The sequence below is a fragment of the Lactuca sativa genome, chromosome 3 (genome assembly GCF_002870075.4).
Source record: "Lactuca sativa cultivar Salinas chromosome 3, Lsat_Salinas_v11, whole genome shotgun sequence".
NCBI classification, from domain to species: domain Eukaryota; kingdom Viridiplantae; phylum Streptophyta; class Magnoliopsida; order Asterales; family Asteraceae; genus Lactuca; species Lactuca sativa.
The window spans coordinates 86,287,491-86,359,579 of NC_056625.2; the positions used below are offsets into that span (position 1 = coordinate 86,287,491).

General features: G+C 36.0%; 2 protein-coding genes across 2 annotated transcripts; one reads left to right on the forward strand and one right to left on the reverse strand.

Moving 5' to 3' along the window:
• Window positions 1–2,283: 2,283 nt before the first annotated feature.
• LOC111919011 (O-fucosyltransferase 39) lies at window positions 2,284–6,600 on the reverse strand. The gene is made up of 10 exons (XM_023914620.3): window positions 6,290–6,600; window positions 5,250–5,312; window positions 5,064–5,145; window positions 4,899–4,969; window positions 4,729–4,817; window positions 4,423–4,626; window positions 4,050–4,326; window positions 3,136–3,363; window positions 2,858–3,055; window positions 2,284–2,780 (listed from the first exon to the last, which is right to left on the reverse strand). Exons 1-10 carry the CDS (start codon window positions 6,398–6,400, stop codon window positions 2,562–2,564), a joined length of 1,542 nt encoding a protein of 513 aa, XP_023770388.1. The 5' UTR covers window positions 6,401–6,600; the 3' UTR covers window positions 2,284–2,561.
• A 21,923-nt stretch (window positions 6,601–28,523) lies between these two features.
• LOC128132790 (uncharacterized) lies at window positions 28,524–29,068 on the forward strand. The gene is made up of 2 exons (XM_052769751.1): window positions 28,524–28,735; window positions 28,801–29,068. The coding sequence occupies exons 1-2, from the start codon at window positions 28,524–28,526 to the stop codon at window positions 29,066–29,068; spliced, it is 480 nt and encodes a 159-aa protein (XP_052625711.1).
• The last annotated feature ends 43,021 nt before the right edge of the window (window positions 29,069–72,089 follow it).

A 72,089-nucleotide genomic window follows, 5' to 3' on the forward strand; every position in this document is an offset into this window, starting at 1 on the left:
TATGTGACTTGACCATTTGGATCATTCTCTTGGAGCAACGTGGAGCATTTATAGAAACTTGAAGCAACATGTTGCGCCATTCAAGTTGAAGTTGCGCCATTATTAAGGATGTTGCGCCAAGTGGATGGAAGTTGCGCCATCCCTGAGGGTGTTGCACCAAATGGAAGGAAGTTACGCCATTCATGAGGGTTTTGCACCAAACTAGTTGATTTTGCGCCAAAGTGGAGATCATGTACCAACCTAGGAGAAATTACGCCACATTGAAGCCTGTTGCACCACATATGAGGGAGTTGTGCCATCCTTGCATGAGATGGTCCATCTTCATGCAAGATACGCCATCTTGGTGCAAGATGCACTTTGATGAGCCACGTATGCTATGAAATCCTCCATGATGCTCAAAAGTTGGTAATGCTCAAGGAATACACCATGTTTTGTCATCATGATGGATTTTAGGCCAATAGTGTTCATGATGTGCCACATGTGCATCATGATGCTTTACTGTGGATCATAGTGCTCCATCATGTGTGTTGTTGATACTTATGTGTTGTATATCATGGATGAATGTTTCTAAATCTACTACATGGTGGATTGTGATTGGTTGACACCATTCATGGTCCTATGGGCCAATGGGTTTGGCCTATTAGGGTTTTAGGTCTGATCCCTCCGATATAAGTTAGGATGCTTGCTTAGTCATTTGATGTATCTTATATTCTAAAGTGATAGGTGAATCTTTGTGAAATTTTACTTGTCACCTCTGTTTGAGAACTCTGAAATAAAGGATACTCTCATCCTGCCCGTAGATGTAGGTCACCTTAACCGAACCACGTAAATACTAGGTCTTGTGTGCTTTTGGTTTTGTTAGTTATCAACTTTACTTCCTAACACATCTCTTTTCCACTCGTGTCAATCTCCTCATTACCGGAAACCATCTCTTCTTTGTCACCTTAATTATCTACTCTACCACCTAATCTCATCCACCCACCTCTTCAAATGAACAAGGATATTACCTTAAAACTTCACTACTTCGAATTGATGCTCGAACTAATATAAAATTCCCTCAAACTTTCATTCTTTTTGCAAATATATTAGTTGAGAATATCTTAACAAATCAACATGTTTTCAACCGGTTAAGCTATTTAAATTATTATATATTTAATTTTATATTTATTTAGTACTTTAATTATAATTTTATATTATTCTTTATTTAGTATTTCTCCTTAATTATGCGTCATATAGCCTAACCATGAACTCTCTCTCTCTCTCTCTCTCTCTCTCTCTCTCTCACACACACACACACACACACACACACACACACAACTTGCCTTCTAACTCTCTCCTACTCTACAATAGTAAGTACAATATTATATATTAGAGTGTTCATGCTTTTTTATTTAAGTTGTTTAAGTTGGTTAAATTTTTTTTCAATCTATTTACATTTTTTAGTTTTAAATTGGTTAACCTGAGTTCAACCAATATATTTGATAGATTAGGTTGTTAAATAAATAAACGGATCAACCCGATGACAACTCATTTATTTAACACGTTAAATTGGGTTGAAATCTTAACCCATTTAAATAAACAGATTGGAGATCTTTAACGCATTTAATAAATTGGTTGAATTAAAATTAAACCCAAATTGACGCATTGTCGTTTCTATGTGACCCAATCTAAATTATTTATTCAATTAAGACAATACAATAGTCAAAGAAGATTATGTCAAAGCCACATACCTTATCTTGAAATGTCAACAATCCAAACTTCAGTTTTTAAGACTTCACTCCCATCTTTTCAAATAATTTAAACTCTATTATAATTATTTAATCCGAATTAAGGATAAATTTACCACCAGAAGCCAGGTGGTACACTACGATATTGCAATTTTGTATGACATGCTTTAATCTCATATGATTCTTTCTTTCTTTCAAGAAGAAAAACTAATTTTGTTTAGCCGAATTTTATCTTTTATATTTTTTATAACACATATTGTTCTCAAGAACCAACTTGCCTCGTATTATTAACATGAAATATGATATTCAATTTACCGTAGTAAAGGAAGGTGGAAGGATTGTTACAAAGCTAATCAAGATCACAAAAATATGTAAACCACACATCAAATCAATGGGTGTTTGGGATTTAACTTATTTGAAGCTTTCCCAAGAAAAGTACATCAATAAAGTTCTAGAGAAACTCATTATTGAAGATGCAAATGCAAGAAACACACCTTTAAGAAGTCACTTGAGACTCTCAAAGAAGAAATTTTTAAAGACAGAAGAAGACAATACATAAAAATAACATGAGCAAAAATTTTCATTGTAGTATACAACTAAATATTATACATACATAACATGAGCATAAGAACTCAATCGTTTAAATTACAGTATATAACCTTACGTATCAGATCCCCAGTAACACATACAACACTAAACCCTATCAACATACAACACTCACGTGGGAAGAATACAGTATAACACCAATGACCAAACCTCTCAAGTAACAATTAACACGCCTTATTTCAAGTAATCACAATAACCCATAAACAATTAATATGTGCGACAACAAAACTACACACCCAATTGTTGACACACACAATCAGGAACAGGGTACGTGTATATTGATTGTTTTGGTTTTCTTTCCTTTATCTCCCCTGACCTATTTCTTTGCCCTTCCACCACCGCTTCTTGAAAATCCACCCAACTCATGCTCTTGTTCATGAAAATCTGACCCAATAACACCATGTTTGGCCTTATCGTCTTCAAATTTAGGTATGTTCTATGTCCCACCTATCATATTAAGTCATCTCCTCATTAAGTCAAAAAGAAACGACTTAATTATTAGTTATTAGTTATTAGTTGTTTACCATTGCATTGTGCATGTTTCCAGGGGAAGCAGAGATGAAGATATCACTACGCATGCTAACATAGTAATCAACAGCGGCCGATAAAGAAGCTTTCCCTTTTATTTGGGCCCGCTCTGCTGACGAGGCGAGGCTCTTTTTGTCTTCCATGTATGGGAAGAGTTGGCGTAAGGCTGAGATCCTAGCTTCTCCACCGTACACCTGTATATACACAAGTCAAATGTCGAAAATACCCTTTAATAATATAATATACTATCAAAATGAAGTGTGTATATCCGGACCTTATGTGAAGCGAGATATAAACGGGTGTTATTGTCAAAACCCAAAGCTGCAAGTAATAATCCGATTTCTTCGGGTGTCAATGGGCACCTTCCTTGGTTTCTTAACTCTTCGTCTGTGAAACGGGAGTTCATGACTCTTCCTTGCCAAATGGTTTGGCGATATTTAGCCAAAGCCAACTTTTCGGCTTTTCCTCCACCAAAATCACATGCCGAATGAGCAGCCATATCCTAAGAATACATAATTATGTTAGCATTATGAGAATTGTGACATAACCTAATCTGGTAAGCTATATATGTGTGTGTATGTGTGTTTTTTACTGAAAGAACGACTTAAAAAAGAAAATCATATCCTGCCTACCCTCATTTTACTTTTACCTTTCATTTCCCAAGATGGTGTCATCATTTTCTTTTTACTTAATGAAAAAAGAAAAAAATGCAAGGTCTTTCATGAAAAAAAATAAAGATGAGGTTTAATCCGGAAAAAAAAAACACAAAATATAAGGTCTTTTTTTAGATTAACCCCATCTTTTAAACATAATTTATCTAGAGGGAGATGTTTCTTTTTACTTAATGGGCTTAGTAGGTTAACCATTTAATCTAGACAATTATACATGGTTGTTTTGTTGACTTAATCTAGACAGAATGACTTAATGGGTTAATCCAAAAAACCTGGCTTAATGTATTAACACACTAATCCTTTACCTATTTTCCCTTATTTTTTCCCCTCCAAACCCCTTTCATGTTAAAATTCACGAATATTGTTTAAACCTAATGATTATTGTGACAAACTTTTGTTGGAAACTTGGAATGTAAGTGTAAAATAGTCATTTAATCTCATTCAGACTTCAGACGGTCTGGAAAAGAAACAGACTTTATGCATACAACACTTTATCCAGACAGACAGACGACAGTACCTTGTCAAAGCGAAGGTGTAGGGAGACAAACTTGCCGGCTCCATGGCCACTTTTGGTATCAACAACTTGTCGAATGTATTTGGTCCCGGAGACCGCATCGATACTTTCAACAATCGGGTACCGCAAACGACTCACAAGTGCCTCACCAAGACTTCTAACATGAGGAACAAAAACCAATGCTTCAAAGTTCACTTTGCAACGTAACCTTTGGATTTCAATTGGCATGTTGTCAAAAGCTAATCGATGTGAAAATGGTGAAATTGCCGCTATCCCATAACTAAAAAAAACGCCATTAGAGTATAATCATGTGATTAGTAAATCTTTTATTCTAAGGTATGTAATTAGGAAAAAAAAAGTAAAAAAAAATACCAACCTTTCTAAAACGGGATAGACGTTTTCGAGATACCAATTTAGTGAAGCATGAAGAGGTGCGTTTTTAACTCGGGTAGATCGAATGGCGGAAGCGTAATACTCTCTTGTGCTCCATGCATATTCATCGGGCAATTCTCTAATTATCGATATATCGTCTTTTAATATATTCACAAAATGATCGACATCGAAAATATCCTCGAAAGTGCTGCGAATTTAAACACATGTGTAAGAAGATATTAGATTAAATAATTTAAATGTTGAAATTGAAATGTTTTGTGGATAGAATCTTATGGTGTAAAAAAAAGACCTTGTGTCTTGCCAAACGGGATTCACTTCAAGATATGGTATCACGAGTGTTGCATTGAGGATTTTTGCAATGGCAACCGCATCACATATCTAATAAAAATATGTTCATATGAATAAATGAAAATATCATACGTTTATGAACCTTTTAGTTTGAAAATGTACAAAACATACCCCCATTCTTTGTTGGTTCAATCCTCCATCAAGGAACACTTGGATGAATCCGGAAGACTCAGGCATCGATGCTTTAGTTCATAAATCAACCCATTAGAAATTTTAAACATATGAACACAAATATTAAGTTTATTTAAATTGTGTCCAAATTTAAAAATTGCTTACAAGAAGTGACTGTTGATTCAACAAACGGTTTCCATCCTTGGTTGGACAATGGTTCCCAAAGATCAGATAAATGCTCATCCGACTAAACAAGAAAGCAAAGAAATTGAATAATTAAATTAAATAATAAATAAATAAATAAAATATTACAAGACAAGATGAAAATTATCAGTCGAATCAAAAACTCACAACTTGGTGTTGTAACGCACTCTTAAATAAACGTGAATGCCGAAGCTTTGGGCCATTTAATTCCTGCAAAAAAACACATTCAGACTATGAGACGCTTAATAATACTTTCAAGTTTAAACCCCTTAAAACATGAAGAAATTACCATATTATGCCATGAAATACCCTTGCTAATTTACAAAGAGACAAACACAGATTCAAAAAGGGTAGGGCTAAATGTAAGAAGTAAGAACTAGCTACGTACTTCAATTCATTTGTATATTATAACAAAAAATATTGACGATTGCAAAGTTTTGTATTGATATGATCGAATTGGGGAAGTGATTTTCGTAGTCGACAATGAAGATTGATCATATCTTCTTGGATTTGGCAACATGACTTAAATAGGCGAAAAAATCCAAACACGTACTTTCCATTTCCTCTTCTACAGATCTTAAAACATGAAACATGATGCGAAAAACACCATCAATGACTATAAAATCGGTTAACGATGACAGGAGCAAATTTCGTCTTGAAAACTATTAAAAATTGAGACTTTTTGCAACACGGTTGTGCCCTAACTGTATCCGAGCTGGAAATCGGCTTCCAGGTATTCAATTTTTGTAGTTAATTGGAGTGTTCAACAATTTTCGCGGGTTTCCAGAAAAAATGGAACTTTTAAGGTCCCATGTGAATATGTGATTTAGGATACATACATTATTCCTTCGATTATGGATCAAGTGAATTTAGATGATGAAATTATGCTATTTATGGAAATTGAATAACACCCAGAAATCATGAAAGATGCATCAACATTTAATCTATGCAATTTATAAACCTAAACAAGTTAAACGTTGTAAATGGCAAATACGCAAGCAAATTGGATGATTAAAAAAATGCCCAGAAAGAATGAAAGCCTGTAAGGGGATTAAAGAATTCAAGTTTCATAAAATTATCAAAAAAAAAATCCCAGCTTCCTACAAACACATAGGCACATTAACATCTTAAATCTAAAATGGGTTTTGATTAAATTGCGAGAGAAAAAAGAAAATAAAGAAACTCACCGACAGAATTGGGGAAGAGGAGCCATGCCCCAATGGAGCAAAAACGGACAAAATGATGAACAATAGAGCGGAAAATGACACACCGCCGTGATGGTGGCGGTGGAGGTTCATATTTGTCGGCGGTGGCGGTGGCAGTGGCGGTGGCGTTGGCGTTGGCTTTGGCGAAGTGGTGGTGTGAATGAAAATGGGAAAGAGAAGAGCAAAACCCTTTAGTTTAGGGTGAAGAGAGTGGCAGAGAGGTCAATGAGCAAGAGTAAAAGCATCTAATCTCACATGGGGTCTTCTTTCGTTATCGTACATTCGGAAACAATATTATATTCGGTGATAATAAGTGCTATCGTATATAATAAGGTTCAATACAACAGCTGCAAACATTCAATTAATTAGCATGGAGATGAGGTGTGACTGTGTGTCGCTTTATCGGAAGATGTCGATGCATTGAAGGCGGAGAAAGTCACCGTTTAGTAAAACTTACGTGTCATGAAAAACAATAGAAAAATACCGTGTTTTTATTATAGGAGCTTTCCTTTTTTTTTTTGTCTTTAATAAAAGTAATGAATTTTCAATTATTTAGTATCTATAAACAATATACTATTTCCGTCCCAAATTGATAGTCCACTTTTGAATTTTAAAGTCTTTTTTATTCAACTTTGACCTTAAATATTTTTATTTTTGATATATAATACTTGATGCAAAATATATGAATGGATTGTATTTTAAATGTTTTTTCATTTTTATAAGTTTTATCAAGTAATATATAACACAAATAAAAATATTTAAGGTCAAAGTTAAAGAAAAAAGACTTAAAAAGTCAAAAATAGACTATTAATTTGGGACGGAGGGAATATATAATTTATTTAGATGTTTATTTCAAGCAAAATTATAATGATTATCCATGTGATTTATAAAAGTACATAATTTTTGTCTGTAACCTTTTTTCTTTGCAAGTGAGCGCTTAAAAGATGAGATTTGTTTATGATTTTGATTTTCATCCGACTTTCTTAGATTATGCATTATGGCTTTTACAGTTAAACCATGATGCCCGATATGAACCACATACCGTGCACACCGTCCTAAGAACATGATGCCTACATATATGGAGTGGTGGTTGATAACAACCATGTCGTTTTTATCTTTTTTTTTTAATTGAGCACTTAAAAGATGAGATTTGTTATGATTTGTGTTTTTGGTTCAGTTTTCTTAGGTCATGCAGTACAGTCTTCACGATTAAATCGTGATGTCAACCTGGACCAACTACCAAGAAGTGCACACCACCCTATAGATCATGATCCCTATATGAAGCAGTAATCGGTGACAACCATTTTTTTCTCTATTTTATCTTTACAAATGTCTTCTTCCTTCTTTCTTCATTTTCTCTTTTCTCTTTCTTTCTTTTTTATCTCTTCCTGTAATGACCACACCATCAAGGTTGTGGTGCAAAATGGTAAGAACTAAGATGATGTTGAGGTGGTGGAGGGTTGGTGTGATGACCATACCCACCGACCTTATCAGATACCTATTTTTTTATTAATATTTGTTATTAAACTTAATTATAGAAAAATAAAATAAACATAAGGCTCACACCCCAACCCCACCATTCCCTTCCCTTGTTTTCCTTTCTTGGTCCTCACACCTTAACGTTCACCATTATCATTGTGATGAAGTTGGAGTTGCATCAGGAACAACAATATATGTTGGTTTCATTTATCTTAATCATGACTTTAGGGAGTTACACTAATAACTTCTTCAACTTTCCTCGTATTATGAAAACAAATTGATCCGTTGTTTCTCTAACATACACATTCCTATCTTCACATTTTTTATTTCGTGTTGGAATTCTCATTGCCTCTTAGAATTTAAGCTTCCAACCCCATTCTTCAAATCCATAACTTTCTTAACTTTAAAACGCGGTTCTAATTATATACTGGTTCCTTCGTTTTAAGATTAAATATTTGAGGCTGCATATTTTGTGGATTTATTTACTATTTTTCTTCTACTATAATGGATGAGAAGTACAAACATTAGATAAAATAAAAAGGAGAATTAGAGACATGTAGTAAGTACAATTGATCCTTGGAAATGCTCGGACTTCTTGTATATGAACTATTTTCTAAATAGACTTTTTGATTCACTTTATAATATGTATTATTGTAACATCCCAAAATTACAAAAGATTTTCGATTCATAAAATAGATTAACCAATTAAAACCCTTGTTTCAAAAACCATTCAATGACATTTATTTGATTAAAACAATACATTATCATAGTCAAATTAAAAACCGCATAAACGAATAACTTCGATGCGAGTGTATAGTCCCGCCGAGCTCTTCACACAAACAACCTGCAAAACATTTAATCCACAACTGTAAGCATAAAGCTTAATGAGTTCCCTAATATACCACATATTCCATCATATATACAATGCATCCACACAAAGTGTTTGGCTCTAGCACCGACCTGACAAATCTCCTATCAACATATACATACGTAGCATACAGTCAACCGGCAAGACCCTTGTCTAACATACGATGAAACTAAGTGCCCTACATTACACATATAAAACAAGGAATTATCCTAGTCAACTAGCATACATGTACTCTAACAATAACAATATCGTACCATGCAAATTATATATAATGGGATACATGGTATAGTGAGAAACTGACCTAAACTGAAGAACCGGAGAAGCACAACAACACTCTTACCCTTTGTATTGGTCAATCCCGCAAACCGAAGAACACCAAAAGAGATAAATCATCAATCAACATATCAAATCCTCCAGGTTTGACCCCAAAGTTAAACTGGTCAAAAGTCAATGGTCAATGATCAATAAAAGTCAACAGCCACCACAACGTGTAGACCTCTTAGCCACATCGTGAGCATGTCGAGACAAAATAGATGGCATGCAAGACTTTTCCACGTCGTGGACCCTCATTGGCCGAATCGTGGGAACGCCAAGATAACTCAAATGTGAATAAGCATTTCACCATGTCGTGGGCCCTCCTTGGTCACGTCGTGGTTGTTGTCAAAACTTTAAGAGATTAATTCTTATAGATCTAAGCCCAAAACTCTGGATCTAGTCCTTCTCAAAGACTTAATGGATAAAGTTTCCAACTTTATCCATTAGGAACTTACAACAAGACAAAATCTTAATATCTAAGTCCATAAAGTCCTTAATATGACCTCAACTTGTGCATGGAGCAAAGGGAACCAAGGCTTAACATTTTTTCCGTCGCCTAGGGACAAAAAATGGTCACCAAACAAGCCTAAGGTTATAGAGTTATCCAAAACTCCAAGATCACTTCTACAAGGGACTTCATGGCATGAAAGAAAGAAGAGGATGATAAAGCTTTAAGCTTTATACCTTCCTAAGCTCCACAAGATGCAGGAGATGCAAGATCTGAAGTAGATACACTCTTATAACTAGCAAGCATGCCTTCTTTTCTTCCCAAAGTGTAAACAAAGTCTTCAAACCTCAAGAACACCAAGAATACAACAAGAATCATTAGGGGGGCTAGGGTTTCATTTAGGAAGGTTGGAGGCTGAGAGGATGCCCTAATCTTGAAGTTAGAGGCTTTAAATACAAAAGAAACCCTGAAAATTCATGGGCTTGGGCTACCACAACCACCACGTCGTGGCACACTACTTGCCACGCTGTGGTGCTCACCAAAAAAAGTGCGATCATAAAATCTATGTCACGTTGTGGGCATCCATGTACCACATCGTTGCAAATTTTTATCTTCAAAAACCTTACGTTTAACTCCTTCAGGTTACCAACTGATCCATTTTATAAAACGGGTGTTACAATTATATAACCCTTTAACTAAAATACTTATGAATTGTGTGACTTACTAGAGAAAAATAAATATAAAATTGAAGATGTTAGAGAAAAGAAATTTATAGTCGCCTCATTTTAGACTATAAAATGAATTATAGTAAAACAAATTATTATTGTCGGACTTTAAATTGAGGATGTAGTAATGTAGCTCAAAAGAGTAGATATGCCCTTACTTATGAAAAAGACGGATGCAACACTCATATTTTGGGAAAAAATGTCATTTTATAAAATTATTTGTCACGTAAATTTATTTAAAAATAAATAAATATATAAAATAAAAACAAATAAATATATAAAATAATTAATTTAAACGTTTCAATGTTAACTAATAATAATAATCATAATAGGGAAATTAATAAATTAAAGGGTAAATTACACGGATGGTCCCTGTGGTTTGGGGTAACCTGCGCGCCTAGTCCCTGAGTAAGATTTTTAACTCGGATGATCCTTAATGGTAAAATCCGTAACCCACCTAGTCCCTCACTTAACATTTCGTCTAGTTGCTCCGTTAAAACACCCCACATGCAAGGCACGTAAGGGCATTTTTGTCTTTTTAATATTTTAGTGTTACCGCCATGTTGTATACGAAGAGGCGATCATTTTGATCAGTACTCCATCTTTTCATTCAGAAAACCCAGACAAAAATTTCACACTCGAGATAAGAAAATCCTAATCGTGATATCTTCGCCTCTGAAACGCAATGGTGTTGTGGCGTATACGTGCAAATATGGAGGAAATCGATGTTGGACGTCGTTACTGTAAGTATTCTTTCACTCTCAATCTTCTATAACTTCGATTTTGTTGAAACCTTATCTGAAGTGGGTTTATTTCATAGGGGGCATCCGACAATCTTTTCCATTAGGTTGTACCATGGTGGAGATTTACCAAATTCCTTGGAAGAAAGTACATCAAAGGAAAACAAACGTATGTGGACTTACTCGACATGGATACTTTCTCAGTGCATGACATTGATGAAATGATGGAACAGTTAGGCTATGTTGATGAAGGTATACCTTTGTACTATCACTTTAAACGACCTTTTTCAGATTTAGATTTCGGGTTATTTGCTTTGGGTAGTGATTAGGATGTGAGACATCTGGGTACCTTCATTTCCAAGCATAAGCTGATTGAAGTCTATATTGAGCATGGAAAAACCCAATTACATACATACACAATATCCCCAAATCAATCAAAAATTCAAATAAAGGAAATTATTGAACCTCCATCATGTTCTCGTAGGCTTTTCTTAGATTTGTATGATACTGGGGAAAAAAAATGTTGTTGGGGATACTTCTAAAGAGGCTAATGTAATGGACCTTACTGGAAATAACAATATGGACTTAACTGTTATTGATAATGGGAATAATGACAAGGAAGAAAATCCATGCGTTGAAGTTAAAATTGGGAACAAATTTGAGTACACAAATGAAGTTGAATTTGGGGATGGTAACAAGGATGGAGAGGATCCATGTGCTGAATTTGAAAGTGGGGACATGTTTGAGGACATAAACGAAGAAGAATTTGGAAGTCGGGACAACTTTGACGATGATAGTGGTTATGAATCCAGTGAGTCCGATGATATAGACTTTTATGTTGACAATGACAACATCTTAGATGATGTAGAAGTTGACATGAATGATTTCAATGATAACATTGATATGGATGCAGAGTGGGTTGGAGGTATGAATGACATTGTGGTACAAGAAGAGAATGAAGTTTGAGAGCTTAATGAAGTACTAAATAACGAGGTACTTTTGCCAGGCTCATCTTCGGATGAAGGTCCAGCTGGTCAACGAAAGAAGACCATCAAAGCTATCCAATGAGCTCACGAGAATGATGAAGCAAATGTTGCTGAACCATTTTATATCCTTCAAACCTTTAATACAGCCCAAGAGTTTAAAGAAAGAGTTAAACTCCATGCTATTGAGACAAAAAGGGAACTTGGTTTTGAAAAAAATGACAAGAATAGGGTAAGAGTTATGTGTAGGGGGACAATACCAAAGCTAGGAAACTTAGACAATAGTGGGGAAGGTCAACAAGAAGTCAACAATAAAGATGAAGAGAAGTGTCTGTGGAGCCTCTACGCTAGTAAATAGAAACGTGATATAAACTGGATGGTCAAATCTTACAACAAATAACATCGTTGTCTCCAAACTCAGAATGTTAAAGCTTGTACTTATAAGTTTCTCGCCAAAAATATTGCAACTCGGGTGGAATCTAACCCAACTATTCCAATTCGTGCTTTACAATAGCAACTGCAACGTGATTACCAAGTGGGACTTTCCAAGATGAAAATGTTTAGGGCTAGAACTTAAGCTCTCAATCAAGTGCGAGGGGATTATGTTGGTCAGTATACTCTATTGAGAGATTATGTTCTAGAACTTCAAAAACATAACCCAGACACGACTGTGAAGATTGATGTAGAGAGTGAACCAAATCCAAATGCAGAAACTAGAACTTTCAAGTGCATATACATCTGTCTTGGTCCTTTAAAAAAGGGATTTGCTGCTGGAAGAAGAGACTTTCTTGGTCTCGATGGTGCTTTTATGAAGGGTCCATACCCAGGACAAATACTTTCAGCTGTGGTAACCTTTTTTTCATATGAACTACATTTATATTATAAAAAGTTGTATTTTAGGTTATTGATGGTGCTTTAATTGTGAAATTTTACTTATGTAGGGAATTGATGGTAATAATGGAACATAACCACTGGCTTATGTTGTTGTGGAATCTGAGAGTACGAACTCATGGACTTGGTTTCTAACTTGTCTAGGGGATGATTTGGGTTTAGGAACCAACTCAAATTTTACGTTTATGACAGACAAACAAAAGGTATTAATTTGAATATCAAATTCATACATTATATATGGCGTACTTTTAATACATTATTCCATGTATAGGGAGTGTTACCTGCTATAGCAAAGTTGTTTCCATGCGCTGAGCATCGTTATTGTCTTCGTCATATCCATGAAAACATGAAAGCTAATTGGAGGGCAAAGCAATTCAAAGACTAGCTATGGGATTGTGCAAAAGCATCTACTGTTCAACAGTTTCAGCGATCAATGGAGGAACTTAGAAAACTTAATAATGATGTGTATGAGTGGCTTAAAAACATTCCTCCTCAGCATTGGTCTCGTTCACACTTTACAAGTAGATTTTAATGTTAGATCATTAGTTTGTAACAATGACTAATGCATTATTAATGATTTATCAGGTAGGGCTCATACAGATGCTATGCTTAACAATATGTGTGAATCTCTAAATAGCAAGATTGTTGAAGGTCGTGATGTACCAATCATTACATGTTTGGAGTACATTAGAGAGTACTTAATGAAGAAAATTGTAACTGTGCAAAAGGAAATTGATAAAACTGAAGGTCCCTTGACTCCTACAACTACCATATGGGTTGGAAAACTGAAGAAAGAGGTTACACAATTAAGGTCTGTTTTCTGTGGGAATGGGAAATATCCAGTCAGTAAAAAATTTCTGGAATAGTTCATGGTAGATATGGGCCAACAAACATGTTCATGTAGAAGGTGGGAAATAATAGGGATATCATGTGCACATGCAATAACAACTATGTGGGAGATGTTGAAGAACAAAGAAATTGATAAGATACCTGAACATTGGGTCCATCGAACGTATTGGTTAGAAACATGGAAGAATATGTATTCTTTTACAATTCAGCCAATCAATGGAAGGAACATGTGGGAGAAGTCTACATGCCCTACAACCTTACTCCATCCAAAACACCATGTGCCCATTGGAAGACCAAAGAAAAAAAGAAGGAGATCTGCCATGGAGGTTGAGGATTTGGTGAAAGGTAACCAATTGTCAAGAGCACAAAAGTCAGTGACATGTTCTAAGTGTAACAAAAATGGGCATAATGCAAGGACTTGCAAGGGACAGAAGGCTGGTGGTTCTCAAACTTCAAGGAATGTTGGTGGATCACAAACTTCAAAGAATGTTCGTGGTGTTGGTAGTGCAAAAGTGAAGGTTGGAAGTGAAAAAGTGAAGGCTGGTGGTTCTCAAACTTCAAGGAATGTTGGTGGATCACAAACTTCAAAGAATGTTGGTGGTGCTGGTAGTGCAAAAGTGAAGGCTGGAAGTGAAAAAGTGAAGGCTGGAAGTGAAAAAGTGAAGGCTGGTGGATCAAAAACTTCAAGGAATGTTGGTGGTGCTGGAAGTGCAAAAGTGAAGGATGGAAGTGAAAAAGTGAAGGATGGAAGTGCAAAAGTGAAGGCAGCTGTTAGCAAAAAAGGGAAAGGTGTCCCATAAATGTGGCTTTTAGGTGCTTATGTATTGTTTTGGTTGATGTTGACAAACATTGTCTTATTTTGAACTAGGTTATATATTGTCATGGTTATGTTGATTGCTTTTGAAAAACAATGGTGTAATTATAGTATCTAGTTTTAGCAATGTACTTTGCTTTTGACAAACAATGTAATCTTTTGATTGCTTTTGGCATTGCTTTTATTTTGGTCATCTGTTTTGCTCATTTTATGGTGATTGCTCAGTTTTTTACAACAATGTAATATTTTCATTACTTTTAGCAATGTAGTTTCAACAAAAACCAACTTATAACAATGTAATCTTTTGATTGCTTTTGGAATTGCTTTTATTTTGGTCATCTGTTTTGCTCATTTTATGGTGATTGCTCAATTTATGACAACAATGTAATATTTTCATTGCTTTTAGCAATGTAGTTTCAGCAAAAACCAACTTATAACAATGTAATCTTTTCATTGCTTTTAGTAATGTCCCAATATACTACACAAATTGTAAAATACAATCAAGTTCAACAAAATATCATTTTCATTGATAAAAGGGTACCCTTGATACAAATACGATTCATTACAATTCATTTGTAAACAACTGCAACTACATCAATTGATCTTAAATCCAACACTACAACTTGTAAACAATTATCCCAAAAAAACAAAAACCAACTTATTATTAACAATGCTTTCAGATTCCGATTTTGGACCTCAAGTTCTTGAATTTGGATTTCAAGCCCTTCATTTTTTATTTCCGCCTCATGACCATGCTTTTCTTCATCTACCCACTTAATAAAGCCAGACCTTGGTCCCTGTATTGTCAATAGCTTCGATTAGCACATACACATACTAGGGTTACAATAGAAAATCCCCCAAACAATTACAACATCATACCTCTAACGGGCAAGCATAAAATGCCCTACCTGGGTTTCTCTTCGTAGTTGAAGTCCGTATAACGCCTATCGCACCACAATTGCATTTCACCATGTTTGATCGGCTGTGAGAAGAAAGGTAAGAGGAGAAGACTGCGATTGAGAAAGAAATGAGGGAGGAAGACAAATAAACCATGTTTTAAGACTGGGTGATATGAAAAGACAAAAATACCCCTAGCGTGCTTATCACGTGAAGAGTTTCTAACCACAAAACAGACGGAATGTTAAGTGAGGGACCAGGCGGGTTAGGAATTTTACCATTAGGGATCATCCGAGTTAAAAATCTTGCTCAGGGACTAGGCGCGCAGGTTACCCCAAACCACAGGGACCATCCGTGTAATTTACCCTAAATTAAATATTAAATAGAGTTAAGTTTAGGATATTAGGTTTGATTTGATTAACATGGAACATTAGATGTAATTCTTTGTTAATTCATATAACCTACTTTGGGATTGATTTTGTTAGGGTAATAGCACAAAAGACATTAAGTTTACACACTAAAATTCTAATTTAATACTGTGTTTTTTGTCTCAAATTTGACATTATGTTTTCCAGTTTCTTACTATTCTAAACACTTTACCGGTCAACCTGGTTACCTGCTGATGTGGCATGATGACGTGTCAGTTTTGATGACGTATCATGCTGACGTATCACAATTGGATTTTTTTCCATAAAAGACACTAAGTTTTCACTTTTTTTCGATTTTAATACTAAGTTAAAAAAAAATTCAATTTTGACACTATGTTTTTTTTTTCCAAATCAAACATCATTTTTTCCAATTTTGTTCAATGTTGACCATTTTACATTTGAAATCGTATAAATATTTTTTTTATTTAAAAATCATATTTTTGTATAAATACAAGGATTTTTTTTTACATTTAACCCATAATTTTATGTATAGATATGTATTAGTTATATAAAAACTGTATTTTATATTAAATATTCAACTTTAAAATGAGTTTTGAGGTTTGAAGATATATAGTCGATCAACGCCTAGAGGTCAGGTTTATAACCCGTGAAATTTTTACGAATCATATCTTATTTATAATATTATTAGGATCACCTTGAATCTCATGGTGTGACTCTTATTAAATCATATTGTTTTAGTTTATTTTTTTCAAAAATATTTATGAAGGATAAATATTGTCGTTATTACATTTATTTTAGTATTATCATTAAATTTTGGTATTTTGTTCTATATTTCCCACCTCTTATTCAATGCTTCAAACGAACGTTAGATATCAATATATACCTAATAAAATTATTTAACTACAATTAAAAATATGTGTAAAGCTACAAACAAAAATAAAATAAATAATATTTCATAAGCGATAACTGATAAATTTTGTTGATCTTATTCAAAGTTTATGGTTATTTTGATTCTCATAATATAACTAATGCATAACATTATGCTTTAAATGTAAATAAATAAATAAATAAATAAATAAAACCTTGTATTTAAATAAAAATATGGTTTTTAAACGAAAAAATTGTATTTATACAATTTAAAATGTATTAAAAATATATTTATACGGTTTCAAATGGAAAATGTTCAAGATTGAACAAAAAATGGAAAAAATGATATTCGATTTGGAACAAAAAATAGAGTGTCAAAATTGAAAAAAAAAATTAAACTTAGTGTCAATATAGAAAAAAGTGAAAACTTAGTGATTTTGTGGAAAAAAATCAATTTTGACACGTCGGCACATCATGTCAAAAAAATTGATATATAATCATGTCACGTCAGTAGGTAACCTGATTTACCAGTCAAGTGGTCAATAATTGTAAAAATTTGGAAAACGTAGTGCCAAATTTAAGACTAAATAAATAAACACAATGTCAAATTAGTGTAAACTATATGTATTTTATGCTATTTACCCATTTTGTTAATACTTTAGTTTGATATTTATACTACAAATGGTTAGTTACTAGTTGGTACTATTTGATAGTCAAATAGGAAAAGCTAGAACTAGAGGGACTATAAGGGCCAATGAGAAAAGTTTAAAAAATAAAAGCCCCACCTCTTTCCCTATTTATTGGGATGTTTTTTAAGTTTTAAAACATATTTGGTGGTCATTTGATGCATCATTTATGCTAGTTCGAAGTGTTATTGAAGGATTAAAGTTATCATCATTAAATGGGAGCTTTAAAATGGATAATTTATAATGATATTCTTCATCTGTAACCTATCATTTGGGACTCTCTCCTAAATCCAACTTTCTAGAGAAAATTGGGTATTATATTGTGCTTTTATGACTAATTTCATCATCTACTCACTAATTTATCACCAATATTCCTTAATGTTGCTTGAAACCCAATTCATAAGTTGTTTTGAAGCTTATAAACTATAGGTTAGTGAATGATTGGTATATTAAGTCTAAGAAGTGAAATCATTAAGTTGTTTAGCTTATAAATATGCTTTGAATGTTCAGGTCACATAGTGGAATTCAAGGTTAGCAACACTTGATTTGCTATTCGGTTGATTTCAAGCAATATTTTTTTTTTTGAGAAATCACGAGTCTAATTTAATGAGATGATTGTAGATTTGCATTTGAATAGATATTAAACTTGTTGATATTATTAGTAGTTAAAATATTAAAAAAATCAAGCCAATTTTTGGATGAGATTGAGATCGTATTTTTGGTAAAGAAAATTTCACCGAGTAATTTTCAACCTATTATAATCATAAATGGGAAGTCAGATGCCTACGGGTATATCTACAAACCTAATGGTTTCTTACTAACCTGGTACCCGACGTGTAATATCCCAAAATTTTCTGGCAAAAATTTACTTTTAAATCATTTCAAACATCCAATAATTATTTCAAAACAACCACCTGACGTGTAACATCCCAAAATTTTCTGGCAAAAATTTACTTTTAAATCATTTCAAACATCCAATAATTATATCAAAACAACCGAAAGTGTATCATAGTGAATAATAATAATATCAGAGTACAAATCCCAAAATCACATCGTGTGGAAAACAAGGGCACATGCGGTGCGATCAAGTCGGGTCGTTCCCTTTTGAGTTGGAAGTACCTGAAACATAAACTAAAAACTATAAGCACAAAGCTTAGTGAGCTCCACCAAAATACTCCATACCATACATACATAACAATCAAAAACATATTGGGTCTATTTCACCCCCTTCGGTATCTTTCAACCGGTACTAGGTCTATTTCACCCCCTTCGGTATCTTGCAACTGGTAGTGGGTCTATTTCACCCCCTTCGGTATCTTTCAATCGATATCGGGTCTATTTCACCCCTACAGCTAGCATATATAATCATAACAACAAAAATCACAGAGACAACAAGCATATATACAAACATAACAAGTAATTGTCACGAAGATAATCATCATCCTACAAACATAATCTAGTGGGCCGGTGTTGGTGTCTTTGACCCACGAATACAGTGGAGGAAACTCACCTCTCGATCGATAATCAACTACTGCTGCTCTCACGGTCAGCTACACCGGTGCTACACCACACCTAAATAATCATACAAGGAAAACCTTGGTCTACCCTTCAAAACCAAGAGTTGACCAAAAGTCAACTATGATCAAAAGTCAACGCTTAAGGTCAACGGTCAACTTTCCCCTCAACCCACCCTCACATCGTGACCTGTTCTCTGGTCACGTTGTAATAATAAACTTGACGCAACCCCACTCAGTAAGTCAACTCAGTCACAACTCATCCAACCAGATTCCTTAGATCGGGACATCCTCACTTCTCACGTCGTGAGATTCCCATTTCTCACATCGTGAGATCTGTTTTGACCAAATTTGAGCATTAAGCTCTTAATCCTTTAAGAAATTCTTTAGGACCTTCCATGACCCTAAGGACTATAAAAATCATAGATTTTCAATCATGTATGCCTAATGCATGACTTAGATAATAACTAGGTCAAAAGAAAGGTAATAAGATCATGACTCATGCATGGAGTCTAAAACCAATACCAAACCTCAGATCCAAGGCCTCATATACAAAAGGTGTCTCAATGATCCATAAAGTTTCCAACTTTATGGATCCAATGCATGCTACACAACCTAACCATGCAAAGAAAGCTCTCAAAACCTAGATCTATCATACAAGAGGCAAAAAGGTAAGAGCTTTATGACTTACATAGGTCCAAAAGCTCAGCAAGACCAAGAGGTAGAAGCTAGATTACCAAAATGAAGCACCACAAGAGTCCTCTTCCACTTCAAAGGACCAAAAACCACCAAATAAGCTCTTCAAGGTCACCAACAATGACCAAATGTCTGAAGGAGGTCAAATTTAGGGTTTACAGGAGGCTAGAGAGTACGAGAGACTGAGGATGGGTAACCCTAGCTCTCTCATTCCGTTAAATAGTCAAAAATTAGGGTTATGGGTTATCAGGCCTTGCTCACATCGTTTAGGCCTCATCCTCACGTCAGAGATTCAAGAATGCAGGTCAAACGGTCAATGGCCATTCATGTCGTGACCATTATGGTTCACGTCGTGACCCTCCTCCAAAATGCAAGAATTCAATAAATAAAGTACCTCAAGATTCAGATGCTACACGATGTGATGCGACCGGCCGATTTATGATATTGTTTTATAATTGGGTATGAGACAAAGATCACCGATACATATCCCATTAACATTCTTAATTGGGTCATATAACACCAAATTATCCAAAGAAAAAGAATAAAGGGAGTATTTGAAACAAGAAGAATGGTTATCCTAAAGCTAATGATCCAACTTTCAAATGATAGATCTTATGGCCATGAACTACATATGTTTTCATAGGTATATTTTTGAATTAATAGATATTAAGATAAATTATAGAGTTAAAGACAAGTTGATTTCTAAATATGAGCATCGACAATTTAAATGAAACTTTAAGTTTAATAAGTACATGAACTTGATACTTATTTATAGTGGAAAAAAGTTATTAGCTTTAGTTTTTCGTTAGTAGTGTTATGGGGATAAAATGATACTAAAGGATGGGTGATTGTAACATCCATATTAACAAATTGCAAAAATGGTCCCTATGGTTTTTCATTTTATGTGGCTAAGGTCCAAACCTTTGAAAATTTGTAGATTTGGTCATTTTCAATAAATTTTATTGTGGTTTTGGTCCCTCTTCTTTTAACTTTAACAACTTGGCTGTTAACTTTTTTCAAATGACTATTTTATCCTTAGGGGCCATTTCTGCAACCAAACGACAATGACCATTTTTACATATCTTCTTTTTATTTTTATTGATTTATTATGTATTAATAAATGTTATTTTTAATATATGCTATTTATATATTAATAAATATTGTTTTATTAGATTATTAATATCTTTTAATTAAAAATTTTAATTTCTTTGTTATCGAATACTTTAATTGGATTATTATATATGAATAAATATTATTTTTAATATATAATATTTATAAATTAATTATTATTATTATATTGTGTTATTAAATTATTTTAGTTAATTTTGTTTATTGGAGCAATTCTTTTTATTGGATTATATATTGATAAATATTATTTTTAATTTATAATATTTATATCCTAATAAATATTACATTATCAGATTGTTAATTTCTTTTAGTTAATTTTTTAAATTCCTTTTTTTGGATTAATTATTTTTTATTGGAGTATTACTTTTAATTTATTATTTTCTTTATATAATAAATAATATTTATTATATTATTAGTTTATTTTTTATATAATATTAATTCTTTTTAATTTTATTCTTTCCACCATATAGTTATCGGAATACGCAAAAGTGTCGTCTCTCATCAACGAAAATCGTTGGGATCACCGCTAAATAACTTCATCGGAGGTCTGACGTAAACCCTACTAACTTTTTCCACCTAACATCATTGATAGCCACCTGCGACAACCTCTTCACAATCCACTGGAATCCTCTAAATCCCACACAATGTGCAACAAAACTCCTATAAACATTAAAAGTGGTATGGTGATCGGGTGATGGTAGTTGTCTTATTATAGGTGACTACTGTCATCCTTGTAGTTTCACGGAGGTCGAACAAAAACCCACCAATCTTTTTCAATCAATGATGACGGTAATCACCTGCGATAACACCAATACCATCATTTGATCACAACCACCACTTTTAATGTTTATAGGAGTTTGTTGCACATTGTGTGGGATGTGGAGGATTCAAACAGATTGTAAAGTGGTTATCGCAGGTGGTTACCGATGATGTTAGGTGGAAAAAGTTATTAGGGTTTACGTTGGACCAACGATGAAGGTGTTTGGCGGTGATCCCAACAATTTTGGTTGATGAGAGGCGACACTTTTGCGTATTCCAACAATTTTGTGGTGGAACTAATAAAATTAAAAAGAATTAATATTATACATTAAAAAAATAATATAATAAATAATATTTATTATATAAAGAAAATAATAAATTAAAATTAATATTCGAATAAAAAATAATTAATCTAAAAAATTAATTAAAAAAATTAACTAAAAAAATTAATAATATGATAATCTAATGTTTATTAGGTTATAAATATTATAAATTAAAAATAATATTTATTAATATATAATAATAAAATAAAGAAGAATTACTCCAATAAATAAAATTAACTAAACTAAATTAATAATCCAGTGTAATAAAATATATTAATATATAAATATTATATATTAAAAATAATATTTATTCATATATAATAATCCAATTAAAATATCCGATAACAAAGAAATTAAAAAATTTTAATTAAAATAAATTAATAATCTAATAAAACAATATTTATTAATATATAAATTGTATATATTAAAAATAACATTTACTAGTATATAATAATTCAATAAAAATAAAAAGAATATATGTAGAAATGGTAATTGTAGTTTGGTTGTAGAAATTGTCCCTAAAGGTAAAATAGTCATTTTAAAAAAGTTGACATATAATTTGTTAAAGTTGACAATGTTCAGCCCTAATCAGTCATCGGACTAGAATACCATTGTTCAGCCCTTAGTACGAGTCTAGCATACCAACCAGTCCTCAGCTCGTATCTGGAATGCTATTGAGCCCTCAGTGTAGTCTAGCATACCAACTGGTCCTCAGCTTGTATTTGGAATGCTACTAAGCCCTTAGTATGAGTCTGACATGCCCTACCCGACCCTACACTCATATTTGGATTGCTCCAATACCCTCAAGCCCTTAATACGAGTCTGGCATACCAACCGGCCTCCAACTTGTATCTGGAATGCTATTGAGCCCTGAGTATGAATCTAGCATGCCCTACCTGGGCCTTAGCTCATCTTTGGATTGCTCCAATACCCTCAAGCCCTCAGTACGAGTCTATCATATCAATCGGGTCCTCAACTCGTATCTGGAAAGCACCTAAGCCCTCAGTTTGAGTCTGGCATGCCCTACCCGACCCTCAACTCATATCTATAATGCCCAAGGTTTGTTGGCTACAACACAAAGCAGTACAACCTCAACCCAACACAATATGCCGACATCTAACAATCATATACAGGTAATCATGCAGACATAAACACAGGTAGTCCTACTAATGGGCCGACCTACAAGACTAGCATATCAAGACTAGCATGCATATCCATTCTATACTCAACATATCAACAATATCATGTTATCTAACTAATGGGCCGACCTTGGTGCCTTCGACCCGGAAGTACAGTGAGAAAAACTCACCTCGTACTGCCGAATCATACAGATGATCCTCGGCTGTTGGCTAACAGATCCCCAAACTGCCAATATGAAGACAACACCCCATCAACAGCTGATCCCACGAATAATCTATGACTGCAGATCCGCTAAAATCCACGTGCTATCAAATACCACAATGACAACCCATCAACATGTAGCCCCTGACTCACACTATGAGTCCAATTTTGGGTCAAATACCTTTTTATCCTTCCTTAAGCTTGGCCCAAAGCCAATTCCCAAATTAGATGACCAAAGGCCCAAAATCCAAAATAAACATCTAAGGCCAAAATATGGCCTAATTTTCCAAATTGGGCACAATTCCTTTCCTGGGCTTTTTCCCAAGAAAAGTCCAACAAATCATAATAGCCCAACCATAAAAATCCAGATGGCCCAACACAACCAAGCCTAAACCGAAGCCCAAAGCGAAAAATCCCAAGTCTGCCGAGTACGCGGGGTGTACTTAGCCTATACGCTTAGCTTACAGCATGGAAGGCTTGTACGCGTAGCGTACATAGTTGTACACCCAACGTACTCACCAACCATAGCCTTCTTTCCAATTGAGCACTTAATCCATTAAGAATTGGGTCCAAGCTCAGATCTGACTTCTCCAAGGTGGTTAATCACATAAAGTTGCCAACTTTATGTGGACGTATGGCTAAATGGGACTCTAGAGCTCAAACGAGCTTAATACTTGACTTAATACATGCATGGAACCAAAACCACCATAAAGTTTGCACCTTTATACCTAAGGAACCCATGATATATCCAGATCTACAATTACAAGCTTCAAAAACGACTTTAACTCCCAATCATCAACCAAAACCGGTCAAAATGACCAAAATGAACCAAGAAGAAGATCCATGAAATGAAAAGGCAAGGTTTGGACTTTATGCCTCCCAAGCTACCAAAAGGAGATGCAAATGTTGGATCTCAAAGCTTTCCTTCAAAGAATAAGTCTTCAAGTTTCTCTTTCTTCTTCTAGATCCACAAAATAAACACCAAATTCTCACCAAAGGCTCAAACACCCAACAATAGAGGCTAAGACTCGTTTTAAGGGTTTTTGGGGCTTTAGAGGCTGATAAGGAGGCCAACCCTAAGTAATAAGGATGTTTAAATAGGGTACACATGATCAAAATTTAGGGTTAAAGCACCCCTCATACGCCCATCGTGCTCCTTGTACGCCCAACGTACGAGACCAAGATTCGCGATCCTTCCTTCTTGGTACGCTAAGTGTACACCAATGTACGCCTAACGTACTTCCCTTCGCACTAGTACGCCCTGCGTAATTTTTATGTACGCTCCGTATACTAGGGTTTCTTCTTAAACCCTGAAAACTCAGAAGGCCATAACTTCTTCGCTATAAACTCAATTTCAACGATCCTTACATCCACAAAAAGGTCATAAGAAACTCTACGCTTTAATCAACTCATATTTGCCTTACAATTCCCCGAACAAACATCCAATTCCCATAAGAGCCCGAGCTGACATATTACCAAAATACCCTTTGGCTCCAAAACACAACCGAACACTTGGATCATCTAAATTACATCACCCGCACCCAAAAAGAAACGATTCGGGATAGGGTGTTATAAAAACTGCACAAATGGTCCATGTGGTTTGTCGAAAATTGTCACTTTGGTCCAAAAAGGTTTGGACTAGCACCAGAGGTCCAAACTTTTTCATTTTTTTGTGAGTTTATTCCAATTTGCTATTAACTTTTTTATAATGACAATTTTGCCCTTACTTTTTTCTTTTTCTTTTTCTTTTTTATTATTTAAAGATTTTTCAGAGAAAAAAGAAAAAAGAAAATTTGTCTTTTCTATTTAATTTATATAATTTTTATAATATAAAAAATAGAAAATGAAAATGCAAACTCTCTCTCTCTCTCTCTCTCTCGCTCTCTCTCTTCCCAAAAAATTCACCCATCTAGCTTATCTTCTTCCTCCCACTCTTTCTCTCGATACCATTCAATACTACCAATCGCCCACCATTGCCACCTGCTTGACGTAAAACTCCGCCCAATAACCTTCATTCTTGTTTCCGCCAACCCGTCGACTCCTCTTCCACTGTTATGAACCACCATTGACGGGACCCTAGCTGCCGTTCATCCATTCTGAAAAGAGAGGAGGGATGAGAGTTGAGATGAGATGAAACCTATTTTTGAAATCACTTCGAATGGTGCACCAGATCTACAATGTTATTGCAAGCGTCGTCTTCAATGTATCTGGGTTTAAACGGTTCGACTTTGATGATATTCTTCCCCAACCCAAACCTAAGTGTGTGTGTGTGTGTGTCCATTTCTTGATCTAACTTTGTCATCATCAACTTATAAAAGATCTGAAGTCAACGATCATCCGACCACCCCCATTAATTTTGTATGCGTCTCCTTCTTTCCTTCTTCTAACTCGATTGCAGGTCTGAAACTTATTCTTTTTCTTTTTTTGTTCGATCACAAGCGTCACTTCTCCATTCAACCGCAATCCCTCATTCTTCATCCTTCATCTTTCTTAATATGTTTTTTGAGCTACAGTTTGATTAGAAGATAAATGGAAGAACAAGGCAGATGGGATGATGGGTTCTCGTTGGTGGTGATTTTTTATGCTGGGTTGAAGATGAATATGATGATGGTTTTCTGAAGGCTCGATTTTTCTAAGCAAAATTGGTGATTGTTGGTGGTTTGGCGATGTTTATGGTGGTGACCGAAGGATCTGCTTTGCTAGAGAAAAAAAGGGAGTATTGGGCGTTCTTCATGTTCTTAAATGTGGATATGTGTTTGTGTGTTTGGTTGAGAGAGAGAGAGAGAGAGAGAGAGAGAGAGAGAGAGAGAGAGAGAGAGAGAGAGAGAGATTTGAACCAAACTGCAAAAGAAAAAAAATAATGGCAAAATCACCATTAAGAAAAAGTTCATAGCAAATTTTTAGCTAATCCAAACTTTTTTGGACTAAAGTGATAATTTTCAGCTAAACCATAACGACCATTTATGCAGTTTTGTCAAGATTTAAACCTTAGCCACATAAAATAAGAAATCACGTAGTATTATTTTTGCAATTTTATCATCAATATTTTCATGACTATAACTTTTTAGGCTTCAAAATGCTTATTCGGAAACCATGATCATTTTGGCATATACATCAAAAGTTAGTTGGAAAAACATATTCATCTTTAATTGTCATTTTTGAGATCATCCCTATTATTTGATTAGATTTGGATCCGATATAATCGTGTAATTATTAATGATTGAGTGAAGAGTATATATACAATGAATCATTCTTTTCGAGATAAAATTAAAAGTACAATAATATATTTTGTCCTTTTTTAAAATGATATCTATATATTTAATTTATTTTCATTAATGTCGACATAAAAATCAAATAAATTAAAGTTACAAGATTTCTTATCCATTAATTCTCAGGATCAGGATTGACATCTTCAAATATTTTTTTAATTCTCACGATTTATTTTTTCACGTAAACCTGATTTTTTTTTCTTTCTTTTCCCCCCTAAGATTGACCTGTCACCTGTCTACCACTATTAACAAATAAGATGATCGGTAATTTAGCTAAAATGTTTATTTATGTACCGCTTAAAACTCCAAATTTCTCAAACCAATGAACGATGATGACAAAAAGAAAAAAAGTTGGTTGATGCATTTAAGCAAGTAGTGTTTAATGCTTCGTTAAAACGGGAAGACTTAAAAATTAAAGCGAATAGATGACAAAATTAAAAGGTTAAATATCAGATATGATACCGTTTCCTTTTTGGACATAAGTTTTATACGCGTTAACTTTGTTAGCACATGGAAAATACAATCCACATGCAATACTATGCAAACCACTTGAATGAGACACAACGTTCATAAAGAAAGACGGTTGGTTGCCATAAATTGAAGCATGTAAAAATAAAATAGCGGACAACTCCTTTTGATTTTGCTGTTTGGTTATCTTTTGTTAAAGCTGAAACCAAATTCGGTTTTTGGTTTGGACGATCCTAGATAAAAGATTAGAATTTGGCTCTTAATTTGGACTGAAAATTTTCCAAATCATGAAAAGTCAACCAAGGAAAGCAACAACCATGTCATGAATAGCGGGAATTATCCCGTTCCCAGGTCAAAGACTTGCTTGGATGTAGGCATGGGCGGATCCAATGTAGAGCCCGGGGTAGCCCGGGATACTTCTCAAAAAAAATTCGGTAGTGTAATTTTTTTTAGCAAAATTTCGTTTTATATAGTGTATATATATGTTTCCCTTCACTTATAAACCCAAATAAACATGTGGTTTGCTGGATAAGGCGCTAGCATATTGAAGTAGAGGTCTAAGGGTCAAATCTCCCTCCTTACATGTTCTTTGTTTACCTTTTATTTTTATTTTCCCACCTATTCTATCCTACATCGCCAAACACATGTAAATTTAGTCAATTTCGTCTATTATATTAACCTGTTATCTCCATGCTTCATTTGATATCTACTTTTATTCTCACATCGATTCAAGTATCAAAAGATACTTCAACTTCATGTTTATATAACATGATTTTAGGTTATCTAAGGATTCGATTAAGGTTTAGGTTTAAAACCGAAACCGAAGTACCTCAAAAAAACATTAGGCCATCCGAAATTTTTTTGGGATACCCTTTTACTTTGAACCTGGCTCCGCCACTGGATGTAGGATCTACTCCACAAGAGGGTATGGATGTAGATGATGTCATCATGACCTCTTTTTTCATAGAGATCAAGACTATCATATTTAAATGAAATGTTTTAGATAACGTAAAAGTATATATGATAAAAAAATTTAATATCAAAAAATCTTCTTCAAAATGTGTTTTTTTTTTTTTTTTTTTATCTTTGTAGCAAAATGGTTTGTGATAGCTTGTCATATATGAGAGTCATAATATGTTATGTTGAAAGTTATAATAGTTAATTATATAAAAAAAAAACCTTATATATTAGAGAGTTTCATATTAAACATCAATTTTATTTTATTTTTCATAAAAAAATGTCATTATATACTTTTTTATTTTTTCATTTGACATTTTCATAAAAGTTTTTCTACAAGTAATCTTCTCATTTTACATAAACCTTTTCCCGATAAAACACCTTAACTTTTTTTTTTTCCGAATAAAAACTCATTTTTTTTCGAAAAAATCCCTCATATCTAGCAAAGTTTTTTTGGGCTTTTTTTTTTTTTTGGCGCATAATTTTAGAGAAAATCATGTTCTTGTTTTCTTGCGTTCAATTCTTGTTGGTACATACCATATCAAAATATATTTATAGTATCAAGGAGAATCGGCAATTATGATCAAACACTAATTGTACATATATTTCTCTATATTTATATTACAATCATTCCATGTGTATTCTCTAATTTGTGACTTACATTTTGTACAAATCCCAATTTATGTCATGTGTAATTAGTGAATAGAATATGAATTACAAGCCTCTGTATGGTATTAGAGCTTCACCCACTCTAACAAGTCTCGATCATCTCTTTTTCTCCCTATCGAAACCCTAATTCCAGCTGTTATCATGGCACCTTCTGAAACCATCATTCAACTCACAGCCACAAGTCACTTTACAATCAAACTCACAGCCACAAACTTCCCAGTGTGGCTCAAGCAAGTTCAATCACCCCTCATTGGCCTTGCCCTAGATGATTTCATTACTGGCTCTATACCATCATCATCCAAAACTCTCAGCAAAGACACCACCACCACGCGAAACCCTGCATACACACTCTGGTACAGACAAGACCAAATCATCTTCAGCGCCATACTTGGGATTGACTAGATACATGTTATTCTAGTCAATCTCGGTCCAGAATCATCTCCCTCAAATCTAAACTCACAAAGAACCCTAAAGGAAATCACCATGTGGTTGATTTTCTTCATGACTTGAGGATGATTGCGGATGAACTTGCAATTGCACAAAGCCCCATTGATGAGGAAGATGTCATGGTTCATATACTAAGTCAGCTTGGAGAAGAATATGGACACATCACTGTTGCCCTCAATATTCAAGAAACATCAATATTTTTCTCTAAACTCTTTGACAAATTAGTTGATTTTGAATGATCTCTCAAGGAAACAGATTCAACCCCGCTCATTGCTACTACCAACTACTCTCACCGTCAACCAGGGAAAACCAACAACCGACCTTCTTGATTCTTAACCTTGGTCACAAAACTTCGGGCGCATCAACTCTGACAGCCAATCACGCACCAACCACCCGAACAACAACAATTAGTACTGCAACAACCACTCTTCCACTTACTGTTACTTTTGTCAAATTCCGGGTCATGAAATTCGTGACTGTAGAAAGCTTGTTCATTTTCTTAAAGATCATAACATCATGCGAACTCATCTTTCTCAAAATCTTGTTTCCAGTGCTACCATATCCAGCTCTAATTCAACCTCTGCGAACACTTCATGGTTGTTTGATATTGGTGCTTCACACCATCAAACCTCTTCTCATCATGTCTATAATTATGGTGGATCATATAAAATGCTGCTTGGAGATGGTACATCTTTGTCTATTTCCCATATCGGCCACACAAACATTAACACCTCCGTTCGTTCTTTAAACTTTTCTGATGTTCTGTGTGTTCCTAATCTATGTCAAAAACTCATTTATGTTGCTAAACTTTGTCATATGAATCAAGTTTTTGTTGAATTTTTTCCACTCTATTTTGTTGTCAAGGATCTTTGCATAGGGGCACTTCTCATGTGGGGGGAGAAGCAAAATGATGTTTATTATGCTACTCAACTCTCTCCTCCACAAATCAACACCACCATCAAATTGATATCTCTTGATCTCCACTACGTTTTTCGTCATCGATCTACTCGTGTTTTTAAGTCTCTTGTTAAAGACTTTGGTCTTCATTTTTCTAGTATGAATTTTCATTGTGCATCATGTTCAGTTAATAAAAGCCACAAGCTTCTGTTTGGCTCCAACTCCTTTAATGCCACTTAACCTCTGCAGCTTAATTGCTCAGATGTTTGGGGACCAGTTAAAAAATCTTTTGATAATTTTGCCTATTATGTCGTGTTTGTTGATTATTATTCCAAGTATGTTTGGTTTTATCCTATTAAATACAAATCATATGTCTCCAAAATATTCCCATAATTTAAGCTTTTGGTGGAAAAGTTCTTTCAAAAACCCATTATCTCCATGTTTATTGACAATGGTGGTGAATATAAGCTCTTATTCCTATATTTCAGTCTATGGGCATCTCTCACTATACCACACCTCGCATACCCATGAACATAATGGGATTGCTAAACGTCATCACCGCCACATAATGGAAATAGGTTTGGATCTCCCACACTTTGCGGGTCTCCCTCTTTCTTTCTGGTCCCATGCATTTCAAACAATGGTACATCTCATAAACCGCCTACCAATCCATATTTTAAACTATAAAAGTCCATTTGATGTTCTATATGGTCACTCTCCCAACTACACCAAACTCAAGCCATTTGGTTGCCTTTGCTATCCATGGCTTTGTCCCTACTCCCCCTCAAAGCTTCATCCACGATCCACCCCGTGCCTTTTCTTGGGTTACTCTACAGACAAGTCTGTATACAAGTGTTATAATCTTGACACCTACCGTATTTATCACTCCCGCCATGTTGAGTTTGTCACCAACTGGTTCCCTTACATAATTTTTCCCTCTACGAAATCCACTCTTCCAACTACTGATGAGTTCTTCATGCTTACATATTTACCATCTAACCCCCTAACCCTCCAAACCCCACCACCACTTCTCTCACTCCCATCATCCCTTCACCTTTTGAGCCAGCCTCCCCCATCATCTTTGATTTGATCTCTCCTACCATCTCTGAACCAGCCTCCGACTCTCCCCAATCACCCAATGCACCTCAGTCACCACCTTCCCCCATATCATAACCACCTCCATCACCAAATCAATCTCCCAAATGTATCACTCGCCTACGCAAGCGCAACTCTAAATATTTTAATTCATCTTTTATCAACAACACAACTGTTCATCCTATTGTTGCTACCCTTGAACTGACCACTCCTACCCAAGCCTCCAAAGATCATCTATGGCGTAAAGAAATGGAAGATAAATATAACTCTTTGATTCAAAATGACACATGGGAGCTTGTTCCTCTAAGTTCTCATCGACCCATCGGGTGAAAGAGGATTTTCCATATTAAAAGAAACCCTGATGGTACTATAGAAAAATAAAAAGCATGTCTTGTGGCCAAAGGTTTTCTACAATAGTATGGAAAAGACTACTTTGAAACTTTCATCCCTGTAACCAAACCAGTTACAATACGTAAAATTCTTCCTTTTCTCTCTCCAATGATTGGCCCCTCAGGAAACTAGTGGTGAACAACGCATTTCTCCATGGCACATTATAGGAAGAGGTGTACATGGTTCAGCCACTAGGTTTTATCAACTCTGACTACCCCAATCACATGTGAAAGATTTGAAAATCACTTTATGGCCTCAAACAAGCACCATGTGCGTGGTATTTAGCCCTAACCTCTTTTCTCCCCGAGAATGGTTTTCAAAAATCACAAGTTGATGCCTCTTTATTATTATTATTCTTTTACAATTGTAACGTCCCACAAATTATGAGGTAAAAATTTCATTTTTAATTCAACTAAAACACTAATTATCTTATAGTCAAACATCCATTATCCTTTTTCTTTATATTCAAAAGTACTTCATAAGAAAACATTTATTAGAGTACAATCCCAAAATCATCATAATGCGGAAACATGGGTGGATGTGCTGCGTTCAGGCCGAGCCATTCCCTTTCGAACCGGAAGTACCTGAAAACATAACCATAAAATCATAAGCACAAAGCTTAGTGAGTTCCCCAAGATACCACATACCATACATACCATACATACCATTGCGCCTAGACCTCACATTGGGCCCAACCCACATATTGGGCCTAGCCCTTCCAAACCAATGGGGCTAGCCCGATCATACAAATGCAAAAGTTACAAAGACAGTTAGTACCTACATAACATACAATAGGCCTAGCCCTTCCAGATCCATGGGCCTAGCCCAACATACAAACAGACCTAGTCCAACATAGTAATAGGCCTAGCTCAACATACCATGCAAGAGTCACAAAGACAACTAGCATAACATATCCTAGTAGGCCGACATTAGTGCCTTCGACCCATGAGTACAGTGAGGAGACTCACCTCTAGCTGCTGAAACACTCAAATAAATTTTTGACTGTTGGTCCGAAAAAATCCCCGTGCTATCAATATCAATAACATCCAATTATTAATTAGATTATGACCCATAACCAAGAGTCTAAGCTACTTGGCCCATAACCAGGGTAAAAGACCATTTTACACTGTATCTAACTTGGCCCAAAGCCAAGGCCTAACTCAACTATTCATTAAGACCCAAAACCTAAATCCAACCCAAAATCCAATATATGGCCCAATCTTCCAAATTGAGCCCAAAGCCCATCATGGCCTAAAATCCAAGGAAGCTCAACAAGCTAGACCCAAGCCCAAAACAGAGGTCTATAGGCCCACCAGGCCCAAACTTACAATCCCAAACTATGGCCCAAACCAAGGATGTCAAGCCCAAAAGCCCATCCGTTGAGTGCGTGGGGCGTACTCAACTTGTACGCTTAGCATACTCTATTTGGGGCTAGTACGCGTAATGTACTGTCTGGGTACACCCTATGTACTCCCCAGTTTTCCAACCTACTCCATTAAGCACTTAATCAGTTAAGACCTCAAGCCAAACTCTCAAATCTGATCCTAAAGGGGAAATTATCACGTAAAGTTGGCTACTTTACACTCATGCATGGCTTAAAGGGACTCAAAATCTCAAAAGATCTTAATAAAGGTCTTCATGCTTGCATGGACCAAAATCTTCCAAAAAGTTGACATTTTTATGAACATGGGGACTAACTGGAGCCAAAATCTAGCATGCATAGCTTTTGCAGTAGATCAAAAGATCACATTTAACTCAAAAGTCTCCAAAAGTGCACAAAATACACCATAAACTAGATCTAACACCAAATACCATCAATGTGAGAGATTTTTACCTCAAAATGCTTGCAAATGAGTAGAAGATCCTGGATCTACAAGCTGAAGATATCCCCTTAAGTGATCTTCTTCTTCTTCTTCTTCTTCACAAACCACTCATAAACACTCTTTAAAACTCTAAACTCACCAAATCACTCTAGGGTTTCGATTTCAGGGTAAAGGGAGATGGAGGCTAGTCTAAAATGTCCAAGAGATGATATAATGATGCTTAAATAGGGTGCAAACCCTAAAAGTAAGGGTTTTCGTCCGGGTGGAGTATGCCCCGCATACTCCCAGTATACCCAGTGTACTCCGTAAAGTGCCCATGATCCCTTCTGCCTAGTACGCCCATTGTACTCCCTTGTATGCCTTGCATACAAGGCTTAGCCTTTTAAACCACCAACTTTCGGAGGCAATTACTTCTTCATTCTATGTCCAATTTCGACGATCCTTATATCCACGGAAAGGTAACAAGAATCTCTACACTTCTATCAACTCATCCTTGCTTTAAAACTTCACGAACTAAAACCCAAAATTCACAAAAAGCCCGAACTGACACTTTACCGATATACCTCTTGGCTCCATATCATCTAAATTACATTACCGACACCCAAATGGGTCTAAATCTCTCTTTCCTCAAAGGACATAAGTATTGTTATAATCAATCTTCGGATCACAGCCCCGTATTAGAAACGATTTGGAATAGGGTGTTACACCAATTGTAACAGTATTATTGTGAGACCAAGGATCTGATTTCACAAGGACAAGGCTTGAAGACTCAAACGTTGAGTTAATGCTTAAGATCAATGTCTGCTTCAGATTAATAGTTCCAGTCAAGTCTGGCAAGACCAGTCAAGGCTGAATATGAGAGTCAACAAAGTAATTCAAGTATTAAATGTAAAACTATGAATATGATCAAGTAAAGTCAATAAATGAACACAAGGAATGTTTGAATGAATGATTTAAGAGAAAGGTGCAAGTGAAGTAAATGTTAAAATATCTATCTTTGGTGAAGCAATCTGTCGCTATGATTTGTCATTGAATGCTCCATAAATAGGAGAATGTGTTACAACATAATAACCTAAAAGCATACAGAGAACCGGATAATAGAGGTACTCCTGACACTCTGATTATCTAAGTTGACAAAAGATACTAAGTTCTATGATATGTTACATCAAACAAAATGACAAAATTAATTAATGTAGACGGACAAAATGATTTCGGAACATCTTCACCATCTTGGACATTTTTACTTCGCATCATGAGCATTTACTCCTGACACCAAATCTTATTCTCTATCTACTCCGGAACATCTTTCACTTCGGAACTAAGACTGATCTCAGAACATGTTGAGTGATTTCTAGAGGTTCACTTTCAGGTACTAACAGTCTCCCCCTAAGTGAACGTAGCAATCAAATCAACTCAGTTTGCTTCTTCCCTAATAAAGACATATGTTCGATGCACGACTGATGAATTTTTGAAGGACATTTGTTGGAACTATATGTTTGTCGAGGACTCGGAAGAAGTCCTTTTTGTTTGACTTTCATTGCTTGTAAACATACCCTAGTATCGGTTCATCGATGGGTCCTTCAACCAACAACTCAACTTCTGGCAGAACAAAGTTGATTTTGGCTAAGTATTTTTTGGTTCCAAACAGATATGCCAATTCATAGTCACATCGGCAAAATTCCGCCACATAACCCTTAAAAAAACTTAAGGCAACATGATAGCCTCCCATGTTGAGAAAATTATCTTTATGGTTTCAGAAATGAGCAGCAATGGTTTTGATGTTGTTTGGATTAACTGCAGGAAAATCAGCGTCAGAGATGGTGTATGGGGTTGGTTTGTTTCGAGGATGTAGTAGCGAAACAACACACAGTTCAGATCAAACTTTGTTAGAACTTTCCTTTCACGCCCTGAGATTTTGGTGATTCTCTTTCTCGACCACACTTCATTTTGGGGAAGGGAATTCTTCGTATAGAAGGTCTTCAATCGTTCACGCTCAGTTCGAATGATCAATTGGGGATCATCATTCGGATGCAAGGGGCGAACTTGGTGTAGTACTTGCTGTAAAGAGATAATGGCAAATCAAGTTGGTCTGAATCGTTGTTGGGGATATCGTAGTACATAAATGGTACTATATACAGATCATGGATAATCCCTTTGCGGCAGAAAGGTGAGAGCCCAAGCATCGGATTAGGGTTGTCTTTTAAGGATTGAATCTGAATACTTTCCTCAAGTGCCCGGTTGATTTCATCTTCGGACCGGCCTGATTTTTGGCTTGGAGGGAACCCGAAGTGGTGAATTTACCGAGATTCAGAGATGGGCATCTTACCCTTGTCTGGCTTCTTGCTGACCACGAAAAGGAGATGTTGCATGTTTTCATTAATTGAGAACTTTGGAGGAGAGGAAGGTAAAATATCTTCTGGAATGTCATCGGGCTTCCGGAGTGGAGAACCCTCATCAATTGGAGCTATCTTAGGAGGAGAGACCGGAGGCAGCATTGATGTGGTGGCTTGGAAGGCATCAACAGTTAACTTGCTTTTTACCTTAGCCTCTTCTATACTTATTTTCAAAACGTTAGCCAGAGTGGATGGCCAATTCACTGTTGACCAGATCCTACTTTCTTCTTCTGTCAGCACCTTAGCAGGATACTTTTGTGGAGCAGGAAGTCCTACCACTCCGTTCCTCACATACAAATCCTATTCATTACTATCATCATCATTATGGGAAAGAACTTGGACATCATCATCAGAATCATCAAATTTTTCATCTCGGAGCTAGAATTCCGAGATGCGCTTCCAACGTTGATTTCTCATCTTGGGCCTTCTTCCCCTCTTTCAACGGAGAACCTTGTGATCGGTGCAAGCGAAGAGGACTCTTGAAGTTCCGAGAAGCAGTCAAAAACTTTCTGAAAACTTATGTTGATTTGAAGAGTGAGAGTATCATAAGCCTCGGCTGTTGGAGCTTGAGCTTTGAGATGATCAAATAGTTTGTTGAGGATCGAGAGCATTTCATCGAATTTATTATTCAGAACATCAACAACGTTCCATGTTGCTCTGAGAAGTTTGATAAGCACTTGTTGGATGATTAAGTTCTAATCTCCTTCTCCAAACGCTGGATTTGATTTTCATGACGGATGTGTGTTTGCTTGATGAGCTCATTAGATGCATTGAGCATATAGTAATGGAATTTGAGCATGGTGGTGATAGTGCCAAGGTAGTGATCAACACTTGCATCATATTTTTTCTCTACTTCCTCGATTGTATGATTGAGCCTTAAGGAAATGAGTTGATCCAACTGAGATTCTCATTTTTCCATTGTTGGTCTAAATTTGTTGGTTTCGGACAGGGCTTGGATAATTGCATCAAGCTTGGAATCCAGTCCGGAAATTTTGTCATCAATTTTTGAGTTTAGTCCGGCCACAAATGTTTCCAGGGAATCAACCTTTTTCATGGTGTCTGAAACATTGGTTTGAATATCTAGGAGAGCAAATGGATCAATATAGTTTCCAGCCAAATATCTTGTGTCTAAAGTAGAATCTTGAGGCTTGGCTTTGTTGACTTTCAGATTTGCTTGTGTTTCGAAAGGAGCAGGATTTGTGGTAGCATCATCTTGGGGTTTTAGAGTGGAGTCAATTGCAGCACTGGTATTGCCTTGATCATGATCTTTGATGTGAATTTCTTCATCCACGGGTTCAGAAGAAGATGAAGAGAGTCCAAAATCAAATCATGATTTTGATGGAGATGGTTTGGAGGGAAATCAAACAGACGATAGTGAAAAATTTCCGGAGTGAATAATTTACCACCGTTCTGGATTTGAATTCCGTGATAACTTTATGAAGTAAGTTTCGAGGTGAAAATTATACCAATGTAACTATATTGGATATGGACTTCAAATGATAAGATGAGTTGTACAACTTAAAACTCCAGGATGTGGTTAGAGAAAAAGACACATAAAATGATCCTATTTATTTCGAGAGGCAATAGTTCCGAGATGAAAAACAATTTTGAATGCGGAACTAATTCTCGTTCTGATGTTTCCATCAGAGAGTGTAAGCCTCTTGAAAGAACCGAGGATCAGGAATCATCATACCCATTTTGTTCAGAAAACCATTTAATTTGGTTTCAGTTAATGCCTTAGTAAAGACATCAGCAATCTCATCATCAGATGGAACAAAAATAAGTTTGATGTTACCTTTTAAAACATGATCTTTAATAAAATGGTATCGTATGTCAATGTGCTTCATCATAGAGTGCTGAATTGGATTGTCTGAGATAGCAATGACACTTTGAGAATCACAGTAAATTGGGATTTGTTAAAACTGGTAACCATAATCCAGGAGCTGAGATTGCATCCAGAGGACTTGAGAAGTGCAACTAGCAGCAACAATGTATTCCGCTTCGGCTGTTGAGAGTGCGATGCAGTTCTGTTTCTTGGATGACCAGCTGACCAAGCAACCACCTAAAATTGACAGCCACCAAATGTGCTTTTTCTATCCAATTGAAGACCGCCATAGCTTGATTCTGAGTAAGCTTGAAGAAGAAAACTCTCGTTTGCTGGGTACCAGATTCCGAGACTTTTTGTTCCTTTGAGATATCGGATTATTTGTTTCACAACCAAAAGATGAGACATTTTTGGATTGACTTGAAATCTGGCACAAGGAAAAGTAGCAAACATGATGGTCGGACGACTTGCCATGAGATAGAGTAAGGATCCAATCATTCCTCTGTATTTTTTTTCATCAACTGCGACACCAGAAGGGTCCGAAAATATTTTGTGTCCGAAACCCATGAGTACCTTGGCTGAGGCACAAGTGCACATTGAGTACATTTTGAGAAGTTCTGAAATGTACTTCTCTTGGTGAATAAAGATTCCTCGATTGGTTTGTTTAACTTGAAGACCAAGGAAGAAGCTTAATTCATGATTCATACTCATTTGAAATCATTTGATCGTTAGTTTGGCAAATTCAACAACCACTGATGAATCCATAGACCCAAAAATGATATCATCAACGTATATTTGGACAAGCATGAAATGTTTTCCGTTTGATCTTCGGAACAGGGTAGGATCGAGAACACCTCGTTGAAAACCAGAACGCTTGAGAAATTCTGTGAGAGTCTCGTACCAGGGACAAGGGGCTTGTTTGAGGCCATAAACATCTTTCCGGAGCTTGTAGCAGTGATTCGTAAATGAGAGATTGAAAAAACTGGGAGGCTGTTGAATATATACTTCAGTATCCAGTTCACCATTTAGAAAAACACTTTTAACGTCCATTTGGTGAACCTTGAAGCCTTTGTGAAAAGCATAAGCAAGGAAGATTCTGATAGCTTCAATACGTCCAACAGGAGTAAAGGTCTCATCGTAGTCAAGTCCTTCGATCTATGTGAATCCTTTGGCAACCAGTCTTGCTTTGTTCCGAATGATAACTCCTACGTCGTCTAGCTTGTTTTGGAATACCCATCTCGTACCAAAAATTGGGTGATTCGGAGGAGTAGGGACAAGAGTCCACACTTCATTTATATCAAGATCGGCTAATTCTTCCCGCATGATTGTAATCCAATCAGCATGTTCTAATGCTTCCTTGATGGATTTGGGTTCAACCATTGAAATAAATGCTGAAAAATGACATTCATTTTGAACACTTGTGGCAAAACGAGTTTGAACACCAGCGTTTGGGTCTCCAGTAACTTGGTTCGGAGGATGATACTTAGACCAAACATGTATCTCGGAAGTTCTTGTGCAACAGATGATCCAATATCAACAATGGGGTTGGGTTGCTCCCCCCTGAATGATTTGAACGTGTGGATGATGCTCCCCCTGAACTTTCAAACTGGATAGGTTGACGTCGTCATCAGGTGGGAAATCGAAGAAATTTGCATCATCATTGATGTTGATTGGATTAGAGTCAAATTCAACAGCTGTATCTAGAAATCCATCCATATTTGATTCAAGGTAAGGTTGACCATTTTCCCCCTCAACCTGAGAAAGTTGAAACAGTTTGGAATCAAATGGAGGAAGACTGGGTGTCGGACCGAAAATATGTTAAGAGACCGGAGCTTCATATGTGGTTTGTCTTGTTCGAGATTCCGAATCAAGAGTCGTTTCTGACGGTCCGAACAAGGTCCCAAAGTCAACTTCATAGATTGTTTGTTGGTTCGGACATCCTGGCGCTGGAGCATCGGACTCCATGATGTGAGTTGCAACATGGGTTGGGTCAGAATTTCGGACAAAATTGTCATCAAAGGTAACGTCAAAACTTTCTTCCAGAACACGAGTTCACCAATTAAGAACTCGATAAGCCTTTGATTTAGCAGAGTATCCAAGAAAGATAGCTTCATCAGCTTTGGGTTGGAACTTGGTAAATTGATCACAGTTATTCTTGATGAAGCATCTACATCCGAAGACATGAAGAAAAGAGATAATTGGCTTCCGACCGTTCATGTCTTCATACGGTGGTTTTTTGAGGCGTCGATTGATGATAGTTCTATTATGAGTAAAGCATGTTGTAGAAATAGCTTCAGCCCAAAAATAGAGTGGAAGATTTGCAAAGTTGAGCATGGATCGAGCAGTTTCAACAAGTGTTCTGTTACGTCGTTCGACTACACTGTTTTTTTGAAGAGTTTATGGAGCAGAAAAATTATGGTCGATACCCTTCTCGGTGAGGAAGTTTTCAATGGTTGAATTTGTGAATTCCGAACCATTGTCACTTCGGGTTCTTTTTACTGGGAGTTTGATGAGAACTTCAATTCCTTTAATAAAGTTGATGAGTTCAGAGGCTGTTTATGACTTGAGCCTTAGGAAGAAGACCCAGGAGAACCTACTAAAGTCATCCACAATCACAAGAATGTATTTTTTTTGTGATGCAAACTCTCTACTGTTGAAGGTCCACACAGATCAATGTGTAGAAGTTCTAACGGCTCCGAGATTGATTTTTCAATGATGATGGGATGACCCTTCTTTGACTACTTTCCACACTCACATGCAGCACATAAATGATCATTTTCGAAGTTGAGGAGTGGAAAACCTCTGACCATTTCACTAGAAACAAGATCATTCATATATCTAAAGTTTAGGTGAGCAAGCCTCATATGCCATAACCAACTGACGTCAGGAACAACTTTTGAGAATAAGCAGAGTTGGCGCTTGCCAATTATCATGTTGATGTTAAGGGGATGCATGTTCTTGTTGCGATTTGATTTGATCAAGTATTCCTTTCGATCTTTAGACATGACATAGTTGTGTTTCTTGCAGAATTCAACTCAACGATTTGCATTAGTGATTTGAGCCATACTTATTAAATTATGCTTCAAGTCAGCTACAAATGCCATGTTTGAAATGGAGAAATTGCCATTTGTAAGGATGCCATAACCTCTGATCTGAGAGTTAGAGTTGTTTCCATACGTCACATATCCAACATTTGGTGAAAGTTTGAGATCTCGCAAAAAATTCTTTTGCCCCATCATGTGCATGGAGCAATCACTATCAATATACCATTTTGTTTCTTGCTCTGAAGTACAGAGTGCCTGCAAAATTAGTGAGTTGTAAAGTTTTTAGGCTCCAAGTTAGGTTTTGGGACAAAGGCATAAGTTATAGGCTTTGTTTGTGACATATGAACAACGGATGATTTGTAAGGTTTGTTCCGAGATTCCTTAGGAAACAAACAGAAGGCCATGGTTCTTTCATCTATCCAATAGTCATACTCAATAACATGAGGATTCGGAACAATTGTCTTCGGACATTCAAATTCCGGAGTAGTGATAACCACTATGTCTCTCGGAGTTGTGGTTTCATTATTGTGATTTTTGACTTTCCAAACAAGATTTTGTTTTGACGATTATGGAGAAAAGGTGTTTTTAACAACTTTTGTTTTAGTTGATGGAAGATTTGATTTTGAAAGTTGTTGAGGTTTGAAAATTATACCATCAGCTTTGGCTATGAAAATGGATGAAACAATCTGATGAGAGTTGGTTCGGAAAGATGCAGTGCTTACAATAGGCTTTTTTGGAGTAGGACAGACTATTTTTCTTTGTTCTACAGGACTGGACGGATTTGAAGGCCTCTTGAGGATCTTAGTGGGTGAGAAGGAGTTTTGGCTCTTAGTTAATGAATGAGTAGACCGAGATACACAGTTTTTGGAGTTCTCGATGAATCTAGAATTTTGTCTTGACTTAACTTCCTTTCTGTGAGCGTTTCGGGCTTCTATCTTTGGATCGACAATATCTTTCCTATTCAACAAGGGTTTTCGTTTGGAATGCGGAAAAGATTTGGAGGTTTGTCCCACTGAAGGATTGTTGAACACATACTTAATTTGAACTAGCTTTGTTTTGGAAATCACTTGAAGTTCAGACTCATATGAGGTTGACTCTTCAACGTCACTATCTAAAGATGCCCAAAAGCACTCAGAGAGCTCAGGTCCAGTTGTCTCCTGAAGAATTTCCTCAACAACACAGTTGTTAGGAGGGTTGTGGTTCAGATTTTGAACTACAGAGTTTGGAATACTAGAGTGGGGTAACAAGGTCCGATTCAGGTCCAGGTTTGTCAGAGGCGGAAAAAACATGGAATCTGGACACTTGACAACTATAGGCTTAAACTCAGGAATTAAAGATGCAAATTGGTCAGAAGTCTCAGGAAGGGGTGACAAAGGTGAGGCAGGGGTGTCCGAGTGCTTGATATTCGGAACGTCTCCCATAAAAGTTACGTTTTGTAACTACTTCAAGGGACGAACAACAAGTTTTGGAAACTCGCTTCCGAGACCAGGTGCTTTTGGCCAAGGATGATGAAAATTGTCAGTCATCCGTTCATTAGCTTCAAGAATATCTATGGAATGGTGCAGAGCATCTATTTTAGTATTGAGACATTTGTTATCAGAAACTAAAACATTTCTTTCAGAATAAGTGATTTCACATTTGTCTTTAAGAATGATACATTCATCTTGTGACATTACAAGTTCTCATTCTAAAGACTTTATTTTCAACTTCTTATCCTCAAAATGTAATCTAAGACGACTTAATTCACTTTCCTTCTTCTCACTGGCTTCTATGGCTGACTCATAGGCTTTGTAAATAGTGTTCATATCTGATTGAATTTGGGTTAGATATGGTTCACAAAGAGATAAGTCAAAATTATTATTAGTAATCATATATTTTACCTGTTGAACGATGCTTCTACCAGGTGGATCGTTAGTAGCCATGTAGCAGTAGTTTGGTTCAGCATCTTCATCATCTCTTTCGAACCTAGACGACCAATATCCTTCATCACATTTGATTTCTTGTCGAGCCATAAGACACATGTTTCTGCCAGTAGTTACGTCATCATCATCTCCAGACACCCAATACCCTTCCACATCCCTATATACAGTTGTAACAAAAGCCTTTTCACTTTCTGCCATTTCTTGAGCTCGACGTGCATAATAAGCAGTCCTTGATCTTGGGTTTCTGTGGGACTTTGGCTAAGTAGTTTTTGGCAAAGTGGTTTGCATGGCCACATTTATGATATACAATCTTGGTTTTTTCGGACTTCGAATTATGTGGTGGTTCCGAGGTGTGATCCGAAGTAGGAAGGTTAGTCTTGTAGGCTGGTGGGTTTTCGGAAGGTTTGTTGAATGGTTGATGATTATTTTGGTGAAGAGCTTGGAAACGGATGTTTTGGTGAGAAGTTTGAAACTGAATGTTGTGAGGCTTGTTGAAAGGATAATTGTATCTCATGGAAAGTAGGGCAAACTCATGTTGGAAACATAGTTCCGAGTCCATTTCTTCAGGGTTAGGATCACCCATAGATTGATAGTTAGAATTTATGTGAGTAGGAACAGTTGGAGGTGAGGGATGAACAGGAGGAGTAAAAGGAAAAACGGTGGTGAGAGGGTACGAAGTAGTAAGGTTTGAGGTTTGTGGATCATAGGAAGTAAGTAGAGCTAGAGAACCTCTAGTGAGTTCACATAAAGTTTGTGCAACATTTGAATCATGACCTTGAAGCTATCGAAAAGTTGATAGAACTTGAGCTTTTTCAGAGAGCCATTTCTTTGAAGACATGATTTTACATTTCCTATCCCTTCTGAGACTTTTAATGAAATTAAGATTGTATTCAAGTGGGGTTCAGACTATCCCATGAGTTGTCATGTTGTTGACGATGATTTGGTATCTGTTTGAAGCTGAGGCGACAAATTCACCAGGTGTTGTAGTGAAAGTATCGAACTCATTAACGACCGAAGTCAGGCGCTTATCCTTCATATTCTTCGACCCTTCGAACAAATCTTGAATTGTGTCCCAAATCTCTTTTGCGGACTTGCACAGTTTGATGTGCTCAAAGAGAGAAGGTGGAAGACCAAACACCATTTCTGAAAAGGAAACTTTATCATGATGCAACTTTTCAAGATCATCAGCAGTGAGAAGTGCTCGTCGTTGTTGATCCTGTCCTAAGAGAGTTGCAACAACATCTGTAACAATGGTCCGAACTGGAACATGAGGACCTTCTTTAACAGGTCTCTAGATAGATTCGCCTTTTTCTTTTCCAAGTAATAATCTTTTCATTCTGACTTTCCAGTGATCATATTCTTCAACAACCAGCAGTGGGGCACGTGTAGGGCAACCCACACAATTTTCTATTTGCATTGAGTGCATTTGTTGAGAATTAGAAGCAGCCATTGAAGTCAAGATATCTTGAGCAAAAGTGATATATAGAAGAACTTTTATCCTGAACACGTAAATGATCGAAATCCCAAGGTAATCTCGAATCAATTATAATATGTTCTTATGGATTCAAAGGACAACCACTCAATGTCTGATACCAATTATGAGAAAAAGGATCTGATTGCACAGGGACAAGGCTTGAAAACTCAAACCTTGAGTTAATGCTTAAGATCAATGTCTGCTTCAGATTAATAGTTCCAGTCAAGTCTGGCAAGACCAGTCAAGGCTGAATATGAGAATCAACAAAGTACTTCAAGTATTAAATGTAAAACTATGAATATGATCAAGTAAAGTCAATAAATGAACACAAGGAATGTTTGAATGAATGATTTGAGAGAAAGGTGCAAATGAGGTAAATGTGAAAATATCTATCTTTGGTGAAGCAATGTGCCGCTATGATTTGTCATTGAATGCTCCTTAAATAGGAGAATGTGTTACATCGTACTAACTCGAAAGCATACATAGAACTGGATAATAGAGTTACTCCTGACACTCTGATTATCTAAGTTGACAAAAGAAACTAAGTTCTATGATACGTTACATCAAACAAAATGACAAAAGTAATTGATGTAGACGGACAAACTGATTTCGGAACATCTTCACCATCTCGGACATTTTCACTTCTCACCATGAGCGTTTACTCCTTACACCAAATCTTCTTCTCTATCTACTCCGGAACATCTTTCACTTCGGAAGTAGGACTGATCTCAGAACATGTTGAGTGACCACTAGAGTTTCCCTTTCAGGTACTAACAATTATGTGTTATTTCATGGTTTATGTTGATGATATTATTCTTACAGGTAATAATCCATCTTTCATCAACAAGTTTGTAGACATGCTTGCTTACAGGTTCTAAATCAAGGATCTTGGTCAACTCAATCACTTTTTGGGGGTTGAAATTATTCCCACGAAGTCTGGACTTTTTCTATCACAGCATGCTCACATTCGTGACATTCTTACTCAATTCAAAATGGATGGTGCAAAGGAAGTAACAAATCATTTATGCACAACTATTATACTTACCAAAGATGATGGAGCTCCCAAAGTTGATCCTACACCATATCGCAAACTTGTTGGCACTTTCCAATATCTTGTTTTTACTCGTCCTAACATCTCCTTTGTTGTCAAAAAACTGTCACAGTTCATGCATGCTCCGTCTGATGTACATTGGCAAGCCCTTAAACATCTGCTTCGCTGTTTAATAGGTATTATAAACCATGGCCTTCACTTGCGTCGTTACTCCCCCTCGTTGGTCTTCACCTGTTGCAATGTATAAGCCTCTTGTCATAGATTTTGATATGCATTATGCCAATAACAACCATGCATATGAATTATTATGCATTTTGTCAATAAAAATCAAACATGTCAAGTCAGCTTAAATTGTTCTTTACTGTTTTTATCCACCTGCTATAATCCTCTAATCTCCAAGCCTTAATTCATAAACCTAAACCTAACCTTAAGACTAAAATCCTTAAGCCATAAACCATAAGTCATAAACACTAAGCCCAATCCCTACTCCATAATCCATAGACTATACACCATACGCCATAAGACATAAACCATAAGTTATATGTCATAGGTCATAAGCCCTAAGCTTTAGGACTTGAGCCATAAGCCATAAGTCATAGGCTGTAAGCCTTAAACCATAAGCCATAATCCAAAAGTCAAAAACCCTAAAACATAAGCCCTAATCCAAAATCACTTAGCCCCAAACCATAAACCATCACCCATAAGCCGTAAGTTGTAAGCTATAAGTTATACGCCTTAAGCCCTAAGCCTAAGTCATAAGCCATAACCATGAGCGATCTAAGATACCAAACCAACTTAGACTATTGTCTAAGATACCAAGCCAACTTATACCATTGTTATTCACCTGCTACAATCTCCAAGCATCATATAAATAGATTTTGATATGTATTTGCCAACAAGAATTAGACACATCATCTTTGCAAAAAAAAAAATCAACTGTCTTCTTAATATTTTAATATTGAAAAATATGAGGAACGTCATAAAATAAGTCATCATGAAAAACATAAAAAATATAAGAGAAAACAAAAGGTTGGCCTAAACAAAAACGTTTTTCAAATGTGAGGGGTTTTTTTTTCATAATAATAATAATATTTTGAGGGGTTTTTTTAGAAAAAATAAGTTGACTTTTTTTACGTAAAACATGAATTTTACTTGTAAATCTGCTAAAAGGGTCAATAAAAAAATAGGAAAATATAAATATTTTTTTAGAAAAAAAAATTGAGATTTAATCTATAAACGATTATGACCCCACCATAAAAAATTAAAAACAAAAAACAAAAACAAAATCATCAAGATGAAACACTTGATTTCACACCAAATTCTCTCCAAATGCTCTTTTTTCTTCTTTTTGCGCGATTAATAAAACTTTAAAAGGGTTTAAGCCTTAAAAAATTGATTTCTCATAATTAGGACACTAAACTTTGTTTAATCAAAGTTTTACTCCAAAGCTTAAATCTCATCTCATTGACTCCCAAAATAGAATTCTTTATGACAATTCATTTCTCACTCCAAAATAAATGAAACCAAAGGTCTAAAAAGAGAACGGTAATATACAAAAACTATTGCAACCTTGGATTTCATTATTGCTAATATTAAGTCTCCATCTTCATTTATTCTCCTCAAACATCTACACCTACTTTTCACGTCAAATCACCCATTACATAACTCAAGTAATTATAAAACAAGGTCAAAATGTCTAATCCTCCTTTTTGGTGTTAAATTAGCCATCGGGGGTGACTTCTCACCTAATGACATTTGGATGAAGGCCAATTGAAGCATTCAGTCGACATATACAAAAGAATTGAAGTATGTGATCTATCAACTGGTCTAATCAATTACAACCAACTTTGAGAAAGGTTGCATGGTTGCAAATGAAGAGAAAAAGAAAACGAAAACGATTTTTACATGATATTTTTTTAGTCATACATAATAATTTATATTTTATATTTTAAATGTTGTCTTGCATAATTGTATAGAACATAAATTGTTATATATAATTAACAAAACATTATATATAAATCACCATCTATCAGATGAAACAACCTTAGAAACCATAAATATTTGAGCATCTAATTTTCTTATAATAGTGTAAATAGAATAAATATAAACGTTAATTGTTAAAAGAAAAACTAAAATTGTTTTGCTTTTGCATCAAACATTCGTTGTAAAGATAACTTATTTAAATAAAATTCAGTGGCAAACTGAGTGACATGCAATTTCTCAAAATGGAGTTCAATGAATGGGTAGCCAACCGGGCACCGACGTTGTATGCGGGTATGATTATATCCACATGGCGTTACATTGACATTATTTAAGGTTTAATATATTTATTTTTTTATTATCTAACTTAATTTAATTTATGGAAAATTATAAACAAAAAGTAGAAAAAGAATAGACATAATGGAACGAGAATCTGTGTCAGTTTCTACCGTTAAAGTTTTACGAAAGGGTCACGGGATTTTTACCGTTAAACTTTGACCGTGTCCGTGACAGCACAACGGCAATTCCGTGAAGTGTGAACAAATCACTATCAATCAACCCGCCACTAAATAGAGTCCATGTCCTGCAAAAATAATTGGATCTTTTGTTTACATATTGGACAATATTTTAAAAATGCTTAATCACAAAGAGTAATACCAGAAATGACAATAACTCTTTATTCTAACTTTATTATACTAGACTAGATTATATATTTGGTCAAATATACCGGATATGTAATCTTCATGATTCACAAACAAGTTACAAATTTCTAAAATTTTATGAAATTAAAAAACCTTTAGCCCACTCAATTTTATATTCCAAATAACATTTTTTTAATAAATTTCTAAACATGTCATACCATTTATTCATTCAATCGTAATCCAGAATTAGAATTAGTAACAAATATAGGTTTGAAACTCACAGATGTCCATCTCAAAGGGATCACAAAATTATCACGTTAAAATTTATTTTCTATCGGACCAGTCGATGATAATATCCTAGACAAATAAAGTATTACATTTAATACAAAAGATCAAACATAGTTTAAAAGTACTACTAATGTTTTATAATGATGACGAATTGTCATATTTTAAAAATAATATATAGGTGCATCGTTGTTAATACTATCTAATACATCTTTTTTAATATATTACACTAGAAAATCATTAATAAATTGATCACTCATCTTATTTCACAAATCATTCTTTGTCAATGTTTGTTTCATGTTTGATGTTCCATGTGTTAAATCGAGTTTTCTAAAATGGTATGAATCACTGTAACATCTTGTTTACGATGTTCCTGATTTTAGGATAGCAGACCATGATTTGATTGAGTAAAAAGGTTTTGGGTTTCAAGGGAATAGAGTTTAGACGTTATTGGATGTTCATAATGTTGGTTAAGTGATTTAAACCCTTGAATTGTGCGTTGGAGCCAAAGGGGTGGAATGGAAAAAGTGATATTCTTTAAATTTGTGAGTATTAATAAATTAAGTTATGTATGATTTAAGCTAAAAGTAAGTGGATAGAATTGTGGGGCTTGTTAATGCATTTGTGAGCATATAAAGATCACTAAAAACGAAGTTAGAAAGAAAAGGTTATGATCGCTTGAAGCTAAAGCTGAAAACCAGAAAAATCATGAATTTATTGGAAAGCGTGCGGCGCCCCCGATCCAACGAGTTGCACATTTTTTAGGGTTTTGGGGATATTTAAAGGTCATTAACCCTAATGGGTTTGCCATTTTCAACCTCCACCTCCCTAAAACACCTCTAATGAAACCCTAGCCTCTATTAAAGTGTTTGGAGCTCATCCTCTCTCCTAAATCCATTTTGGTGGTTTTGTGCTCTAGAAGGAAGGAGAACAAGAAAGATTGGTCCTTGAAGCTATGCATTTAGTGTATTCAACCTCCATTCACCTTTTAGACCTTCGTAAGCCTTAAAGATCCAATGTTTATTATGTTTGATCATAAGATCTATGAGTATTTTGTGTTTTGGTCCAATTTAGTGAGTTTTAGTCCCTTTATGACTTGTTTCATGGAGTTTGAAGAGCTCCATGAGCTTTGGTTCATGTTTAATGCTAAGATCTAGTGATTTGGTGAAGTAAAGAGTGTATGTAAGGACTCTCCTTACTCCATACATGAAGAAAGTATGGTGTTGGTCATTTCTTACTAGCAGATATATTTATTAGATTTATCCAAGTGGGAGACTGTTGGATTAGGTGTCTAAGCCAATAACTATAATTGGTATATACTTGAATTAATGATAACACTGTCCTTTTGAATTGCCCTCAAAACCAGAAACTATATATGATGACTTTTGGAGAGAGAGGTTGAATTTATTATTTGACTAATAAATTGAAATAAATAATTTGTTAATATATTATGAGAATAATATATTAATAAGAAATTATAATATTTAATTAATATTTAATTAGAAATTAATTGTAATTAATTTTGGGATTAAAAGAATTAATTAAAAGTGCAGGGGATAAAGTGCAATTGTTTAATAGTTGAGCAAGAGGTTCTAGAACCTTTACAGGGAAGAAGGTGGACAGTTTCTATATGGATAATCCAGGGTTTCTAGATTATCCCATATGGATAAATAAGGAGGTGGATAATTACCTATTTGAAATATTATTATTATATTTAGATTAGGGTTATCCAGGTCATCGTAGTTGCATGATAAATTGACCTCCACCCCTTAGGATTTTCAGCCACTTGAAACCCTAGAAGAATAACCGAAATTCTTAAGCCTCTTATCCTCACTCCTCTTTCATCCTATTGCTAGTGTTGGGTGTGATCTATTAGAGGCATGACACTTGTGGTGCTAGCTCTTGAAGCTTCAACAACACCAAGGATTTGTATTGTTATTTCTATATAACAATTAAGGTATGTTTTCTTAACCTTGCCTAGTTAGTGATTTCGAAAATATACAAGTAGTCTTAGATTTTTCATTTGATGTTCAAAAGTTGTATGTTCAATTAGAGAAAACATAGATCAAGAATTAGGGTTGAATGCACACATAGGTTTTTTGTTTGTTATGCTCAAAACCCATCGTGGGTATCATCAGGTGAGACTGGGAGAGGAGGACGTGAAGAAGACCACGTTCCAGACTTTTTATGGGCATTACGAGTACGTGGTGATGCCCTTTCGGCTCACCAATGCACCTGTTGTATTTATTGATCTCATGAATCGAGTATGCAAGTCGATGATCGGTTGATCAACTATCGTATTCATTGATGATATATTGGTGTATTCCAAGACTAGAGAGCAACATGAGGAGCACCTTCAAGAGCTTCTGGGGGTTTTGAGGCGGGAATGGCTTTATGCCAAGTTCCCAAAGTGCGAGTTTTGGTTACGAGAGGTCCAATTCCTAAGGCAATGTTAACCGGGATGGGATTTTGGTCGATTTGGCCAAGATCGAGGCTGTGATATAGTGGGCGGTTCCGAAATCTCCCTTAGAGATTAGAAGTTTCTTGGGTTTGGCATGGTACTATTAGAGATTTATTCAGGAATTCTCCAAGATTGCGGTACCCCTCACTTGTCTGACGAGGAAGGGAGTGGATTTTCGATCGGGCCCTGAGCAGCAGTCAACGTTTGAGACTCTTCGACAAAGGTTATGCATGGCCACGGTATCGACCCTCCTATAGGGAGTTGAGGATTTTGTGGTATTTTGTGATGCATCCATCACCGGTTTGGGGCGGTCCTCATGCAGAGAGGCGGGTGATTACTTATGCTTCGCGACAGCTGAAGCCGCATGAGACACGTTATCCCAAGCATTACCTAGAGTTGGGGGCGGTGGATTTTGATGGGTTTTGGGCATAAGACATCCTATGTGCTCATACAAACCCTAAAGCTTGGATCTAGGTTTCTCTATTGTACATACTTTGAATCCAAGACTATAAACCCTAATTCTAGCATATGGAAATCAGAATTCACATGTAATTAGGTTTAAGAACATACCTTGATTGTTATATAGCAATAACAATCCAATTCCTCCTTGAATTGACCTTGGAAAGCAGAGAGTCACAATTGTCACTCCTCTAATGGCTTACAAACACCATAAGCAAGTGGAGAAGGTATAAAGAGAGAGGAGAGGTGTTAGAATTCGTCTCTAAGACTTCTTGGGAAGGGATACACGAATTCATGACCCTAGGGGTGTTTATATAGGTGTAGAGATAGGGTTTCAGTCATTATCCTTATCTAGTTGCTTATCCACCAAGCAACTTATAAGATAATCCTTGAATCCTTATCATACTCGAATTCTAAGGGATTTACACCTCAAATTCGTTCACCATATATATAAGATAATCCTTACCTTATTTTGTAACTATCACATAATTACAATTCAGCCCCTCTAGTTTAATTAATTACACTTGATCACAAAATTAATTCTTAATTAATTATTGACAAATATGATTTCTCCTTTAATATATTATTCTTATAATATATTAATAAATCATATTATCCTCTCTCTCTATATATTTCTCCAATCAAGTTGCTTTGGTGAAGGCAACCCAAAAGGACCATGCACCATCGGGTCAAGTACATACCAAAATATTTATGGACTTAGACACTAATCCACCAGTCTCCCACTTGGATAAGTCTAACAACTATTTTGCGTATGACTTCGGATCCCGATCTGCAATCGTGGCTTTCCAAAGCCGCTGTCAACTCTGATCCTATCAGATACGTGTGTCCTTAGATAAGGGATCATATATTCCTCCATTCTTGATATCGTATGAGATATGATTTCAAATCATTCTCTTTGTACTATATCTCGATTCCCGATTTATGACGACTGACTAATTGAACAAATCAAATTAGCCCTAGCCCGACCGAGCATTTACGTTTGTCATCACTAAAACATCGAGGGGCCCAAAGATATCGTTTTTATCCTACCTTGGATAAAAGGAATGGATAAACTTTGATACAATGCTTGCTTGCACTCACTCACCGAATCACACACAACAATATGTTTTATAACACCAAGTTACTAGTGCGTTTACATATTATCAATGTGCAACTGATTCGCAAGATACAACTCACACATCTCGGTTTCAAGAATATAAGATGTTATCGTCTCACCAATCACTCGTGATACAATCCATGGAGTGATCCAAGTGAGCGTGGGTCTAATCCAATGCACAAATCACATTCATAAGCACTCATGAACGTTGCAGCAAACATTTGCTTATGTCTAATACTCTTTCAGACAATCCACACACCAATTCACGACAGTCTTCATTCATATCTACTTCCAACATATGAACGACTGTGGCCCGTTTGAATAATTCGATTATTCTTAATAAACCCAATTATTCTGGAAGTCAAAACATGCAAATGTGAAACACAAGAATAATACTAATCCCATATGGCCTCAACCCTTTGAGCATAAATAAAACACCTTTTATTTATCACCATATTGATTACTCATTATTTGTCGTTTCGGGTAATCAACTTCTTACTTGAATTACAACACTTGTCCCATGCTCCTAGCATGCACACAATGTTTACCTATGGTTCTTACTTTGTGAAATAGATCATATTGAACACATTTCCAATCATTCTCATTTCTCAACTCCAAATCCTTTTTCCATAAGTTAAAGAATATCAAATTCTTGTTACCTATAGAATATGCTAGATTCTAACATTCTATGCAACTATCCTTTCGTAATGACACTGCACCAAAGTCACAAAGACTATTGCCAATGATATTACAAAGTCCTCTATCGGAGATTGTTACAAGACAATTCCTTAGATATGATGTCTCTCTTTCAAAGTACATTCCTTTGAACATCCTTTTGCATAATAGTTTCTAATCTAAACATAGATTTTCAATATTTACTTCCTAATATGAAACACGTTTCCATATTTTCCTCATGACAACTCATTCTTAATAGAATCTTTTCTATTTGTAATGACGTCGATATGATCCATCCAATATGGAACATTTCCATATCTTCCAATACTATACTTCCAACTACTCACAAGCGACCAATCCTCGTCAAACTTTGGATTGTCCTTTGATAGTTGTTTAATTGTTTTAGTCAAAACCAATTCTAGTCCCTTTTCCCTCTAAATGCGCTCTACACTTGGAAAATTTTAGAATGGTCAAACATTAAAGCATTTGCAATCAATCCAATACTCGAAGCGTATGGGACACGACGCATAATGTTTTATTTGCTATGTTCTCAAAATTCGAATTGTGAAGAGGGATGCCGTAATCATAATCGAAATTTTAAGAACACACTATGTACCTTTGACTAAATTTATTAACATTCCACAACCTAATCCTTTAGATTTGAAATGAAGCATAATATTCTCTCCCTTAATTATAGCAAAACAACTATTCCATCCTTACGACTTTGTAAAATATGACTCTTGTTTTCTATAATTAATATTGCCAACTTGCAATACTTTCCTTAATAATCATACAATCATAACATTTATGCTCCCACTATCATGATGATTATTATAAAACATAACACTTATGCTCCCACTAGCTTCGACATGTATTGATAAACATCTTAACTTTCAGAAAACAATACTTATTGAATTTCTTAAGTTCATGTTTCTAATACTTAGTGCTTTGATAATCCTTTATCAATGCTTCTTGAACTTATACACCTTTACCTTCGATAGTTCATATGTGTGTCTAAACAATTAAGACTAATTGCCAAACCTCACAATTCAAATTATGGAAAGGGATGCCGTAACCATAATCGAATTTGAGAATGCAATTTTACAATCACTATCTTCTTAAAATCTTTCTTAGTGAAAGCATTTCTTCACAATCATTTTCATGAGGGAGGAAATCTTATGACACTTAGATTTGAGCGGTGTATGTGTTCTTATCCATGTGAATTTGTTAAAACTAAAGTTTACGACAAATTCAAACTCATATGGACCAAACTTTCTTAATCTTGATTTCTTGCCTTATGGTAGCACAGCTGCCCACCATGTCTTCCAGGTAGTTAAGCAGCTCACCCTTTCCTATCAATGTACCTTTCATTGATTAAGGTGCTTTGCCTTTTATGCGTTTAAAATGAGAACTCATAGAACTCACATGCATAATTAACTCGATTGGATTGGCACATAATCAAAATAATGTCAACACGATAGGTTGTAAACCTCAACTCGTGTGCTAGTGATGATCGATAAGGTTTATTTGATTTATTCTTGAGACCATTAAGACTCCCACTGACTCCTTGACATATACGATTCTCTTGTCAAAACATTTCTTGACAAACAAATATTCAAGAGTTAGTGTAGCTTTTATCAAAACTCTTCATAAATTGGTCCTAGTTGGTCTTTGTCTTATCCAAGACATCACAACTTTCCATATTTAATGAATGTTATAAACCTTTCTAATTCTTGTCACTCATTGTCACAATCTTAACTTTAAGACTTGTTATTGGAACGAAGTATGATTGACTTATTGATTTAACCATTTCTTCAATTCTTGATTTCTCTTCTTAGACATACAATTGTACTAAGACTCACTTAGAGGATCAATATGGTTCTTAATCATTAAGACCTATCATAAAGCATAAAAGGTACTCTCCCATCTTCTTAGAATGGAGAAACTTTTATCTTTCTGCCTACTTGATTCTTCTTATTCGTTCTACTATTGATCTAAACCCTTTAATCAATTCAGAATTACACCTAATCTTGTAAGTATAACCATATTTACTAAACCTTTAGTAAATCATGATGAATATCTTTGTTACTCTTATGGTGAACTTGATCAACACACAACTTTGTGTATTCGATCTCCAAGTCCTTTACTTGACACTTTGTCAATGAATTAGTCTAAATTTCCAAATATGAAATTTCTCATACATCGTGCAACCAAGTTGCATGATTCCAACTTTCTGTCCAATTGAAACTTGGGCGATGAGAAACTCTCCCTATTTGGTAAATTCTTGACTTTCCATAAATAACAATATAAGAACCAAATCCATTATTGCTAATAATAGAAACATTTTAACATCAATTTTTCATACACGCCATTGTGAGGATAAATAAATAAAATTTAAAATCAATATTTATTTTATTGCGGAAAAATTTGTCCTTACAATGCAACTCATTGAAAAACTTATGCTAATACATCTTTCTTAGCAATCTAATTCTAACTCTAAGTAGTAGCTCAAGAATCTAATCTTCAAGAAACGCGATCGAAATCCATTCCTTCACGGTTAGATTCTGCTCACTTCTTCCCTTAATCTTCCTTTCTTTTCTTCGATCCTACAAAACATCAATTGTAATCTTATCACATTATGTATTCAGAATCTAGAATGAAGCTTAAAAGAGTTAGTCAATGGATTTTACCTAAATTAGAGCCATATGTTTCGACTCTCCCATTTCTTAGGTAAATGGGGCAGCTTTGTCTTCAATGCCCCTTCTCTTGGCAATAAAAACAAATCGACTCTTTTGGAACAGGACATGCAACTACTTCAGACATCGCATTTCTCTTATGATCAAACTTTTCGATCATAGCATGTCTTTCGTTACCATTGTCTATATCCATAGAGGTCTCGAAGGCAGATTCACCAATCAACTTTGCTTTTCTATTGCGCCAAATCATTGCAGATTCAGCAGCAATAAGCATATAGGTGAGATCTATAAGGGTCACGTCGTAGTTCATCATATAGTACTCTCTTACGAACTCACTATATGAGTTGGGAAGTGACTAAAGAACCCAATCAACAGCCATTTCCTCACAGACAACGGATCCCAACATTCTTAACTTATCAATGTGTGACTTCATCCCCGGGACGTGTGCACACACGGACTTTCCTTCTTTATGTTTACTTGCCAAAAGGGCTTGAGTGATCTTGAACTTTTCAATCCTTTGAACTTGTGGGTTAGGGAGAATAATTGGAGGAGGAGGAGGAAGTGAAGCATGATCTCTTGTTCCTCGATCGAATCGTGGAATATCATCTTCATGTGGAATGCTTGTTCCACGGGATTTGAGAAGACCATAGTTGTCGAACTTTGACATCTACAAAACGGGAGAAAAATGAATTCAAGTTAGTTGATAGATTGAGTCATTGGTAGGTCACCCAAATGAAATTCCAAGGCTAGGACCCAACACAATATTCTACAACTCGGGAGAGGGATGCCGTAACCCTAATTGCAGAACATTTGAAGGTAAGTCAATGACGATTCACTAATTTCCACGACGAAAAATGAAAAAGAAATTTAAGTTTTAAATCTATGAAAACTCCTAGATCCTTTGAGATTCATTGAACTTTCAATGGCATGTTTAAATCTCGATATGCCCCTCTTGTTTGTGACTGGGATGCTGAGGATCACAAAGCGGGTGTGAATAACCATGCAAACTACATGGTGCCCTCACATGTTACAGTCACCTATTCGATGTGGCGGTAAACCACACACGCTCCACCAAACTATGACAAACATTGAGTCACCCTTTGCAACCTTTGCTTAGACCCATTTAGTGTGCCGGTTAACCACACACGCTCCACTAACGTCTTCGCAAGGGCACAAAGTGTAATTTCATGGAATTGCATCAATTCACTTTTGCCTAAGTAACTAAGATTGGGAATTTTATGAAAACATTTAGTTACTTTAGTAATTCATTATACTTATAATGGAAGGTTTCGTCCTATCCTACCCGTTCAGCTAACGACCCTCCACTAGTCAAGAGTGCGGTGGATAAGAGTGGATACCCATTCAATCGCCATTTTATAGGCAATTTCCTTAAACACCCCTTATAGACTAGCTTCGTGAATGAGGCCTACTAACGGTAAGACTGAGTTTTACTCATACATATATATAATGTTAGACTTTTAATGTTATATATAGTATAGGGTGTATTTTATACTTTCAAAATACTAGGTGGTCTAATTTAACAATTATACCTTTAATTCAATTAAATTGTAAACCTAAACTTTTATGGATTTATTAAACTTCTTTTAATTATACACCTTAATTAATTAATAAAACCATAAGGGTGTGATTTGAACTTTTTCAAAACATTACTAGGGTTTTAGAATTTAACATTCCTAATTAAACCTTTAATCAACTTTTAAATTCCAAAACTTGAGGGCAAGTTTTGAAACCTTTTAACACATTAGGCTTTAGAATTTAAATATACATCAAAATTAAACAATTAATCAAAATTTAAATTCCAAAACTTGAGGGCAAATTTTGAAACCTTTTTCAAAACATTAGGGTTTCAACTATTTAAATTTCAAAACAACAAAACTTTTGGGGTTCAAATTTAAACTATAAAACCTAAAGGGTCAAATATGAAACTTTTCACAACAACAAGGATCAAATAACAAATAATTCAAATTAACATTTAATCACATAATTATCCATATTTGATGATTTCTTGCAAAGTAATTTATCAATTTACTTAAAATAACTAATCAAATATCTTATAAGGAAACAATTATCTTATTAATTGACAAATATCTTCAATTAGATTAAAAATATAGTCAAATATATCATATAATCGGATTAATATTAATCTAACATGATAAGGTAACTATCCATAAGCAAAAACAGCAAGAAATCCTGAAGTACCCTCCATCTGACGAGCTGACTCGTCGAGTCCGGCTAGGACTCGTCGAGTCACCTTGGACTCGGCGAGTTCAGCTATGGACTCGGCGAGTCCAGCCTCCAAAACACCAAAAAAACGAATTTTTTAGATATATCAAGCATCAATACAATAGAAACCAATCAAGGCTCTGATACCACTGATGGGTTTTGGGCATAAGACATCCTATGTGTTCATACAAACCCTAAAGCTTGGATCTAGGTTTCTCTATTGTACATACTTTGAATCCAAGACTATAAACCCTAATTCTAGCATATGGAAATCAGAATTCACATGTAATTAGGTTTAAGAACATACCTTGATTGTTATATAGCAATAACAATCCAATTCCTCCTTGAATTGACCTTGGAAAGCAGAGAGTCACAATTGTCACTCCTCTAATGGCTTACAAACACCATAAGCAAGTGGAGAAGGTATAAAGAGAGAGGAGAGGTGTTAGAATTCGTCTCTAAGACTTCTTGGGAAGGGATACACGAATTCATGACCCTAGGGGTGTTTATATAGGTGTAGAGATAGGGTTTCAGTCATTATCCTTATCTAGTTGCTTATCCACCAAACAACTTATAAGATAATCCTTGAATCCTTATCATACTCGAATTCTAAGGGATTTACACCTCAAATTCGTTCACCATATATATAAGATAATCCTTACCTTATTTTGTAACTATCACATAATTACAATTCAGCCCCTCTAGTTTAATTAATTACACTTGATCACAAAATTAATTCTTAATTAATTATTGACAAATATGATTTCTCCTTTAATATATTATTCTTATAACATATTAATAAATCATATTATCCTCTCTCTCTATATATTTCTCCAATCAAGTTGCTTTGGTGAAGGCAACCCAAAAGGACCATGCACCATCGGGTCAAGTACATACCAAAATATTTATGGACTTAGACACTAATCCAACAGATTTTGCCCTGAAGATTTGGAGGCATTATCTTTATGGGGTCCGTTGTACTGTCTACACGAATCACAAGAGTTTAAGGCGTATTATGGATCAGCCGAACCTGAATATGAGGCAGCGCAGGTGGCTGGACGTATTCAAGGATTATGACTGTGAGATCCTTTACCATCTGGGTAAAGCAAATGTGGTAGTGGATGATTTGAGCTGCAAGTCGGTTGGGTCTTCGGTTAAGGAGATGTGTATGAGGATATCCGTTGATTCTATGCTTTTAGAATTGACCAGATAGGCTTAGGTAGAGGGAGTCTGGAAAGAGAACTAGCAACAAGAACAAATCAGAGGTAAGATAGACCGATTTGTCATGAATAGTCAAGTTGTTGACCCGGTGTGGTCGGGTTTGGGTTCCAGTTTCTGGTGGGATCAGGAAGATTGTGTTGAAGGAGGCTAATAAGTCTCGTTTTTCTATACACCCAGGGTGCCACCAAGATGTATTAGGATTTGAGATTGAGTTACTGTTAGCCGTGCATGAAGAGAGAGAGATAGCTTGGTATGTCAAGAGGTGCTTGACCTGCAGGATGGTCAAGGCCGCATGGAAAGCTGCAGCTCTGGAGGTTCCCATGTTGAAATGGGAGCAAATCACCATGTATTTTATCACCAAGTTTCCAAAGACGGAAAAGGGTTTTTATCCTATATGGGTCATCGTGGATCGATTGACCAAGAGTGCCCACTTTTTGGCTATCCTGGAGAGTTCCTCGGCCGAAAATTTGGCTGATGTTTATGTCTGGGAGATCATTTCTCGCTATGGGGTCCCATTATCCATTGTTTTTGACTGAGATGTTCGGTTCACTTCCCGATTATGGCAGAAGTTCCACGAGGAACTGGGCACGAGATTGCATTGCGCACTGCATATCATCCGCAGACCAACGACAAGAGTGAGCAGACTATACATACCCTTGAGAGATTGGTCACAAAGTTATGGGAAGGAACGAAGTGGTAGGAGTTTCGATTCCTACTACCTCTTGCAGAGTTCTCCTACAACAACAATTTGATGGGTTTTAGCCATAAGAACTTTCCTATGTGCGCATGCAAAACCCTAATGCTTGGATCTAGGCTTTCTAGTAAACATGCTTTGAATCCAAGACTTCTAATGACTAACTAGGTTAAATAACAACATTGAAATAGATCTAGAACCATACCTTTGTGTTCCTTGTTGATCTTGAGGTCTTGGAGCTTCTAGAGTCACAAATGTCACTCCTCTAATGGCTTACAAACACCAATAGCAAGGAAGATGATTTAGGAGAGAGGAGAAGGGAGGAAATCGGCCAGGGTTCTCTTGCTTTAGGAGAGGTGCCGATTTCCTTATGCCATGGGGTCTATTTATACTTGTAGACTCCTTAAGGGTTACAACCTAAACCCTAATTGGATAATCTTCTCTTAAGGCTATCCAAATCCTTTCCATAGACAAGCCTTGGACGATTTTGAAGCTATCCTAGCTTCTAGAATCCATCCCTAGCATATCCATAAGGATTTACAGTCTAAAGCTTAACTATCAAACAATTGACAGTTTATACCCCTTTATTTAATTAATCTCCTTAAGTCACCAAATTAATTCTAATTAATTCTATGACTTATATTAATCAAATAACAATATATTATTCATTATATTATTCTCATAATATATTAATAATATTTACTCTCTCTTAATAAATCATCCTATCAAGTTGCTATGGTGAAGGCAACCCAAAAGGACTATGCACAACCAGATCAAATACTTGCCTAATATAGTTGCAGCCTTAGACACTATTCCAACAGTCTCCCACTTGGATAAGTCTAGTAACTATATACACAAGTATAATTCGGTTTGCAATCGTAGCTCTCAAAGACGCTGTCAAACTCTGATCTAATCAATCTTGTCCTTTAGATAAGGGAACGTACAGTCCTTTGTTAGATATCATGCTGACAATCCTATGGAATGGTTAGTCAAGCATTTAGGTTTCTCGATCTCAGATTTATTTGACATAGAACTTAATCGAACACATCAATTCAGATCTGAACGAGCCCGACACATAAGTCAAATCAAATCATCGAGCGACCGAGATATCGCTTTTACCTTCTTAGATAAAAGTTACAGATAAACTTCGACTTATATGCATTTACTTATTCATTAACCAACTATACACAACAATACGTTTTATAACACTGAGTTACTGATGCGTTTTCGTATTATCAATGTACAATCAATTAACAAATAACAAATCATATATCTAGGTTTTAAGACCATATGATATTATCGTCTTGCGATCACCTTTTATATTGTATTCCATAAGGTGATTCCAGCAAGCGCGGGTTTGTTCCAATGCTCAAAACTAGTTCATAAGCACTCATGAACGTTGCAGTAATCCTTTGCTATGTCTAACACCATTTAGACATTCTACACACCAATTCATGACAATCTTCATTAACATCTACTCCCAACATATGAACGATTGTGGACCATTTGAACAATTTCTATTATTCTTAATAATCTTAATTATTCTGGAAGTCAAAACATGCAAAATGAAACAATAGCTAAACAATTAACATAAGATAGTAACATTACTCATAAATAAAACTCCTTTATTTAATCATCAAATGTCAATTACATTTATCTATTACACGTTTCTAATACTATCTAATCTAGGATGTCTGCGGGTAGCTGATGAAAATACATCGCTCACTTCGAGGTTCGAGCTTGTCGTGAGTATCTCGTCTTACGAAAGCCTCGCAACCCCAAACCTTGATATGTGCCAACTAACTAGCTTTCCCTGTCCACATCTCGTGAGGTGTTTTGGCAACCTTCTTAGTAGGGACTCGGTTAAGGATATGGGCGGCAGTCTCTAAGGCATACCCCCAAAAAGAGATAGGTAATGAGGCACGACTCATCATAGAGTGAACCATATCCAATAAGGTTCGATTACGCCTTTCTGCCACACCATTCAACTGCGGTGTCCTAGGAGGCGTCAATTGTGAAACTATTCCACACTCCTTGAGATAATCATGGAATTCAAGACTTAGGTACTCTCCTCCTTGATCGGATCGAAGCACCTTGATTTTCCTGCCCAATTGATTCTCCACTTCATTCTTGAACTCTTTGAACTTTTCAAAGGTTTCTGACTTTTGCTTGATTAAGTAGATATACCCATATCTACTATAGTCATCAGTAAAAGTCACATAGAAGCGGTTCCCATCCTTCGTGGTTGATCTAAACGGTCCACATACATCGGTATGTATTAGGTCCAATAGACCCTCGCCCCTTTCACATGTACTCGTGAAGGGTGACTTAGTCATCTTTCCAAGCAAACAAGACTCGCATGTGTCATCTTCCCTAAGGTCGAATGACTCCAACACTCCATCCTTTTGGAGTTGGGCTATGCGTTTCTTGTTGACATGTCCAAGACGACAATGCCACAGGATGCTTTATCCATACTGGAAGAATCAATATTCAAAACATAATTTCCTAAGTTATCAACAATCATAACGGTTTCATATATTCCATTACATGGTATAGCTTCAAAGTAAAAGACACCATTTAGATAAGCCAAAATAGAACCATTCTCATTATTAAAAGAAAATCTAAATCCTTGTCTATATAAACCATGAAATGAAATGATGTTTCTAGCCATTTCTGGCGAATAGCAACAATTGTTCAAATCTAAAACCAAACTATTCCTAAGCAATAAAGAATACACTCCAATCTTGGTCACAGGCGACGATCTTCTGTTCCCCATGATTAGATTGATCCTTCCTTGCTCCACATCCCTACTTCTTCTTAGTCCCTGCACATTAGAACAAATGTGATAACCACAACCGGTATCAAGAACCCAAGAAATAGCATGATTAGAATCGTTAGATTTGATTGTGTATATACCTGCGAAAGATGGCTTGATCTTTCCCTCTTTGATTGCTTGCAGGTAATCTGGGCAGCTTCTCTTCCAATGTCCTATCTTGTGGCAGTGGTGGCACTCTGCCTCCTTTGGGTTTGGGCAGGGCTTAGCGGGATCAACTTTGGTCCCACTAGAAGAGGCACCATCTCGGGCTTTAACCTTGCGATGGTTCTTTGATGAAGCCTTCCTCTTCTTTCCCTTTCCTTGACCAATAGCCAAGACAGGAGCAGCGGGCGGATTGGGAGTAGGTGCATCAGACTTGTCCTTGAAGTTGCTCTCAGCGACCCTCAAGAGACCTTGGAGTTTGCTTAGGGTGACCTCTTCTTTGTTCATGTGGTAGGTCATCCGAAATTGGTTGTACATCGGAGGCAAAGAGTGAAGCACCATATCGATCGCCAAGTCTTCACCAAAGTCAACATTTAACTTGCAAAGGCGGTCGACATACCTTTGCATCTTTTGCAGGTGCACGGTAAGGGATTCTCCATGACCCATCTTAGCGGAAATCATGTTGGTGAAAATCTCATAACGCTCTTGTCTCGCGTTTTGGTGGTATCTCTCCAATAAGTCTTGGTGCATCTCGTACGGGTACATGTGCTCGTAGGACTTTTGGAATTCGGAGTTCATGGTAGCGATCATGATGCAATGTACCTTCGTTGCATCTCGCTCATGAGTCTCAAAAGCGGTAATTTCGGCGGGAGTAGCAATTTCGGGGTTTATTTTCTCGAGCTTCTCATCGAGGACATACTCCTTATCCTCATAGCGAGCAATGGTGTGAATGTATCTTATCCATTCGCTAAAGTTCGTTCCATCGAAGGTGACCTTTTGGCAAAGGCTCATCAACGTGAAAGAACTAGCAGTAGCGTTGTTTGTGTTCGACATCTACAATTAGAAAAGACAAAGATAGATTAGAATAAGAATCCCTAATTATCACCCAATAAGAAAAATTAGGGCTAGGATCCAACAATAACATTTACATACTAGAAAAGGGATGCCGTAATCTAACATGCAAATAAATTGAAGGTAAGTGAATGACGATTCACTAATTCTCCATCACGAAACTTAAACTATTAGTCCTAAGTGTTTTTGAGAATTCCTAGGTTCGGATGAGATTCATTGAAACTATTCAATGGCATGTTTAAATCTCGATATGCCCCTCTTGTTTGTGACTGGGATACCGAGGATCACAAAGCGGGTGTGAATTACCATGCAAATTCACATGGTGCCTTCATTGTAACGATCACCTATTCGATGTGCCGGTAAACCACACACGCTCCATCAAACTATGATAAACAATGAATCACCCTTTGCCACCTTCGCTTAGAACCAATTAGTGTGCCGGTAAACCACACACGCTCCACTAACTTCTTAGCAAGATGCAAAGTGTAATTTCATGGGATTGAATCAATTCACTTTTCCTAAAGTAACTAAGATTGGGAAATTTTTAAAATATGTGTAGTTACTTTATATTTCTTATTATACTTTTAATGAGAGGATGAGGTTGCCCTATCCTACCCGTTCGGCTAACGACCCTCCACCAATCAAGCAAGCGGTGGGTGTGAGTGTACACCCATTAAGCGCCATTTTATAGGCCGCAACCTTATACCCACCTTATAGATCGGCTTCGTGAATGAGGCCTACTAACGGTAAGACTAGCATTTAGTTATACATACATATATATATATATATATATATATATATATATATATATATATTATTCTAGTAATATCATATTAGTATAGGGCTATATTTTAAAACTTTTAAAATCTAGGGTTTGAAATTTAAGTTGTCTAAATTAAAACTTTTAATCACAAATATAAATTTCAAAACTTGTGGGTAAGTTTTAAACATTTAAAACATGGAGGATCAAATAACAAATAATTCTAATTAACAATTAATATCCTAATTATCTATATTTGATTTTATTCAAGATTTCTTTGAAAGATAATTACCAAAATAATTAAAATAATTAATTAATTATCATATAAGGAAATTAAATATTTTATTAGTTGATAAATACCTTTAACTAGATCAAGATAATAGTCATATATATCAAAAAATCGGATTTAGATTGATCTATTATGATTAAGGTAAGTTTCCATAATATAATTATGAAAAAAATCCTGAATCTGGTCATTCCTGACGCCTGGACTCGCCGAGTGCACAAGGGGACTCGCCGAGTCAGACCTACTCGCCGAGTCCACCTTGGAACTCGCCGAGTCCATGACTCAGAAACCTAAAAATCGAATTTTGCAGGTTTGTTTCAGTTAATCAAGCAACAATTTAAAGAAAACCAAGCTAGTCTCTGATACCACTGATGGGTTTTAGCCATAAGAACTTTCCTATGTGCGCATGCAAAACCCTAATGCTTGGATCTAGGCTTTCTAGTAAACATGCTTTGAATCCAAGACTTCTAATGACTAACTAGGTTAAATAACAACATTGAAATAGATCTAGAACCATACCTTTGTGTTCCTTGTTGATCTTGAGGTCTTGGAGCTTCTAGAGTCACAAATGTCACTCCTCTAATGGCTTACAAACACCAATAGCAAGGAAGATGATTTAGGAGAGAGGAGAAGGGAGGAAATCGGCCAGGGTTCTCTTGCTTTAGGAGAGGTGCCGATTTCCTTATGCCATGGGGTCTATTTATACTTGTAGACTCCTTAAGGGTTACAACCTAAACCCTAATTGGATAATCTTCTCTTAAGGCTATCCAAATCCTTTCCATAGACAAGCCTTGGACGATTTTGAAGCTATCCTAGCTTCTAGAATCCATCCCTAGCATATCCATAAGGATTTACAGTCTAAAGCTTAACTATCAAACAATTGACAGTTTATACCCCTTTATTTAATTAATCTCCTTAAGTCACCAAATTAATTCTAATTAATTCTATGACTTATATTAATCAAATAACAATATATTATTCATTATATTATTCTCATAATATATTAATAATATTTACTCTCTCTTAATAAATCATCCTATCAAGTTGCTATGGTGAAGGCAACCCAAAAGGACTATGCACAACCGGATCAAATACTTGCCTAATATAGTTGCAGCCTTAGACATTATTCCAACACAATTATCATTCCATCATTGGTGCTCCGCCTTTTGAGCTCTTGTATGGTCGGAGGTGTCGCACCCCTGTTTGTTGTATAGAGATTGGTCACAAGGTTATGGCAAGGACCGAAGTGGTCCTTCAGACCACGAATCTTATCCAACAGATCAGGTAGAGACTGCATACCACTTGGAGTCAGAAGAAGAGCTATGCCAACCAACACCGATCAGAGTTGGAGTTTCAAGTCGGCGATATGGTGCTTCTGAAGGTCTCACCCTAGAAAGGTGTGATATACTTCAAAAAGAGGGGAAAATTGGGTCCCTGGTTCATTGGACTTTTTTGGGTGATTGCCAAGGTTGCCAAGGTGACATATAGATTGGATTTTTATAGAGATTTTAGTTAGATTCACAACACTTTCCATGTCTCTCAATTACAGAAGTGTGCATTGGACAGCGAGGTAGTGGTTATGTTGGATGATATTCAGTTCGATATGCGCCCGAACTATGTTGAAAGGCCGATAGCTATTCTAGAAAGGAAGATGAAGGTCCTTCGCACCAAGGAGATACCTTTGGTAAAGGTGCAGTGGTAGCATCAGAGGGGCTCCGAGTGGACCTAGGAGCTGGAGGCAGAGATGCAGGAGCATTACCCGGAGTTGTTTGCACCAGTTAACTTCGAGGACAAAGTCTGATTCAAGTGGGGGAGAATTATAACACCCCAATTAGGTTCATTTTATCTTTATATTTGTAAAGTTAAAAGTTTCCCTTTCTACCCTTCTCACGACATTGGGAATGCCTTCTCACGCCGTGAAGAGTGATCCGGACCTGTGCATCATTTAAAGGTTCACGAAGTGAGCAGTATTATGCTCACGACATGATGGCGGATGGCGAACAAAAACCCTAAGCTTTCGATATTTAAGGGAATGATAGGGCTAGGGTTTCTCACCGTCAGCCTCCCTTACTCTCTAGACCTCCAAAAACCCTAATCTTCCTCCTCCTTAAGATCCTCTGTCATTTGGGTGCACTTCTAGCTTGTGGGAAGAAGAAAAGAAGAAGAAGGAAGTGCTCTAGTTTTGGTATGGGCAAAGAATCAACATCATCGTCATCATCTTTTTCTGCTTTTGGACCATTGTAAGTATCAAAGGCTCCTACTTTAATGCTTATCATGGATAGATCTTGAGTTTTGTCCATTTTATTGATGTTATTGCATGATTGAGTGGATTAGATCCATAAAGTTGGAAACTTTATGGGTTCTAAGAGTCCCAAGAGCATTATAGTGTTTAGATTTGGAAGTTGTATAGATTTGAGACATGCATGCAAGTTTGAAGCTCATTTCTTCCATTTTGACCTAAAAAATGGGTGATCATGTTTGGTGCATGCATGGTCATAAATGAAACATTTTATGTACCTTAGGGATCCCTTTTAGCTTTTGGATGAAGTGTAATCAAAGACATAATGGAATAAGGACTTAAAATGGTGACCCTTAGCCATAGATAACGCTCACGACGTGAAGTGTTAGACACCACGACGTGAGAATCAGAGCGGTCCCGTTTCTGTTAGAACCCTTGAAGCTTACGATCTGAGAATAGGTGCTCATGTCGTGATGCCAGCTTAGGTGGTTTCTTTGACTGAGTTGATTAGTTCGGGTCAAGTCGAGTGGGAACCGGATCGGGTTCGCTGTCACGACATGACCAATGCCTGGCCACGAAGTGAGGAGGGTTGGCTTTGACCAAGTTTGACCTTAAGGGTATTTTGGGATTTTGACCGAGTTTGGTCATTTGGTTGAAGTAGGAGGCGGTTAGAGTTTAGATTCGGAGCTGAGACTTCATCAACTTTTGTCTAGTTTGCGAGGTGAGTTTTCCTCACTATACTTGCATGTCAAAGGCACTAAGGCCGGCCCATTGGTTTGATATTCACTGACATGCTGAGTATGGGATAGATATGCATGATTATGCTAGTTATTGATATGCTAGTCTGGTAAATCTGTAGGACTACATATGATTCTGGTGCATGGTTATCTGTATATGTTTATTATCTGGTATATGTCGATATATTGTGTTGGGTTAAGGCTGTACTACTCCATGCGGTAGCCAACAAACCCTGGATCATTATAGATATGAGATGAGGGTCGGGTAGGGCATGCCATACTCATACTGAGGGCTCAAGAGCATTGTAGATACGAGCTAAGGACCGGACGCTATGACAGACTCGTATTGAGGGCTTGATGGTATTCAGTCTGAGGACTGATCTGGTTAGGGAGCAAGCCAAACATAAGTTGTGGGCGCTGAGGGCAAGCCAGACTTATGTTGTGGGCTCAAGGGTAATCTAGTCTTTTAGCTGTAAACCCATTTCATGTTGTTATTGTATATGTTATTTGGTTATGTGTTGGTAATTTAGGGGAACTCACTAAGCGTCAGATTACCGTTTTGGGTTATGTTTCAGGTACTTTGGATGACCGCATGAAGGAGAATGCGTGACCGTACACATCCTCTGTTTATGATGTATGGTTTTTAGGAAACTCTAATGTCGGAAATGTTTTGAAAACAATTTTGTAAAAAATTTATGGTTTTGGGTTGTAATTAAAAAGTTTAAATTTATTATGATTTTTATGGATGTTACAGTAGAAGAATAAGCTTAAGCTGAGCTTGACTTTAGCTTGAATCGACTCCTTCTTAGAATATGCTTTTCTATAGTTCTAGTAGCGAGATTTCTTCACCAAGATTTTTCGTTTTACCAAGATTTTCTTCCCTTTTCTAACATCAACAACTAACTTCAAGCAGAATAGAATAGTCTAGTAAGATTGGGATGTGTCCTGATAGTGTGGGCTTAAATTACCATTCACTGACATAGTGTTTCGAGATCTCATCAGCGTGTGGTGTCATACGATGAATCATAAATCTCTTTTATTATAAGAAATATGGAAAGAATGGATTGATGCGTGTGATAACCTACGATACATAGACTAACCATCAGCATAGACTTTCGAACTTTTATCAGTGTGTGGTTTTACACAGTGAATCATCAAGCTCTGTTAAGAAAAAAAGGAGAGAATGGATTGTTTCACTCACGCTGATGTGAAATCGGTGTGAATCATTAATAGTCAACTCATCAACAAGAAGTGGTTTAAACTTATGTATCATAGAGTAACTTGCAATCTAGAATCAAAGATTCATCGTTAGTTCATAATGGTACCATGTCTACCTCAAGCTAGGAGGTCAAGGACATGAACAACCCTTTGTTATTTAAGGACCTGACAAGTATCTATTATGCTGATGACTGTGCAGTTAGGGTAAGCCATTTAGTTATGCTCAATATTTCAGCAGAACATGAGACTTGATGCATACGACAAGCATGCTTCCAGGGATAGGGTCAGGTAAAGATGATTTAATTGAAAATAAACAGCCTAGCCTTTTTATCAAAAATTTTATTTGGACCAAGCGATCTCACTTTGATAGTTTAGACAGTGCTAGATAATCAATGTGAGAGGGTGACTCAATGATCTTAGTAGATGGTCTCGCTGATGAGAGACTTAGAGAGATTTTGTCACATACAACTACATGTTTCTAGGGACGATGATGTGTCAAAAGTTGCATACGAGGCTCAAAATTGCCATCGTCAGATTTCCTTGCAAAATAGTACAAAAGAATAAATAATATAAGAGGACAAACAAAAGAATTAGTCAAATAAGAAAAAATAGTTTAAACAGTAAAATGTGCAACTTTTTTTAGAAAGGTGATCAAGACTCGATCCATCAAATCTTTGGAATTGAATGATCATAAATATACTTCCATTTTCTAAGATATCTACCACTTGAAATTTCAGCTATAAAAGAGAACAAACAATGGTAAGTACATTATCAAACAACTCACAACTGATGAAGTCTTTTATTATTAAGGCGTCACAGATGGATTCCAAGCTTCATCAGGAGCAAGAGAGAAGTAGAGATTAGTCTTTGTAACCAACGAGTTAACTGACTTGAATCCATAAAACCATTGTTCTTCAAGATCAACATGAGGGAATACGAGGTTTTATTGGATTATGAGTCAGCAGATGAAGCTAAGACTTACTGCTTTGATGGTTGCTCTTTACATCCATAACAGTGAGTGGAGGAGAAAGAGGGTATTCTCAATAAGAAAAGGACATGATGCAACTCTTTTTCTCAATACCAAAGAGATCCTTCAAGGTAGCTTCAGTCCTTACAAATAAGATGCAGATAAATCTTAGATAGGTTTGAAAGAAAATACATGTAAATAATAAATGTAAGATTTTGCATTCATAATAAAAGAAGCACTTGTTTATTTTTTGAGTTTTTCATAAGATCAAAAAGAAATTAATTAACAATTAAACCATAGAAAGCATGCCAAGATCAGAAATTAATTTGTTCAAACTCTTTTCATCCAATGCCTTGGTGCAGATGTCAGGTAGCTGATATGTGGATAGAATATAGAACAATTCCACTTTTCCTTTTTGAACTATGTCCCTAATGAAATGATGGCGCATGTCAATGTGCTTGGTCTTGGAATGCTGCATTGGATTTTGAATCATCTGAATGACACTAGTCTTATCATAACAGATGGGTGTCTTCGAGAAATTCAGACCATAATCCAAGAGCTGATTCTGAATCCATAGAATCTGAGCACAACACCTTCCAGCGGCAACATTTTCAGCCTCTGCAGTAGAACAAACCACTGATGTCTGTTTTTTGTTGAACTAGCTTACCAATCTATTTTCCATGCATTTAAGCTCCTCCTGAAGTGCTTTTACGATCAATGCAACACCCACCATGATCAGAGTCAGTGTATCCCATCAGCTTGAACTCAGAGTCACGAGGATACCATAACCCAAGATTGGGTGAATGTTGTAAGTACCTGAAAATCCTTTTGACAACATGAAGATGAGATTCCTTAGGAATGGCTCTATAACGAGCACACAATATGGTGGCAAACATAATGTCAAGGCGACTGGCTATAAGATACAGTAGAGAGCCTATCATTCCTCAAAACAGAGTTACATTCACATCATCACCACTTGGATAAGTGCCAATAGACGCTGATGAAGACATCAAAGTCTTTGTCGGTTTGCAATCAGAGAAACCATACTTCTTCAACATATCTATAATATATTTAGCTTGACAAACAAAAATACCATCAGTTAGTTGTTTGACCTGCAAGCCCAAAAATAAAGTTAGTTCACCCATCATACTCATCTCGAATTTCTTGGCCATGACCTTCGTGAACTCTGAACTTAGCTTTTCATCAGTAGATCCGAAGATGATATCGTCCACATACACTTGAGAAAGAATGATATGGGATCCTGATTGCTTTATAAACAAAGTGTTATCTATCTTTCCTCGTTTGTATCCACTTGAGAGAAGATAGCTTGCCAACGTGTCATAGCATGCCCTAGGAGCTGCTTTAAGCCATAGACATCTTTATCAAGACGATACACATGATCTGGAAACTCTTCATTTTCAAACCCTGGAGCTTGTTTTAGAAAAACTTCTTCTTGAAGAACTCCATATAAAAAGGCAATCATGACATTCATTTGGTATACGTTAAATTTTTTAAAAGAGGCAAAAGCTAGAAACAAACGAATTGCGTCATGTCTTGAAACTGGAGCAAATGTTTCATTATAGTCTAACCCTTCAAGATGACAGAACCCTTGAGCTACAAGCCTAGCTTTGTTTCTTATGAAGACTCTATCTTCATCCATTTTGTTCCTAAAAACATAGTGAATTCCAATGATAGTCTTTCCTTGAGGTTTGGGAACAAGAGTCCACACATGATGACGTTCGAATTCATTTAGCTTATCCTGCATGGCCTTAAGCTAGTCAACTTCTTTCAAGGAATCAACAATATTCTTTGGTTCGATCATTGAGACGAAGTTTACAAACATGCAAAAGTTGTTATTGACTCTGTTGTGAGTGAGAATTTCAGAATTTACATCTCTAATGATTTGAGAATTAGGATGATCTCGAAGGATTCTAGGATTAGAAATTTCATTTGAATTGCTAGGGGCAGAACCTTCCTGATTTGATGAATCAACTTCTTCATAGACAACAGGCTGGTCATCACAAATCTCTTGTTGGATTAGTGTCTAAGGCTGTAACTATATTTGGTAAGTACTTGACCCGATTGTGCATGGTCCTTTTGGGTTGCCTTCACCATAGCAACTTGATAGGGTGATTTAGAGAGAAGAGATATTATTATTAATATATTATAAGAATAATATGTTAAAAGAATAATAATATTATTTGATTAATATAAGTCATAAATTAATTAGGAATTAATTTGGTGACTTAAAGAGATTAATTGAATAAAGGGGTATAAACTGTCAAATGTGTGAAAGTTGTATTTTGAGCTAATAACCCTTATTGATATGGGTTGAACGATTTTAGGGATATGGATCACCTAGAAATCGTCCAAAGCCTTATCTAGGAAGGGATTTGGATTGCTTTGAGGCTAAGTTATCCAATTAGGGTTTTAAGGTGAAACCCTAGGAGCTCACAGTATAAATAGACCCATAGGGTTGAGGAAATCGGCTACCCTTGTGTTTGGAGAAACCCTAGAGCTGATTTCCCTCTTCCTCATCTATCTCAAATCATCTTCTTGCTAGTTGGTATTTGTAAGCCATTAGAGGAGTGACATTTGTGACTCTAAGCTCCAAGAAGAAGAAGGTTTTCAAGCAAGTAACTCAAGGTATCATTCTAGATCTGTTTTCATATGTTTTAATTGTTATTCTTCATTAGATCTAGCCATGAAAGTCTTGGATATGTTGCATGTTCAATTAGTGAAACCTAGATCCAAGCTATAGGGTTGTATGTGCACATAGGTAAAGTTCTTATGTCCAAAATCCATCAGTGGTATCAGAGACATGATTGGTTTCAATT

What these genes read in the sequence shown, in the direction of transcription:
- LOC128132790 (XM_052769751.1), top strand. Translation starts at nt 28,524, where the DNA reads ATGGCACCTTCTGAAACCATCATTCAACTCACAGCCACAAGTCACTTT. An exon ending in AACCCTGCATACACACTCTG is followed by an intron (nt 28,736 to 28,800) that starts GTACAGACAAGA and finishes ATGTTATTCTAG; the next exon opens with TCAATCTCGGTCCAGAATCA.
- LOC111919011 (XM_023914620.3), bottom strand. Translation starts at nt 6,400, where the DNA reads ATGAACCTCCACCGCCACCATCACGGCGGTGTGTCATTTTCCGCTCTA. An exon ending in TATATCTCGCTTCACATAAG is followed by an intron (nt 3,056 to 3,135) that starts GTCCGGATATAC and finishes GTGTATATACAG; the next exon opens with GTGTACGGTGGAGAAGCTAG. An exon ending in GAAACATGCACAATGCAATG is followed by an intron (nt 2,781 to 2,857) that starts GTAAACAACTAA and finishes TTAATATGATAG; the next exon opens with GTGGGACATAGAACATACCT.